The sequence below is a fragment of the Rhinolophus sinicus genome, linkage group LG05 (genome assembly GCF_036562045.2).
Source record: "Rhinolophus sinicus isolate RSC01 linkage group LG05, ASM3656204v1, whole genome shotgun sequence".
Lineage (NCBI taxonomy): Eukaryota > Metazoa > Chordata > Mammalia > Chiroptera > Rhinolophidae > Rhinolophus > Rhinolophus sinicus.
The window spans coordinates 63235637-63306961 of NC_133755.1; the positions used below are offsets into that span (position 1 = coordinate 63235637).

The 71325-nt window shown below is 41.3% G+C and overlaps 2 protein-coding genes across 6 annotated transcripts; one reads left to right on the forward strand and one right to left on the reverse strand.

Annotated features, from left to right (window-relative positions):
* Window positions 1-316: 316 nt before the first annotated feature.
* On the forward strand, window positions 317-53523 carry RMND5A (required for meiotic nuclear division 5 homolog A). Of its 4 annotated transcripts, none has more exons than XM_019749216.2 (10): window positions 317-1104; window positions 17226-17368; window positions 30079-30213; window positions 31629-31729; window positions 42387-42553; window positions 43283-43448; window positions 45665-45767; window positions 47705-47859; window positions 48998-49085; window positions 49630-53523. In XM_019749216.2, exons 1-9 carry the CDS (start codon window positions 963-965, stop codon window positions 49059-49061), a joined length of 1176 nt encoding a protein of 391 aa, XP_019604775.1. In that variant the 5' UTR covers window positions 317-962; the 3' UTR covers window positions 49062-49085; window positions 49630-53523. The 4 variants fall into 4 exon arrangements, with proteins under 4 accessions (XP_019604775.1, XP_019604773.1, XP_019604774.1 ...); XM_019749214.2 differs by having other exon boundaries at window positions 428-1104; window positions 49634-53523; XM_019749215.2 differs by having other exon boundaries at window positions 428-1104; window positions 49685-49891.
* A 7714-nt stretch (window positions 53524-61237) lies between these two features.
* On the reverse strand, window positions 61238-67081 carry CD8A (CD8 subunit alpha). 2 transcript variants are annotated; one of them, XM_019749229.2, is made up of 6 exons: window positions 66892-67081; window positions 66431-66793; window positions 65712-65822; window positions 65382-65486; window positions 64725-64755; window positions 61238-62571 (listed from the first exon to the last, which is right to left on the reverse strand). In XM_019749229.2, the coding sequence occupies exons 1-6, from the start codon at window positions 66938-66940 to the stop codon at window positions 62520-62522; spliced, it is 711 nt and encodes a 236-aa protein (XP_019604788.2). In that variant the 5' UTR covers window positions 66941-67081; the 3' UTR covers window positions 61238-62519. The 2 variants fall into 2 exon arrangements, with proteins under 2 accessions (XP_019604788.2, XP_019604789.2); XM_019749230.2 differs by having other exon boundaries at window positions 62381-62571; window positions 65382-65483; window positions 66892-67080.
* Between the last annotated feature and the right edge of the window lie 4244 nt (window positions 67082-71325).

Genomic DNA, 71325 nt, shown 5'->3' on the forward strand with positions numbered 1-71325 from the left:
TGTTCCAAAACTTAGGAATGACAGTACCCCCGAGTGACAGGGAGATAAGATAATTCATGGCTAGGGCGAAGACCTATGGAACCTAGACCTTTTCCTTCCTGTCGTTTTTCCGCACGGTTTTCCAGAAATAACTTGCTTCCCAGTTTGCTCTCCAAGTCACCCCCTCCAACAGCGAGACTATTGGTTTGGCCCCTAGACTCGGATTGGCTGAAGGTTTACGCCTAGGCCAGGGATTGGAGGACATTGGTTCCTTACGTATGCACTGCGCCCATTGGTTCGTTTTCCTGGTTTCTGGGAGGAGTGGTTAGGAGCGGTTTCCACCCTCTTGTTTACGGAGCGCGTAGTTGTAGCGCTCTCTGAGAGCTGGGGCTGCCTCCAAAGTTCCCTGTTTAGCTCCTCGGACCAATTGGGTCTCTGTTCCACCCTCCACCTCTCCCTTGCACGCCTCTCGCGTGGTACGGCCCTCACCTATAGGGCGGCGGCGCGAACGCACGCCGCAGCGTTCCTCCGCCCGCGCTCGCTGGGCTGCTTCCCCTCGCGGGTGCGCTTGGTACGGCCCGCGCCGCCTCCTTCCTTCGCTGGGGTGGCTCCTCCCCTCTCGGGTCCGCGGCTCTTGGTGCCGCCCTGGAGAACCAGGTCATCGGCCGGTTCCCGTGAAAACAAAAACAATCGGCCGCGCGGCCGCGGGCTCCCGAACGCGGCAAGCGGGGAACAGGGACGCGGGGCCGGGTGGGGCGAGCAACCGAGAGCGTACGCAACGCGCGGGGCGCCGGGCGCCATGGGGCAGGCGGGCACAGACTGCACGGGGCTCCGCCGGCGCCGGGGCTAGCTTGCCCGCCGCTTCAGCAGCCCGCGCCGCCCGCCTGGGGGACGAGGAGCAGGACGCGGCCTCGGCCGGGCCCGGGACGAACGGTTGCGGACACCCGGGCGCCGAGGAGCCGAGCGCCGCCGCCGCCTCCGAGATGGATCAGTGCGTGACGGTGGAGCGCGAGCTAGAGAAGGTGCTGCACAAGTTCTCGGGCTACGGGCAGCTGTGCGAGCGCGGCCTGGAGGAGCTCATCGACTACACGGGCGGCCTCAAGCACGAGATCCTGCAGAGCCACGGTAGGGCGGCTGGGTTGGGCGCGCGGGGCCGGGCCCACCCGTCCGCGTCCCTGAAGCCATGGCTCGCCTGGAGGGGTGCCCTCGGAGGGCCGTTTCCCCCCTCCACGAGGCGCGGAGATCCTTAGACCCCCGTGACTTTTCCTTTTCTTCTGGATTTGACTCGAACCTGTCCGACCTGGTTGTTAATTAAGAGTGAGCGCGATCCCACCCGGAAACCCATCCCGGAGCCGCGTGCTCCAGCTATGTTAAACCTGCGTGGGGGGTCGGTCCGCCGCACCTGCAAATCGCCGCCCTCCGGGTTGGGTGCCCCTTGCCCGACCGGCCGGGAGGGTCTGGGTGATGAGGAAAACTGCGGGAACCCCTTTCCTCCTCCCCTGCTTCAAATCCTTTTTCGGGGAACTGGCTTTCCTTTTTTTTTTTTTAAATTGGAAAGTCGAGTGTTATTCTTAGCTGTGGGTTAACAGAACAGCCGCTTCTGCAACTTCAGAATTTGCTGTGTGGAAGCAGCTCTTCAACTCCGCAACAGCGCTGACATGATTGCAAGGGAATTAGCTGAACCAAACTGGTCAGCTCTCCTAGTGTAACCTATGATGAGACTGAGGAACAATTGGAAATTCTTCCTGAAGCAAATTGTGTCACAAGTTGTTAGTTACTTGCCTTAATTGGTCAAGTGTTTACTTGTTTCCTTTTAGAAAACATGCTTTTTTTTTAGAAGGTGTTTTACCTAGGTTATTTCATTCTTGCCCTAGAGCCTGGAGCAGACGCTTTGCCAAAGTTAACTTGTGGAAGCTGGTTGGGAAGGTTTTTTGTTTTTTTAAGTGACATTAAAGGTCTGGTATCCTTACATTAAAATATTCACTGTGATGATTCCTTTTGATCAAGAAGTAGGGGACTTTTTACTTAATAGGTTTATTCAGAAGGTTGATAGAGGGTCTTTTCAAACTTGTAGGCTGAACAGAAATTTATGTAAGGGAAGATTTGGTAACTGGGGTGAAATGCTGATACTTGTGGCAGGTGAGATGAAGGCAGTGGAGCTGAGCTTCTCTCTCCTTCTCTCCATTCTTCCACACCTACCTTTCCCAGATGGCTTTCAGTTGAGAGTAAGTGCTATTCCATGGTAAGGGAGCCTTATAACATCATCTCATTCTGGACTTCACAGTCATTTTTGAACTCCGGGGAAGAAGCAAACTTGCAACCATAGTGGGGGTAGGAGTTGAAATATTAATATGGAAAAATTAGCAGACCTAGGTGGTTGCCTGTGAAGGGGAATGGAGGTGGAGTGGTCTGGGAATTCTGGGAAGGCTCTGGTGAATTTGGTTTTGGACATGTGAGATGAAGGGAAGGGTCAACCAGGATATAGAGTCAAGTGATTAATGTTTACTGGTTCCCAGAGATGATGCATAGATGGTGTTCAGGAGAAAAGGTGTTGGTCTGGGAAAGAAATACCATTTTTTAGCTTAATTTGCCAGAAGTTCAAGGATTGTACTGAGCTCTGATTCTTATCCTTAATCATTTTGATTAAACTTTAGATTCACTTAATTTCCCCAACTTGAGGGAAGAGAAGACACTGCTGTCATTTAGTTGTACCAGGCTTTCAATGAGAGTTTCCCTGTAAGCATGAAAATTGGTCTAATTTAAAATTCAGTATGGTTGATGCTGTTTCATTCCCAGTGTGCCCTTGACCTAATTTGGATAATGCACTGCTGTTTCTCAAACTTTACTCACACATGTGCAGATGGATTTATTATTTTTCAGATGGATTTATGATTTTACTTAAGTAGATTTGTCCTCCTAAACAATGATATTTGTCAAGTCATAGGTTTGGTGTGATAGTATAAGTTACATGTTAAAAATAAATTCATAACCATTAAAGTATTATTTCACATACAGGTAAAATCACCATTCAATTCACATCAGTGGTTATGGGAACCACATTTTGGACAACCCTTGATTAAGATAAATAGTATGGATAAATTTTGGTGATTTGACTTGTGATTATATGCCTTTTAGCATATTTTTTTTTCCTACTGGCAAATATATTTATATATTTCCTTTTGTGGTGGAAGGGACAACAGAAAAGAACTGTATAGTACTGCTGATATTCTAAATATCAGCAATATTGGTGAAAGAAGAGTAGACGGAAACAATTGGATAACAGTTTTATGACATGTTTTAAGTGTACTTGGGAAAATTACAGTTTTTGTAAGAGTACAGTGTGTGCAGTATTTTTTATTTTTCTAAAGGAGTTCTAACATGGTTTCTGAAAGTAATTCTCTGGGAATTTTCTAAATTTAAATTTTATTTATTTTGAGTAGATAATACATTCAAATGGTATGAATTCAAATGATAAAAAGGATAACCAGTAAAAAAAATCTTTCTCCCACTCATTCTTGGACGACTTAACTGGCCACCTCACAGACAAAGACGCTGATTTCCAGGAAAAATTTAAGGGAATTCAGGAAAATAATAATAATAATTTGTCACTATTCATTTTTACTTTGAAACATTGGACATGTAATTCTACTTGCTGTGATTTAGGCTTAGTATCATCTCAGTTTGGAAGTTGGTAAAGACAGCTTCAATTGTGGGAAGCTTCTAAAACTCCTTTTTTGTGTGTACTCCTGGTAGTTAAACTCATTTAAACCATGATCCTCAACCTTTGTTTATCTCTTTGGTGAATCAAAGAGAGTTATTGCAGAACTGTTTTCTTTTTTAAAAGTTGTGGGTAATAAGGACTTCTGGCCAAGATGGTAAAGAAAGTCAGGGCTGTAACTTCCCTCCTCTCACGACTACATCAAAATCACAACTAAACTATGGAACAACCATCATTGATAGTCGCTTGAAGTCTAGTTGAACAGAAGTCCTATATCTAAGGATATACAGAAGCCATGTCGAGACTGGTGGGAGGGGCAGAGACCTAGAACAAGTTGGTCCCACACTGGTGTGTGGTAGTTAAGAATTGGGAGGTATAGCTCAGCTGGAGAGGCGCCCTCCAATCCCCGCAGGAGTGAGGGGTTCCAACCCCACTTCAGGCTTTCCAGCCCAGGGCTCCAGTGCCAGGAAAAGAGGTCTCCATAACTTCTGGCTGTGAAAACTAGCAGACATTGTGGCGACTGGAATCCCAGGCCACACACGGGCTTACTCTTCAGGGGCCCACACACACGGACTTACTCTGTAACCTACTCGCCGGCCGACTCACTTGGTCTGAGCTCCAGCACTGGGGCAGCAGCTCGAAAAGCAGCAGGGACTTACGGGAAGGAACTGAATTGTTTGCTTCAGGACAAGTGCTGGAGGGGCAGCTTTCTCCCACACAGAAATACTAGCAGAAGCCATTGTTCCTTTGTTGAGCCCTCCCCCACCCAGCCTGCATGCACAGGTGGCTTCCATATCTGAGTCTCTGTCAACCTGACACTGTTCTCCCTGCCCTTGGTGATTCCCACCCAACCTGTGGGACCTGTCCAACTTGTGGGCCCACCCAAGCGTCTTCCAGTGGCTTTTTCATACAAACAGCCTGTCTTGACTCATGCTGCCGACTTTGCTAAAATCTCTCAAAGGTTCACAGGCCCCAAGCCAACAACATTAGGCCTTGGCATCCCCCGTACCACTTGCTGAGCAACCCTGATCCCGGCACTAATGGCAGCTGGCCTAGTTTCGCAGCTTGGGCCCTACAGGACACCTACTACATAAGGCCACTTTGCTAACACCGGGAGACTTAGCATCTCTACCTAATACATAGAAACAAACACGAAGAGTCAGCCAAAATGGGGAGACAAACACGTGCCAAATGAAAGAACAGAACAAAGCTCCAGAAAAACAACTAAAATGGAGACAATCTATCAGATGCAGAGTTTAAAACACTGGTTATAAGGATGTTCAGTGATCTCAGCGAGAATTTCAATAGAGATAAAAGATACAAAAATGGAGGTAGAAAACAAAGTCAGAAATGAAGAATTCAATAACTGAAATGAAGAGTACATTGGAGGAAATCAACAGTAGATTAGATGAAGCAGAGAATCCAATCAGCGATTTGGAAGATAAGGAAGCAGAAAATACCCAATCAGAACAGCAAAAAGAGAAAAGAAAGGATAGTTTAAGGGGCTCTGGGACAACATCAAGCATATTAACCTTCACATCATTAGGGTACCAGAAGGAGAAGAGAGAGAGAGCAAGGAATGGAAAACCTGTTTGAAGAAATAATGATGGAAAACTTCCCTAACCTGGTGAAGGAAATAGACATACAAGCCCAGGAAGTGCAGAGAATCCCAAACAAGATGAACTCAAAGAGGCCAACACCAAGACACATCACAATTAAAATGCCAAAGGTTAAAAACAAAATCTGAAAAGCAGCAAGAGAAAAGCAAGGGAGCTCCTATAAAACTGTCAGATGATTTCTCAACAGAAACTTTGCAAGCCAGAAGGGATTGGCAGGAAATATTCAGAGTCATGATAAGCAAGGACCTACAACCAAGATTACTCTACTCAGCAAAGCTATCATTTAGATCAGACAGATCCCAACAGCTTCCCAGACAGCAAAAAAACTAAAGGAGTTTATCACTACCAAACCAGTATTACAAGAAATGTTAAAGGGACTTCTTTAAGAACAAGAAGGGGAAAAAAAACACATCAAAAATATGAATAATAAAATGGCAATAACTACATATCAACATTTAAATGTAAATGGATTAAATACTACACTCAAAAGACATAGGAGGGCTGAATGGATAAGAAAACAAGACCCATACATATGCTGCCTACAAGAGACTCACTTCAGATCGAAAAGAACACAGACTGAAAGTAAAGGGATAGAAAAAGATATATCATGGAAATGGAAATAAATGAAAAAACTGAGGTAGCAATACTTATATGAGACAAAATATAGACTTTAAAACAAGGGCCATAACAAGAGACAGACGAGGGCCCAATAATCTCACTTCCTGGTGTTTATTTGAAGAATCCCAAACGTTACTTTGAAGGGATATGTGCATCCATATGTTCATTGCAGCATTATTTACAGTTGTCAAGATACGGAGGCAACCTGGGTGTCCATCAATGTATGAATGAATAAAGAAGAGGTCATATATATATATATACATATATATATACATATGTATATACATATATATACAATGGAATATTACTCGACCATAATAAAGAATGATTCTTGCCATCTGCAACAACATGGATGGACCTAGAGGGTATTGTGCTGAGTGGAGTAAGTCAGACAGAGAAAAACAAATGTCATGATTTCATTTATATGTGGATTCTAGAGAACAAAGGATAAACGAACAAGCAAAACGGAAACAAGCTCATAGAGCATTCTGATGGTTGCCAGACTGGGGGGTTGGTTTGGGAGGATGGAAGAAGGGAGGAAAGGATTAAGTGGTACAAATTGATAGTTAGAAAATAGTCATGGGGATGTAGACTATAGCATGGGGAATATAGTCAGTAGTATTGTAATAGCTATGGTGTCAGATGGGTACAGGATTTATTGGGGTGATCACTTTGTAAGTTACATAAATATCTAGTCACGGTGTTGTATATCTGAAGCTAATACAATACTGTATGTCAGCTATAATTGAAAAAAATATTTTAAAAAATTGGAGGGTGACAAATGAGAAGGTAAGTAGGCAATTAAGTACAAAAGGAAAAACATGGTGGTCACATTTTAAATTTCTGTGATATGGGCTTGTATTATCAGCAAACAGAAAGCAAAGGTCAAGGGTCACATGTTAGGTGTAACTTTCATTCTAGAATTTGGGTTGTATGTATTATACATATGTATTGAAAAGTATGCTTATATATAAATTCTTTGTGCTTTCCAGAGCATACCAGTGTTGAATGTAAAAGGATCAGGGTTTGGTGGACTAGTGGTTTGTTTACTTATTCACGTTTTTTCTTTGATGTACTTGGGTTAGGGTACATAGTCTGGTCTCCTGTTTGTTAATGTTTTGCTGAATACTTTTTGCTAAATACTAACAAGACACTGTTGCAAGAATAATGACTAAGTTTTGAATTGAATAAAATTTGATATCTACGTTTAACGTCTAGTCTGGAAAGTAGCAGATAAATAGGTCAGAAAAGTTTGCATGGGTAGCAGAAGCCATTGTTCAAATACTCCTTTAAGAGGAGAATAGACTAGTAACCAAATTAGAGTTATTTTAGATGGTGAGAATAATACGCCATTGTTGGTGTTTCCAGTTGGGTTTAGAAGTAGATTTAACTTTTTCAGCTATTCCTTTCCAGGCTCATTTAAGAGATATTTCTTTGTTATTTGGCACCTTATTCATTCAGACTAGTGTGGTACTTGGGATTCTTTTGGTTGAAGGTGGCAGAATAGTTTTAATTAAAATGGAATTTGTTGACTCATAACTAAATAGGCTGAGGTTAGGCCAGGCTGGCTCCAGGGGCACAAAGGATGTCATGAGGACTGGTTTTCTTCTCTTCTTCTCAGCATGGTTGGCTCATTCTCAAAGGAGCTTTCTCCATATGGACGTGAAGATGGCCAGTGGAGCTCATGTCATTCTTACTGCTAGGGACCCCAAAGACAGGAACATGCCTTTCGTCTGCATTTCCAACAAAAGTACCAGGGTAGTACTACCCTTATTGTCTTGGTTTGGGTGATGTAAGCCTCTCCCTGAATCAGTAACTGGGGCAAGAGCATGGCGTTCATTGGCCACCTTGGTCTATGCTTACCCTGTGTCAATAGATGTATGGTCCTGGGATCCACTATTGATCAGATAGAGAAAAAAGTTCTAGAGAAAGGGAAACGTGTACCTAGAATAAAAGTCTACTTTATATATATATATTATAAGTGAGGTACATTAATAGCATTGTTCTTTGAGATGTTTTCTTGACTAGTCTAACCTTTATTTCTCAGTTTTTGTCTTGCCTCCTAATTGTAATGTTTATATAATTCAAATACTGAATTGTTAGTATAACTTAATCTGTAGACTAGAGAAAATGATTTGATTCATGTTACCTTTGGGAACTTATTTGAAATTGCTTTAATGCTTGACATAATAAAATCATTGTCCTAAGGTTATTTTATCTTTTAAGTAATTTCTAATTGTAGATAATAGGGAGAAACTTGCCAGCACTTTCGTGATACTATCATACTAGGGCTTATAGAGAAATGTCTATTGTTTTTGTGTCTTAATCTATTATTAGGATGGTGAAAATGGTGTTTAAGCAAACTATTCACTTGGGATATTAAAACTTTATTTAGGGCCCTGCTTCTTCATCTTTGAAAATAACCCCAAAATGCAGTTTAGGGGAGAATTGAGGAAGGTCCTGGTTTGACGTACGTACTTGGAGCCCCATGGTACTCTGTGTGACTCCCAGAAGTTGATACATACTAGGGAAGTGATGATCTCTAACTGGGCATTTCTTTGAAAGCGCCACGAATTTGTTGAAGAGTGATGGAAACTTCCGGCCTTCCTCTTAGATTAGGTGCTAGTCTAAAGCCTTAAAGAACTGGGATTAGAATTTCCAGTAGGACTTGAGTCTTTTAGAGTTATACTTTCATCTTATTTGGGTTTGGTGATTGTATGGCTGAGCTCAAAATGGTTCTTTGGGAACACCGGGGAGTCCGTAATAAGGATTATATTGCCAAGTCTTTCTCCGTTTAAGATTGAGGTCTGAGTAGTAATTTCTTCTTGTACTGCGGTACAATCTGGTGTGTTATCTTTGATGAGTTTGCTGTGTCTGTGGAATCTATATGGATTTAATATCTTATCATTGATATATGAAGACATTTGGGACGAGATAGGAGAGACTTCTTTTAAAAGAAATTAGGACCTTAGAGAACTTGGAGGCTAATTGAGGAGATAAGAAGATGAGTCTGCACTTGTGGAATAAAATACAATTTTGCCCTTGAGCTCAGGAGATCTGGGTTTGAGTCCTTGCTCTGCCGTTTACTGGTTCTACAATCTTGCTTAGCCTGTTTCCTTTTCAGTAAACTGATAACTTATAACACAGTTATGGGAATTAAGTGGGTAATAGATGTGAACTGGCTTTGAAATCTGTAAAACAAGTGTATTTGTTATTTTTAAGGTCTATGCCTTTAATCAGTGTTAAGCGTTGTTTTAATTGAAACACTTTGACTCTTCAGGTATATTTATTACTGGTGTATGTTAAACACCGTTCTGTGCCCAGGGAATGGACCTGCTTAACATTGTAAGGCATACTCAAAATGTATAAGAAACAGAATCTTCAAGAAACTTTAGTTGGATAATGAGACCAGACTTACATTTGAGAGGGGGGAAAAAACCAAGGCCATGGCACAGCATATATAACAGTGCTTTTGTTTGGCACAAATACTAGCAGTTCAGAGAAATGGGAAGAGAAGGAGCCCTTAGGAAGAACTACATGGGGCACCTGGTCAGTAGTAGTTAATCACCAGTTATAGGTGAAACTAGATTAAGTCTTTTGAGAGTTATTAGGTTGGTACAAAAGTAATTGTGGTTTTTGCAATTTTTAACCTTTTAAAATGGAGTTAACTTTTAATAACTCAAAAGAGCTAAAATGCAATATGTGTAATATTTATAAACTAGTATATTTATAATTTTTCCTGCCTCCAGAATATTCATAATAATGTTAAGTCAGGTCTTTTTGATTTCTGGAGACTCCTGCTATTTATTTCTACCAAAATTCTCTAGTCTTAGAGAGTGAGGTTTTCAGCCCTTTTGGAAATCTGAATAATTATCATCATAGCAATATGTTTCTGTATTGTGCCTCACTATTTGTTTATAGAGTGCTCTTAATTATAGTGTGTCTCCTGTCTCGTGTGTTTGACTCTTAGGCAGCAGCATGTACTTCATGGTGTAATTCATACCTTTAAATTGCCTTTTCTAGACCAAATTAGAATTTAGGATTATCTGCCAATGAGAATATTTTGGGATTTAACTCAAATATGTTTAATTCAGTTTGGCAAATGTCTGATTTTGGAGGGAGCCATGACTATTCCAGTATCTGAGAATATCACCCTTAAAACCTGTTTATAAAATGAAAGTTCCTATTCTATTGTATTGGAAGGAACTTAGACCAACCATGTGTGTTGGTTTTTTGCTTGGAATTAAAATCTTTTATTGACGTGGTAATTGTTTTACCTGTTGAATCAAGTCATAATAAAAGGGACCTTACTTGTGTGGTACAGACACTTTGAAAAACAGTTTGGTGGTTTCTTACAGAACTGATCCCACTCTTAGCATAATATGTAGTGATCAAACTTCTTGGTATTTACCCTAAGGAGTTGAAAGCTTATGTCCACACAGAAAGCTGCACGTGGGCATTTGTAACAGCTTTAGTCATAATTGCCAAAGCTTGGAGGCAACCAAGATGTCCTTCAGTGGGTGACTGCAGTCCATCCAGACAGACAATGGAATTCAGCATTATGAAGAAATGAGCTATCAAGGCATGCAAAGACGTGGAGGAAGCTTGAATGCATAGTAGTGAGAGAAACCAATCTGAAAAGGCTGTATGATTCCAGCCATGTGACATTCTGAGAACGGCAGAACTGTGGAGACAATAAAAAGATCAGTGGTTGCCAGGGGTAGGGTAGAAGAGAGAGAGATGATTAGGCAGAGCACAGAGGGTTTTTAGGGCAGTGAAAATGCTCTGCATGATGTTATACGGATGGATATGTATCATACATTTGTCAAAACCCACAGAATGTGCGACAGCAAGAGTGAACCCTAATGGAAACTAGGGCTTTGGGTGAGTATGATGTGGCAATGTAGGTTCGTCCTTAGCAAAAAAATAACACCCCCCCCCCAACTTTACAATGGTGTTGAGTGATGTTCATATTGGGGTAAGGGCTGTGCATGTGTGGGGGCAGGAGGGATATGGGAAACCTCTGTGCCTCCCTCTCCGTTTTGTTGCAAACCTAAAACTGCTCTGAAAAACAATAAAGTACTAAAAAGAAAAGTACTTACTGGTGACTATAAATGATGAGCATTGCCTCAGAACCATTTCATTCAGTGTTGTGTATAGGGCCCGAGTCCAGGGAGGTTTATTGCATTGAAAGACACTGGGCACAGGACTTCACCCTGGGAAAAGTGGCCACCACAGTGGCAATCATCCTGGATTCAGGCATTCACCTTCAGATCGTGTGTCGTTACGGGAAAGATGGCTGTCATGGGAATTCCTCCCAGCTTTACTTCTAGGAATTGAATCCAGTTAGATTTCTTTCACAGAAAGTTTCCCCTAGAAGCAGGTTTTGTTTTCAGACAGAGAAGACAAAAGAACATTGGAACTCTCCCTTTAGGACTTAGAAGTTTGGTTTTACTCAGTTTGGTTTTTACAGTGATTTTCAAACCTGGTTTTACCTTTGGCTGTTTTCCACTGAATCCATTTGAAAATGCATTAGTGGAATCTTTCTCTCTGAACAGGGCTTTCCCAGGGTTCTCTTTCAGATTATTCCATTATACTTTCCTTGCGCTTCCAAATACTTTGTAAAATTATTTTTCCTTGGGGCATACTGAGAACTCTCAATGTTAATTAATTGACCTTATACTACTAATATCTATCATTTATAAACTTGGAAACCAAAAAGTATAGGGACTTGTAGATAGTAAAGGAAGAAGAGACAACAGCAGCATCAGACTCCAGATATATACGTTGCTAAGATTTGAAAATGTCTATGGATTTCAAGGTCAGGACATAGAAGTTCAGTTGGTAAATTCCAAATAACCTCTCTTCTCGAGTTTGGTCTCTTGCTTTTTTGTTCTCTAAGCTATTGTTTGTTGTCTGTTGACTGTAGAAACAAACATGTCTGGATGGATAGGAGTTATGGCTTGCTTTTTAAAGTTTCTTGTTTAAGTTGAGCTATAGTTCGTTCACATACCATAAAATTCACCCTTTTAAAGTACCCATTACCCAGCTTTTAGTATATTCAGAGTTGTTTAGCTATAACCAGAATACTTTCATTACTCCCCAAAGAAACCTCATCCTGACAGTCACGCTCCATTTCCCCCATCCCCTCAGCCCCTGGCAACCGTGAATCTACTTCTATCTGTAGATTTGCCTATTCTGGACATTTCATATATAGGATCACGTAATATGTGGCCTTTTGTGTCTGGCTTACTTCACTTAGCATAATGTTTTCAAAGTTCATCCATGTTGTCGCGTGTATCAGTGCTTCATTTCTTTTAAATGGTTGAAATTATATTCCATTGTGTGGCTATACCTCATTTTGTTTATCCATTCATCATTTAGATTGTTTGTACTTTTGGCTAGTATGAATAGTGCTTCACGTACAAGTTTGTGTGTGGACATGTTTTCACTTATCTTGGTTATATACCTGCCTAGGAGTGGCATTCCTGGGTCATACGGTAACTCTGTTTAACTTTCTGAGGAACTGTCAGAGTGTTTTCTACAGCAGCTGCACCATTTTACATTACACCGGCAGCATCTGAGGGGTCTGAATTCTCCACATCCTTGCCAACACTTCTTGTTGTCATCCACCTTTTTCATTATAGCTATCCCAGTGGGTCTGAAGTAACTTATTGTAGTTCTTTTTTTTTAATAAAAATGTATTGGGGTGACAATGGTTAGTAAAATTACATAGGTTTCAAGTGTCCAATTCCGTAATGTGATACATCATCTGTGTATCACACTGTTATCAGCTACCCGGTCAGTTCTCCTTCCATCACCATATATTTGACCCCATTTTTACCACCCTTTCCCCCTCTTATTGTAGTTTTGATTTGCATTTCCCAATTGACTAATGATATGGAACATCTTCCCCGTGCTTATTGTTTACTTGTGTAACTTCTTTGGAAAAAAATGTTTATTCATATCCTTTGTTCATTTGTTGAGTTATTTCTCCTGTTGTTGAGTTGTAAGAGTTACTTATATGTTCTGGATATTAGACCCTTATCTGGTAAATGATTTGCAAATATTTTCTCCCATTCTGTAGGTTGTCTTTTCACTTTCTTGATAATGTTTGAAGTTCAAAAGTTTTGTTTTGATGAAGTCCAATTTAATTGTTTTTTTCTTTGCTTGCTTGTGCTTGTGGTTTCATATCTGCGTAATCCAAAGTCATGAATACCCCCATTTTCTTCTAATTTGATTTCAGCTTTTAAATTTGGTTCCTTATTCCATTTTGGGTTAATTTTCATGTATGCTGTGAGTCTTTGTATGTGGCTATCTAGTTAGTTATCCCAGCGCTATTTGTTGAATATGGCTTTCTTTTTAACTTTTTTCCCTTTATTCACCATCAATCCAAATACTTATGTTAACAGTGCCTGCAAATGTGCAAGACATATGATAAGAGTGTGGAGTATACAGTTTCAATAAGAACCTTGTCTTCCCTTCAGGACTTACATCTAGTTGAGGCTGATGATAGGATAGATACATGAGGTTGTTAAATGGTATACAATTCAGTGCCAGGAGAATAGTGAAGAGAGCAGAATTCATTAGGAATTGAGAAGACTGAGTAAATCTATGGGCAGAGAGTTTCATAGTGGAGATGAAGCCATAAGGTTAGGTAAGGTTTAGATACAGAAAGACCACAAATGGTCAGAGCAGAGCTACTGGAGCACTTAGAATTTTTTTTTTTTTTTTTTCCCCCAAAGTATCTATGGAATACCTTTTAGACAGATTTTGAGATTTCCCTAAATTATCAAGTCTTCACTTAGCCTGAATTATGTTGTTAGAAGTTGGAAGCACCTGATACATAGTTTGTGCAATTATACTTAGAGATAAGGGCAGTTTCTATTTTGGTCGCCCCGTATTGGATTGGTTACCTGCTGGTCCTGTCTTGTGTTTGCTTCTTTTTTTACTTTCTCAGTGTTTGTCTTTGAGCCAGAGTTTCTATATTCTGTCTTCACAGGCCCTGCAACTTTCTAGGATTTCTTTTCTTGAAACCCTAGAAAACCTGTTCTTGACATGGTCGCTGATAATTCCACATTGTAAATCCAGTGGTCAGTTCTCAGTCCAACTCTTACTGACATAGCAGCATATTTAACACAGTTGGTAACTCCCTCCTCCTTGACACATTTTCGTCACTTGCCTTCCCCAAACCATGCTTCCTTGATTTTCCTTTTATATATGTCACAGTATTTCCGTAGTCTTTGTTAGTCTCCTTTTCCAGTTCTCCTTCATCTTGGTCTCATAAACTTGGAGTTCCCAGGACTCTCCTTTCATCACTTCTTTGTGTCTACATTGTCTCTCAAGGTAATTTCATTTAGTCTCATGGCTTCAACTATCACCTGTATGCCGTGGCTCACCAGTTTGTACATCCCGCCCTGCCCTTCCTCTTGAACTCCAGGTTTGTGTACCTAGCCCACTCCTCCACGGGTGCACTGGGGTGACCTTCACGCAACACCTCACATGTAACAAGCCACACACTGAACTCTTTATCTTTCCGTTCCCCTCATACCTGCTCAGCCTAGAGTCTTTTTCATCTTACTTGAAGACAATTGCATTATTCTAGCTGACTCAGGCTGAAAACCTTGGAGTCATCGGTGGGTCCTTCTGTTCCCTCATATCCAGTCAGGGCTGCCTGCTGGCTTTACTGTCAGAATGTATCCAGAACCCACCACTTCTCACCACCTCCCCATCTAACACCCTGGGCTGAGCCCCTGTCGTCTCATCTGGATTGCTACCACCACCTCCTGACTTCCCTTCCTGCTTCTGTTCTTACACTCCTGTCACCAGCCAGGGTGACCATATTAAGTGTTAGATCAGTGTATGTGCCTGCTGTGCTCAGAAGCTGGCAGTGGATATCCCTTTCACTCAAAGTAAAAGCCAAAGTCCTTACAGTGCACAAAGGCCCTACAAGATCAGGACCCCATTATCTCTTGGGCTTCTGTCCTCCTGTTTTCCTTTGCAGGAGATCAACTTGAGCCGCACTGGCCTCCTCACTGTTCCATGAATCGTCTGGTGTATTTCTGCAGTAGGGCTTTTGTCCCCTCAGGTTGGAATGCGTTCTCCTGCAGGGAGGGAAAATAATTTTCCTCTACCCTTGTGAGTTTTGGCTGCAACCCCTGTAATAAAAGATAGATTAACGAGAGAAAAACAAATTGATGAACCTGTATACCTCATGTATACAGGGAGATACCTAGGGAAAAATGAGTGACTCAGAGAAGTGGCTTAAAATTGAGGCTTCAATACCATCTTCAGCTAAACACAAAAGAAAGAAAGGTGTGGAGAGTGCAGCTAAGGGTAGGTTACCAGGAAACGCACTGTAAACAAAAGTATGGTTTGTTATACAGATAAGTCGCACCTTCTCTATTGGTAAAAGTTTCTTGTGATTTAGAGCCATCCTTCTCTTCCTGGTGCAGAGAGGGAGACACCTTACAAATGGAGATTTCTTTTATGGACGTAAATTTCACTTAAAATGAGTAACTTCTTTGTTTTCAGAGTTTTTCCTCTGTATGCTGTTTCTCAAAGTAAACCTTATGCTAAAGAAGCATATTTTGGGGTGGCATATTCTGCTACCCTTCACCCTTAAGGTAGCCACATGGCTAATTCCCTTCTTTCAAGCCTTTGCTCATGTCATTTTTCTCAGTGAAGCCTACCATGTCTATCCATTTTCAGATTGCAATTACTTAAACCCACATGATATGCTCCCGTCTCTTTTACTCTCCTTCCCCACCCCCAGCATGTGTCATCTTTTGTCATACTATATAATTGACTTATTTTGTGTGTTGTTCATCTTGTTCGCCAGCAGGTGTTAGGGCAGGGATTTTTGGTGGTTTGTTTCAGTGTTACACCTATCATGTAATGAGTGCTCAAGAGATACTTGTTGAATGAATGAACATACTAGGACTACTGTACTTCTGGGCTTGTTCAAATTCTTGGGCCCTGTCCTGAAACGGGAGGCCAAACCAGTCCAGGGCTCGTGTTGCCTGCACCGGTCAGCCAGTAGACCCACACAGGAGTTGGGTCATAGAACAAACGTTTATGATCAGAGCATCGGTGGTCTGAGAAGGCAGGGGGTTAAGATCTCCAAAAACTGCCTTACTTTTCTCAGACCAGCCTGGGATATCTAAGGCACACTGGGCGGTGTGATAGTCCCGGGGGTCTGGACAGAGCCTTCCCTCTAGCATTGTGGCTCCAATGTGCTCATCAACCCAGGAGCAGTGATGACAGTAACCTGGAAAGAATGCTAGGCCATAGAGATTGTAATCAGCAAGCCGGGGGGTGGGGGGGGGGTGGGGGCGGGTGTTGTAACTACCTGTTTCCCCCAAAATAAGACCTAACCGGAAAATAAGACCCAGCATTATTTTTCAGGGAAACACGGTAGTAACTTTCAGTTGATTTATCATGTGAGTCTATGAGTCCTCTCCCAGTGGAGTCCACTGGACACGTTTAATTCCTTCTGCATCAAATTATAACATAAACGAAGTGTCTTCTACCTGGAAAGCTCATTATAGACATTGAACTCAGGGTGTTTTACTGGGTACTGGTCATATGGGCACCCTCTGCCTAGCTTGTACCAAGATTCCAGACTCAAAGAAGTAAAGCAGGAATTCAGCATAAACCACACTGTACGAACAGTTTAGGCACAGTGAACCGTGCTTTTCAGGTAGGGTGGTGGGAACCCTCCTGAAATCCAGGTTCCCAGGTAACTAGCCAAAGGGTCAGCCTTGCAAGCAGGCCTTTCTCAAGATGGGCTCAGACCTGTTATGTTAACTCATTTTTGCACATCATGATATCCAAAGAAGTTATTTTTTTTCCTTCTACTTTTTTATATAGAATATAAAATATTTAGACTAAATACACTCTCTTTAGGAAATTTAGTAATAATTAAAATGTTTTGAGAATGACTTGAACAGTTTAAGTGGATTGAGTAAGTGAGTTTATTTGCTAAGACATTTTCTGAAAGATGCGTTGGCAGTATTATTCACTCTGTTGATTTTAGTAATTACAAAAGTGGGTTTTTTTCTTAGTAAAATTTTCTTATTTCTAACCCCCAATAAAAAAAATATTAAGATAACTCTTAGTTTTCACTTGAAAAATATTATCATGAATGTGACCATCTGCTTCAAAGCAGATGCTGATTTTTCTTCACTTTTCTTCCATCTTTCATATTCCAAAGAGCCTATTTGAAACTTGCCATCTTTGGGATTGCTTTTGTAAGTAACCAATCTTTTTTTCTTTCTTTTTTTTTATAGGCCAAGATACTGAATTATCAGGGACGCTTTCACTTGTTTTAACCCAGTGCTGTAAAAGAATAAAGGACACTGTTCAGAAATTGGCCTCTGACCACAAAGACATCCACAGCAGCGTTTCTCGGGTTGGAAAAGCCATCGACAAGGTATGGTGTCGCAGGAAGTGTTCGGTTATTGTTAAGCAGCGTCCTTCATCTCCTGTCACTGCTTTGATAACATTAGCTTTCTCAACTTATTTTATGCTGTTCCTTTCATTCCTGCTTTTAATAACTTTTGCAGATCTGGTTTTACTGTGTTATTCTTAACGTTTCCTAGTGCTATTATTTAAAAAATTAAAAACAAACCAAAAAACCTCTTTTTTTTACAGCCTTGTTATTTATCCATTTGTTTATGTGAGTACAGCTCCCACTGTCATGATGAGTAAATTTCCCAAGAAATTTTAACCTGCCGTGAAGGAGTTGGCTTACAGAAGTAACTTTTCCTGCTTCCTGAGTAATTCCTTCGCTGTGCCTCTGTCTGTTACGGAACGATTAAGAAAACACTCTTGTGTCCATCTGCCCTGTGTTATCCTAGCTCTGTCTTCCTGTCGGCACGCTAGTAGCTTTTCTCCAGTACTGTTTTATGTGTGAGGGGGTTAGATGCTAGTCAGCAAGGCCAGTCAGTTGTGGTGGGTGATTTTTCTTAAAACATCTCTTGAAGCTTTGACTTCGTGGCTTACATAGAAGAGCTATCGTTTTTCGCGCTGGGCCAGTTTTGCCCTTGCAGTTCATAGCCCTAGTGGGGCCTAAGAGAAGTGGCCTACGGTTACTTCTGACCACTTCAGCCGCTGGGGAGTTTGTGACTGGTTATGGACATTTTTGTTTGCACACTGTAAAATTCTGGGTGTAGCAAAGGCATCCCCTAATCAGTCTTATGAGTTTTCTAGTCTGTACACACAAGAGCGATAACTGTAATGTAGATAGAAACTCATGGAATCTAGAGAGTGGCTCTAACTCATGGATGAAAGCCTGTTAGAAATTATCCTATGGAACAGCAGTATTGAAAGGCTACCGTGGAGGCGGCCTAAGTCAGAACTATATGCTTCTAAGGAGGTATCATTAACTGGTAGGTGTGGTGTGTCAGGGCCGTGAGTGGCAGGGGCTCTGGGGACTGGGTGGCTGTGGCTTACAGAGTGTAAGTCACCTTTCAGAGAGCTCTGACCACTCCCATAGTGCTGAGGGCTTCAGCTCAGCAAAAGAGGCCAGAGAAGCGGTGTTGGCAGCAGCAGCCCCATTTTTGGATCAGTGATGGCCATTGCCAGCAAAGGCTGGGAAGGCAGTAAATGCTCTCTGGAATAGCGTTGAGGTTGTGACGCCTGTTTGGTAACACCCAGGGAATGAACACAGCTTTGGAAGAGGCTTTGGCATCCAACCTTTGGCGGCCATAGCATTGGAAGTCTTCATTTGGTACCTGAAGTGCTTGTTGGCGTGGACTAGCTTAAGGACTGAGTGGAATGATAGTGAGTGGGGCACTTTAGAGTTGATCTTAAATTACTGTGAGCGAGAAACCCTTAGTTTCTCTAGGGTGGTGTAACTACTGGTGATGTTTAGGAATCTTCCGATTTTGGCAGCTGGTAGTGACCAAGGCGTCCTAGTACTTCTGGTGGTTCCAACCCCAGAAGGTTCCTGGAGGCATTTGATTGACTACGAGGCTGCTTGCAGTTATGACAGAGGGTGGGAAATTAGGACCAGAAGATGCCATGACAATGAGAAGAGCTGAAGCTGCCAAAGCAGCCAATCAGAAAATATCTGAGAAGAAATCCCAGATGGGAATAGGTGGGGACGGCCTCAGCAACCAGACCTTAAGTGCGTGGGCTACTGGCCACCAGGATCAGGAGCATTTGGGCAAATAACTCACCCGCTTTGCACTTATCACTGGTTTCCCCATTTCCTGGTTCATGTATGTTGTCCTATTGTATTTATCATGAGGACCCTCTTTTACCTTGTCTCTCTAGCTACTGGTAACTTGCTGAGCGTGTCTTCCACCTGGTCTAGCAAGTCTTTACAAATATTTGTTAAGGGTTGTCAGTTATCTTGGCTAACCTTTGAGACAAAGCATTTAAATGTATTTGGTGCTAGAAATGGCAATATCCCCGAGAATGGATACCAAGGAAACATGTGTGCGTTATTAAATTCTGGCTCTTTAGGTGGGGACGTGTTTGAGGCGAATGTTCCTAATTACATATTTTAATTTACTCATTTCTCTTTTGAGAACATTTTTTATGTACTTGGAGGTTATAAGGGCTTTTTCAAGTAATTTTTTAAATAGTTTTATGTTCTTGTGAAAGTAGTTTAGGTTCCAGGTGCCTTAGATTCTTCTGATCTATCATACGAAATTATGTTACTGACTTGATACAGCTGAGTATTTGTTGAATTATAGTCCTGGGTCACACACACACACAAAAAGCCTGAATCTTTTAGCCCAGTTTCTCTAACATCTTTCAGTGCATTCCCTCCCAATTTTATTTGGCATCTACTTGGCCTCAGCTGTAGAGAAAGCTGCCAACCCCACTAGAACTACCTAGACACTGCACAGGCTTCTCACGTGTACGAGGACTTCTGTGTAGGCTGTTGTCACATGAGACTCCATTGACTTGTAAAGTCCTTTTTTTTTTTTAATAGTTTGGATCTGGTACATTTGTACAAGCTTCCAGGGCTACCTGTTGTATTGGCTTGGTGGACTCATGGATTGGTGGTGAACAAACAGGATGGAGCTGAAGCTGCTGTGGCACAAGTCTTTAAGACCACAGCAAATAGACTTGAGTAATAAACAGGAATGCTGTCCCGCAGCCTGTGAGCACCATTTTATGGCCATTTGTTCCCAGCCCTCCCCGCCAGGGCAGGACAGTCAGAGAAGCTGGTGACTCCTTTATGAGTAGGCTGGTTTTGCATGAGGAACTTCGTACATTTTTGACATGCTAAGTGATTTTTTTCCTTTAGTGTTTTAATGCTTCTTGGGTTTTAAAGTTCTCTAGTCATACTACTTTGAAAATGTAAGGAGAAAAGTTTGTGGTATTAGCTAAGGTATTTTGTGGCTTTTAATTATTGTAAACATAAAATGTTGTTGAAGATTTCTGCTTTAATGTGTTGACTATTTTCAGATGTCCATAGTATTATGATCGCTATTTAAAATATATCAGCCTTTGGGTTCTGTGGCTTTTTTTTTTTTTTAAACAAATAATTTGTTAGTCTATTTTTGTGTGTGTATGTTGGCCTATTTTTAACTTCCCCATTTTAAGAAAATCTAGAGTTCTCTCCTGTTTAGGGTGTTTGTTATTCAGTCTTTTACTTGACTTTTTTTTTTTTTTTTTTTTTTTTTCAGTTTACTTCCTAAGTAAGAAAAGTCAATGAAATGATTACTGCTTTAGACTTGTGTATATTTAAAAAAATAGCGCTAAGATTTTAAGATGTTTAAAATTTGCTGTGGGACGGTTGAAAGTGAAACACATAGTACACATTCTTTAGAAGATTCTGGTCTAGTTTGGTGATGTAAGAGTGCTTTTTGTAAATATAGAAGAACTGAAAAAAATTCTGAGGCAACATAAAATAAAGTTTTCATGGGATGGACTCTGCTTACTGTAAAGTAAAGAGAAAATCATAGTGCTCTTGATTAAAGTTTGTGGAGTTGGTATCTTAATTTTGACTTGGAAGAATGGGTAAGATTTAGCGTAGAGCAGTGAGGTGTGGTTTTCTGTGGGGCCAGGAAAGGTGCTGAACAACAACAACTGAGAATATGCTCGACTCCTGTTAAACACTCAGGGACTGACTTGATGAGAGTGGCTGACCCTGTTGGGAAGAGGGCAAGATCGGGTAGGGGGACGGCAGATGGAAGGCTGAAGGATTTGATGCGAGGAGACTGGGGGAAAGGGAGTGAAGGATAAAAGCAGTTGAGGATTTGCGGGCCTCATTAAATAGGATGATATTAGACTAAGGAGAAGTCAGGAGTAGGAAGGTAATAGCTGTCACTTATTGACTGTTGACCATGTTCCAGACACTGAGCCATGTGCTCGGTGTTTTTTCTGTCATGCTGCAGGTACATTGTTCCTATTTTACACATGAGGAAACCAAGACTCACAGATACTAAGTAACATACTCCAGGTGTACAGCTTGGAAGTGATGGATCAAGATATGGGAAAAAATTTCAACAGCCTGTTTTAAACACTGTGTTATAATAGGAAATGAGGCCATTGCAGGGCTGGTAATGTTTTGAGGAGGAGAATAATGGTTACAGACATTTTTTAAACCACATTGCCTGAACTGATCTGCCACTAGATGGCACATCTACATTGGTGAGGCAAATGCTGACTATATTTTAAAAAGAATGGAGTAATTAATGCTATAAAAAGTGAAATATAGAATATTTTAAGACAGTTTTGGTGAGCATTCTGGAACTGCCTTTTATGTAGGTAGAACTGGGGTATGAGAGGAAAAAAGATACCAGTGGGAGATAATGTCTTGGGTTTAACCTAAAATAGCAGTTTAGATCGAGTACGTGGGTAAGTCAGATGTGTGCTAGCTCTACAGTTCTGTTATGTAATGGATGAATCCTTATGTAGTAGAGAGAAGTTACTGTTAATGAAGAAAAAAATTAAAAAGACAAAGTTCACTCTGCTTAAGAAGAAATAGAGTTAAGTTGAATTCTGAAATATAGACAGATAATTTGATACATATTTTGGGTGGAATTTTAAGAATTACTAAAAAGGAATAGTTAACAAAGTTATAAAGAGACAACAGTGATGTAAAAAGCCAAGAACGTGTTCCCTAAATATAAAATGAAACATATCAAACTAACTCCTCTCCCCCAAACATTACTAGCAAGTAATCTAAGAAAATATAGTAGATGACGTGTCTAAATTTTTGCAAAGCGTTTTATAAAAATCTCATATCTTTGTGGTCAAGATGGAAGATGTTCTTTTTTAAATTATGGGGTTTAAATAGGAGCACTCATATTCTGCACACTTTGTTCACTTTGCGTGGTCTGAGGATGGGCCTGATCTACCCAGGCTGGGCCGCAGCCGTTTGCTGCAGGGTGGGTGGGCACCTCCAATTCCTTCCCTAGGATTTCTTCTCATTAGAGCAAACTGAAAGAAGGGCTGGGAATGTGAGCCTAGGAGTGATTACAAGTAGCCCCTAAGAGAATCTGAGAGACCCTGGTTACCTGAGCCTTTCTCTAAATCCAGCTTGTTTGGGCAAAAGAGATTTCTGTTCGTGGGAACCAAGACTCCTGACTCCTTCAAGCAGCTGGATGCTCTCTGGGTCTATTCACTTGCAGTGGGCTTCAATTTCTGTGAAACAATACTGGTTTTGCCCTTTTTAGTCTGAAGAGCATTCTCAGAAGGTGAGTTTTAGTTGCTCTGCCATCTGTTACATTACATTATTAGCTCTAAGCTATGGGCCTATATTGTTCTTACTACTTCTGCTCTGAGCAGAATGCTAATGGTAGTTATTTGTTGAATTGTAGTCCAATCCTCAGAGGAAACCCTGGACCTTTGCTATCAGATCTTATGTTAGGGTGCAGGATCAGAGGAACCCACTGGACATGACCCACTTTTGCCTGAGGCTACAAAATGAAATAACTTGCTTCGGGCTAGCATCAAAAGTCAGGTTGGGTTGAGAGAGGAAAAGGACCTTATACCCGATTAAGCCGTGCCAATTAATCCAGTCTGTAATTGTACTCAGTGATTTTAAATTGATGAATCATTAATGCCTCTGTTAATGTGCTTTTGTATTTTTGTTTTATTTGTGTTTTCTCAAATGATTCTTTTAAATGCAGAATGGAAGATTTGGTGGCAAAGCCTGGCTCTCAGATTAAGATACTGTGTGTCGCGGGCTTACTGTGGGATAGGTCCTGTAGATATTTTCGTGTACATTATTTAACTTAGTCTTTACCAACGCTTTGTAAGTCAGGGATGGTTGTCCACAGATATAGATGTTTTCACATCTAAGACTTTGATTAAGTAACCTGCCTGAGATCACAGAACTAGAAAGCCAATGGAAAAGCTGAGATAAAAACCCCGATTTTAAGCGTTTGAAGACTTTTCCTCAACTGGAATTCTTTGAGGGACTCCATCCCTAGTGTCCTAAGGCTCCCACTGTATGCATGAGTTTCTCCGCTGTGCATCTAGAATGGTAAGTATGTGCTGTCTTTGGGAGAATTGGTAAAATACCATGTTTCCCCAAAAGTAAGACCTAGGTGGACAATCAGCTCTACTGTGTCTTTTGGAGCAAAAATTAATATAAGACGTGGTATTTTATTTTATTTTACCCGGTCTTATAGTAAAATAAGACGGGGGATTATATTATATTATATTATATTATATTACATTACATTACATTACATTACATTACAATACAATACAATACAATACAATATAATATTAAAGGCCCAGTCTCATATTATAGTAAAATAAGACCAGGTCTTATATGAATATTTGCTCCAAAAGACACATTAGAGCTGATTGTGCCATTAGGTCTTATTTTTGGGGAAACACGGTAGTCACTCAGATTTCTGTAGTCTTTTCAAATAGGGAGGCAGTCAGAAGAGCATGTTGCCCAGAACCTAAAGGTTTATAAAATCATATGCAAAATACTGTGAGGGGCTATGGACGCAAATGTGACTGGAGGATTTTAAGAATCTTTAAAGCCCAGCAGAGTAATTTGGCGTATCTTTGACCATGCCACATTACTTCCCTTTGTTTATAAAGTAAAAACAATTGGTGTGGCTTTCTCTGCCCTTCCTCGCTCTCCCCCCCTCCCCCAATCTGGCAATACCTCCCTTTCTCTTGCTTTGAAAATCAGACGTATGAATATCATACAATGGAGAGAATGGAATTCTTAAAAGGTAGCATCTACATCTAAAAATGCATCTGTAAATGCTGATTATGACACACTACTAGATTTATTTTCTAGTCCATAGTTTGCAAAGCATTGCTGTCTGGTATATGCCTAAATATGGATTGTTTCATCACAGGGCCTGGCCTGTGCCTCATCAACTTTACTAGGCTTGCTAAATTTTTCCCTAAAGGGTTTATACCAATTTGCAGTTCTATTAATCATGTATAACAGTTTCTGTTTCTTCAGTTATTGTGTACACTTGGTGTGATCAGCTTTTCTAAAATTTTAAATTAATCACATGGATATGAAATAGTATCTAGTTGTATTAATTTGCATTCCCTTCATCTTTGAGGTTGAGCATCTTTTCGTATGTTTATTAGAATTTCCCCCTTTTGTGAGTTTCTTTCTTGTTTTTGGACCTTTTCTTTTTTTCTATTATGTTGTTTGTCTTTATTTTTGATTGGTAGGATTTAAAAAAACAACAACAACAAAAAAACTTGTATGCTAATCTTCTGTGGATGATACGTGAAGTAGATATCATTTCCCAGACTGAGTGGAACTAGAATCCAGGTCTTATTATTGTATGTTAAGTATCCTTTGCGGTATACCTCTCACTCCTAAACCAGATTAACTGGATGCTTAGAAGGGAAATTGATTCCTGGTAGGTGCAACAGTAGCCCATTGTTAGACTTACACAATTTTTCTTCAAAAGTAGATGCGGAAAGTTAAAAAAAATTAACAGTATTAAAGAATTGCCACTTAGGAATTAAAATAAATACTGGGTTTTATCATGTACTGTTACCACTGTGCTCAATAATTATAATTTCAGAAATGGATTGGTTTTGGATGGTGAACAATGAAAGCCAGTCCTAAGGTCTAACCAGTTTGTAAGCATGTTCATGTGGCAAAAGTGATAGCGTGGTCTGTTTAGAGTTCATAGTTTTGTAAATTTACTCCTCCTCTGCCTCAGCTTCCAGATTTTAAAACTTTCAATAATTAAAAATGTGGATAACACTAAAAGCACAGCAATGGCGTGTGAATTAGTGTGTCCTGGATTTCTTTCCAAACCATAACATCTCCTCCAGGCAGAGAGACCCTTGAATGCGTGTTTTACTTTTGATTCTTCTCTGTAAAAGAATCCTGCTTTTACATTTAAGAACACTTTTCCTTTGGTATAGTCAAACAAGTACTAATAATAGGTATTTCTCTTCATTAGCCAATTCTTGGCTGGTTTGCAGTGCTGCTGATTTCCTGGGTAGCCTTGCAAACGAGTTTGGTCGCCTAGCAACAGCTGGAACTGATCCTAGCTCTCTCTGATGCAAGAACGGGCAGTTGCAACAAAAGGAGTTCTGACACTACATTACATTTTCTCAACCTCTTTTTATAATTTTTCCTTTAATTTTTATACAAGTGAGCAGAAAATAAGCTATGAAAGAAGTTTACTTATCTACCTCAGTGGGTTAAACTGGAAAATCAGAATGGTAGAACGGAGCACAGAAATTTTCATCGAATGCATTCCTTATTCATATTTAGTCGTACAAATATTTTCCAAGGCTAGCAAGTAACTTATATTATTTGAATGTAATGGAGATATTCTGAGTGTTAAGGGTACTCGATTTTTCTTACCTGTATAGTAGTGGCCATGGTATGTACACCTTATGGAAATAAAGGTACATGAAAAGCATCATTGTAAACTGTTTAAATTTGTTGAAATATTAGACTCTTATATTTTAAAGTTTCCTAGATGGTCAAAATTTCCTTTTAGTATGTATGTTAAGGAAATATTTGAAAGAATTTTTCTGTTCGATCTGAGCAGTTACTCTCTGATTGTGTAGCCATTACAATTCTGACTTAATACATACTGCCAAATAAAATTGTCTGTTTTAACATGGTCTGTGCTTTGAGCTGAGCAGTATGTTTTCTAAAGTTGTTTTATTTCTTTCCTGCAGCACAGATACCTGATAAATTTGTTCGGGATTGATGGGGTTGAAGAATAATCATAAAATGAACGAGTAGAAATCTGAAGGTTGTATTTGGATTGAATAAGGTTGATAGGTCTATGAGGAACCTTTCTTAATTAGTCTCAGTGATTCTTGCTTATGGGGTGCACTTAGTTAGACATTAGGGTTAGCAGATTCCTGAGTTTATTAACTTCTGTCATCTTCACATACCCGTTCTTTTATTCACTGGAGTGATCATTTGTCTGTGGGGGAGTAAATATGAGAACATCTGTGACAGCAGTCACCCTTTTAGGCCTCTACCCTAGCCTAGAAGAGGAAAATAGTAGCCGCATCTCCATTTTGTGTTCTAGTTGTCATAGATAGCATAAAGATAAAATAATTTGCTTAAAAGCACTAATGAACCATTATAAAATCATCTCTCAGCAGGCAGAATCTGGTGGGCAGGTGCTAACTTAGAGAACCTTACCCAGGCAATTGCGTCTCTTATTTTCAGGGCTGGGGATAGCCTGTTCAGTATGTGCATGGAAGCTGTGACTTTAGCATTTAGTATTATTTCTTATTTCCATTCTTTAAATATGTACTAGACCAAGAAAAATGTCTATAAACAGAAAATGAATAAAAATTAAGACCCCGACAGTAATTTTGCTTTTTTGGGTTTTTTTTTGTCTGAGTATTTCCAAATCTTAATGTACATGTTTAGTTTTAGGCTACTGACTTGATATCTAAGAACAAGGTACATAGCTCTTTAAAGAAAAATGTGCTTAATTTTGGAGAAGAGAACTCTCCTGTATTGTGGTGATGTAAATGGTGAGTGGTTTGCAGTTTCTACTGCAGGTTACCTTCTACCTGATCTTTTAAGTACTGTAAAACTTTCCTGTGTTACTTGGACTGTATTTAAGCAGTGATTGATTGACTAGGACTGTAATTTCAGCAAATCTGAAAAAAAAATGCAAGAGGTTTTTTAGGCGGTAATGCCTATGAAAGATAAAGGGGCTGAAAGTAAAATTGGACAGAAAAAGCTTTCAGACTACAAAGTAGACTCGTTCTTCCTTCACTCTTGATATTTCAGGTTGCCCTCTGGTATCATTTCACTTCTATCTGAAGAACATACTTTAGCAGTTCTTTTAGAACAGGTCTTCTGGCAGCAGATACGTCTTCCCTTCATCTGAGAATGTCTTTATTTCATCTTCATTCCCAAATGATATTTTCACTTATAAAATCCTGGGATGACAGTTCTTTTAGTACTTGAAAAATGTTCTGCCACTTCTTATGGTCTCCATGGTTTCTGTTAAAAATCTGCAGTCATTTGCGTCATGTTTCCCCTATAAGAATGCATCCCTTTTCTCTAGCTTTTTTAAAGATAATTTTCTTTGTCTTTAGTTGTCAGCAGTTGGATGTTTTTGAGTTGATCCTTTTAGGAGCCTGCTGAACTTCTTGAATCTGTAGGTTTATGTCTTTTACCAAGGTTGGGAAATATTTTTCAAGTATTTTTTTCTACACTACAATCATCTCTGTTTCTGGTACTCCTATGATATGAACATTAGATCTTTCATTATTGTCCCACAGGTCCCTGAAGCTCTGTTCATTTTTTTCAAACTTTTTTTCTGTTATTCAAATTAGATAATTTCTGTTGATCTTCACTGACTTTCTGCATTGTCCAGCTGCATCTGATGTTCTATTAAGTCCATCCAATGAGTTTTTACTTTGAATACTGTTATCTTCTGTTCCTTTGTAAGACTTTGTTTTTGTCTTTCAAGATGTTTGCCCTTTGTTCTTGGAGCATTTTATAACTACTTTAAAGTCTAATGATTCCAACGTTTCTGTTATCTCGGCATTAGTGTCTGCTGAACATCTTTTCCAATGCAAGTTTAAATTTTCCTGGCTCTTTGTATGCCGAATACACCTTTGTGGGACCTGGAGCAGAGAAATCACCTGAGCCTATTGACTTCTGAGCTATAGAGACCTGAGATAATAAAATTGTGTTGTTGTAAGTGGCAGTAGAAAACTTATATACTTACAGAATGCCTTATCCTAGAGGTGCAAGAAAATGGAGGGCGAAAAGAGATTTTTTCCTAATCTCTGAGTAGTAGGAGAACCCATTCCTGTTCTTCGTGGCAGAATTAAAGGGCTTCTTCTGGAGTTCTCTTCATATCCTCAGTGCCCTGTTCTGGGTTTTGGCTGCATTGCATCCAGGCTGACAGATACTAGAGAAAGAAAAATAGTAAACACACCAATTCTGTGACCTTTTTCCTCAATCCACTTACTACTATTTGCTTTTTAGTGTCCCCAAGTAGCTGCTCCATTTATTCTGTCCTGATTTTATAACTGCATTCAGTGAGGGAGTGTGCTTACTTGATCTTACCCAGAACTGGGTAAGTTTATTAGTTTATTACAAAAGTCATTTGTATGGAACATGCTAATCTCCAGTGATAACTTCTGCTAATACTTTAGTGTACATTCTTTCAGATTTTCTTTTCCTAAGCATTTGTAGGTATTCTTTTTTAAAAACCACAACCAAAAAATGGGGTCATAATTTTATAGAAGTCGTTTATTTTCACCTAAGGTGTTAGGGACATTTTTCTATGTTAGTAGATACAGAGTAATGAACCTCACTTTCTACTTGTGAGAAGTAATAATACTGGAATAATGGCAACTACCATTTTATTTTACCAATTAGAGAGTGTGTTAATTTGCTAGGGCTGCTATAACAAGGTACCACAGACTAGGTGGCATAAACAGACATTTATTTTCACACGATTCTGGAGACTGGAAGTTCGAGATCACGGTGTTGGTAGAGATGCTTTCTTCTGAGGCCTCTCCTTGGCTGGTAGATCGCCATCTTCTCCCTGCGTCTTCATGTGGTATCTGAGCTCAGGCTACCATTACAAAATATCATAAAGTGGTTGGCTTAAACAACAAAATTTTTTCTTACAGTTCTGGAGACTGGGAAATCCAAGATCAAGGTCCTGGCCAATTCATTTCCTGTAGAGGGTGGACAACCTCTTTCCTGGCATGTTGATCACTGCCTTCTCACTGTGTCCTCACATGGTGGAGAGAGAGGGAGAGCTCTGGTGTTTCTCCTTTATCTTACAAGAGCACCAGCCCTACTGGATTAGGGCCCCACCCTAATGACTTTATTTAACTTTTATCACCTCCGTACAGACTATTTTCAAATATAGTCATATTGGCGGTTAGGCCTTCAATGTAGGAATTGGGGAGGGAGGACACAGACATTCAGTCCATTACACGTCTCCCCTCTCTACCTGTTTGTGTCCTAATTTCCTTTTTATAAGGATACCAGTCCTATTGGATTAGGATCCACCCTAAACACCTTATTTTAACTTGATGAGATGTACTGGGAGTTAGGACTTCAGTATAGGAATTTTGAGAGGTTTCAATTCAGCCCATAATAGGAAGGTACTGTTATTTTCTCTTCTTACATAAGGAAGCTGAAGCTCAAAGATCTTAAGTAATTTGGCCAAGATCACCCAGCTAGTAAGAGATAGAAGCAGGATTCAAACCTAGGTGGCTTGGCCCCAGAACTGCTCTCTTAAGCCCCTGGCCATTCTCCCACCCTGCCTTGGCACTGCAGTTGGGATGTGCCATGGGTGGGTGATTTAACTGATGCTATGTTGAACATAGGGCTTTCGTTCTTTTTTTCCTACTGGACAATGCTGCATTGAACACGCTTTTACTGGTATCACTGCACACCGCTGAAAATAATTGCTGTTGTATAATGCCTAGAAATCAATTTATTCACAGAAATCATTATTAAATTTACATATTTTTACAAAATGCCCTCAAAAAAACTATCTATTTACCCTTCCAACAGTAAGCAGTGAGAGTGATACGTTTTGGAAAGGAGCGATGGAAAAACTACTTCCTGTCATAAGCTACCAAGAAGTTTGAATTGGGTCTTACTGGGGGTATCTCGGTGAAACGAAGGCCTTTCTTTCTGTTACATGGAGTAAAAGTCATATAAAGTCACGTACCTTAATTCATGAGTTCCTTACTTTTTTCCAGAATTTTGATTCTGACATTAGCAGCGTGGGAATAGATGGCTGCTGGCAGGCAGACAGCCAGAGGCTTCTGAATGAGGTGATGGTGGAACACTTCTTTCGACAAGGAATGCTGGATGTGGCTGAGGAGCTCTGCCAGGTAACAGTGTCAACGGCGAGACGATGAAAAAGAAACCAGGGAACTCCTTAGAGGTTTTGAGTCTTTTTTTTAGCCATAGATAGATTTTTAATATTTAAGTGATCAGGACTGACCTCATTTTACTAGAAAGTCTTTTTTTTTTTTTGGGTGAAAATTATAATCCTAGAACTTTTTATTTGAATTATTTCCTTATTCCTGCCCCATAACGTTGGTTTCGGGTCCTCAACCAAGGGGTCAGAAGTGATGCCACTTTCTCCATTTCCTCTTTTGATAGAGAAGGTTAGTATAGCAGAGAAGGACAAAGAGGTTTATGTTTGGTCTTCTGTTCTGGCCCAACTTTAGGACTGTGTTTGTCAAATGAATTTCAAGCTAAAATTTACTTCAGGTGAGCATCATTTGTCTTTTATGTCTGTTAGATGTAAGCGTAGGGATCTCAGAACAGTTGACCAAATACCACCTACATAAGTATTTACCCCAGCCAAGCCCTGCCTTTATTCCTCACTGCAATCCTGGGAAGTAGAAATTATTGCTCCCATTCTACAAATGAGGAATCTGAGGTCTGGGGCAGTAACTTGCTCAAAGCCATACAGATTCTTACTAAAGGAACTAGGATTCAGGCCCAAAGTCCTGCGTCTTCAAATTCTGTCCTCAGCTACCATGTGCTATTGCATTTTCTGTTTAAGGACTATAGGGATTAAATGATTTAAGTTAGTCTACAAACAAAACCTCTAAGCCTTTTCTATTTTAAACAGCTATAGCTCAGGTCTTTATCTGTACCACATGGGAATTGTGTAGGTGTCCATATAAATTTCCTAAAGTAAATTGTGTCATTTAGGGTTAAGTTTGTTTACAAATATCAAAGACCCAAAATACCAGTAGCTTAAACAAAAATGAAGTTTATTTCTCTTGCACAGAAATAGGAGGTAGTAAGTCATCCACAGCATGTGTAGTAGCTGTGCTTCATGGAGCTCTTAGGGACCTAGGCACCTTGTAGCTCTGCTATTTCTAAGGTGTCCCTGTCCTCATGGTCTAGGATACCAGGGAGAACTCTTAACTGTACCTTCTGGTATTCTAGGAAGGGGCAAAGAGTAGATGCTTATATTTCACTGGCCAGAACTTACACTGCAGTCATACCCAGCTTTAGTCTATATGGTTATAGACCCAGCAAAAATTGAGGGGTTCTACTACTATGGAAGAGGAGAAAGAATGAAGAGGGTGCAGCTCACAGTGGCCCATGCGGGGATCGAACCAGCAACCTTGGTGCTATTAGCACCATGCTCTAACCAGCTGAGCTAACCGGCCACCCCAAAAAGAAATTATTTTTAATGGACTATCCCATATTTAATTTTGAATATACTTTTACTATATCTCTTTACCCTGATTACTGCTAATGAAAGTTCTTTCTGTTTTTTCAGGAATCTGGTCTTTCTGTAGATCCCAGTCAGAAAGAACCATTTGTGGAGTTGAATCGAATATTAGAAGCATTAAAAGTCAGAGTTCTGAGACCTGCTCTGGAGTGAGTTACTGAGTTTATTTTCCTTTGAATACTTAGAATTCTCTGTAAGGAAATTTAATTAGAAAACACATTAGAGATTTTGAGATATATATATATATCACCAGGGGTAGACTTCAGAGAAATTAAGGAAGAATTATTTTATTTTTTTAGCTAGGTGAATATGGGGGGTGCGTAACATGGTAAATGGATAGAGCTTACTTCACTTATCGTAATAATTGGTTTGAATTCCCATGAGAGAAAGGGTTTCCTGTATTTAGGCTGTACCATTACTTTAGACTAGCATTATAACAAGTTCTGTTGTTCAGAAGGGCTGAGTTTGGTATTTGGAGTTTCCTAATGTGCCGGGTTCTGTGCTAGTCAAAAAACAACAATTTAATTGATCGTTGGAACTAAGTGGTATGTATGAAGAGATCAAATATTGTTATGGTGGAGTTTTATTCTAATTACCACTGTAAAATGTAATGATTCATTGTGAACTTGTCATTGATATTACGAATTATCTGGAATTACTGAGTAAGCTATGATAAAGATCATCCTAGAGCAGAGTCAGCAAAGTATTTGTAAAGGGCCAGATTGTAAATATTTTAGGCATTGCAAGCCGCAAGGTCTTCATTGCATATTCTTCTTTGCTTTATTTTACAACAGATGGTGAAAAAACCATCTTCGCCATCTGGCATACAAAACAGGCAGCAAGCCATATATTTTGCCCTTGGCCATAGTTTGCTGACCCCTGTCCTAGAATTTTTTAATGTGGAGATTACTGGGTTATTTGAGAGAGAGAAAGAAAAGGAGAAGAAGGAGAAACTCATAAAATAAAGGGGAAAATTTGTATGATAGAAACAGTGATACTGTTGTGAACCTTAGAATCTTGGTCTTTTAAAACTGGCAGAATTTGAGATCATTGTTATCAGAAAAAAATATTTTTGGGCAGATCCTTGTTGATTTTTATAAAATGCACATTGTTTTCTTCCACTAACCTATTTAAGTCTTATAGCTTAGTTTTCTGTTTCTGATCATTTCTCAGTTCTTAGAGAATTTTGTAGGGTTCTAAAAACAGCCCAGATAAACAGGTAGAGGTAGATTTCTGTGTAAATTTATAAATTATAAATTCCTGTAGAAATTATGAGGTAGGGAGGTACTATATATTTTTAAGGATAGATGTCACTTAAACAGTACCATTGTATGTGATGGATAGTACCTTTATAATTTTCTTTTCAATTTTTATTTATTTATTTTAGCAGATTTTAGATTGTGATCTACCTGGAAGATTAAATTCAATGCAGTAACTCTAATACCTCTTCAAGTATGGCAACCACTGTTCTATTTTTATATTCCATATAGATTAAACATTTATAAAAGAGAGTGAGGCAGCCTAAGTAAAAATGTAATGGGTTTCCCAGTTGATTTATAGTGATTTGGAAGTAATATTTAAGTTATTCAAGGTAGTATCCATTAATATCTCAGGTTTTTCATCAAACTTCTACTTCCTGAGTGCTTACTGTGTGCCAGAGACTGGGTTGAGTTTTTGGACTGCCTCAGCACTTGAAGTATTCATGGCTTTTTCCTTTTGGAATGAAGAAAATTCCTAACACCCTTATAACTTTGCTCTTCTTCTTTAAGATCTATATTTCTTAGTGCTAACTGTATCATACATATCAATTATTTCCGTAAATGTTTTCTGTTATTTGTAGCCTCAAGCACTGCCCTTCAGGCAAAGGGAGGACGTGATCCATGCACTAGGTGGTAACAGTGGAAATTACTTACACAGTAAAAAGTTTTCTCTTCACTTTTCTGGGAATATTGCCATATTAAATATCAGCATAGGGGAATGTAGTGGTAATTATATTTTGAGTGTTTATTGTTCTAGCATTGTTCTAAGCATTTTGCATGTATTAACATATTTTAACATAATTTTAACACACGTATTTTACATGTATTAATTTATAATGCTTATAATAATCCTATGAAGTAAGTATTCATTTTGCGGAGGATGAATTGAGGTCTGGAAGATGCTCCGTGAAAAAAAAAAGGATATGGAGTCAAAAAGGTTATATGAGAAACACTTCACATATTTCCTTAATACTCTCTTCTACGAGATTTACTTTAGCATGTTAGATGAACCATCAGCAATTCTATAGTAAAGAAACTCATTTACCTTTGTAAAGCCCAGTGTTTCCCATGCACATTTGATCAAAGAATCCTTGTTCACCCTCTAACCCCATAATACCTATTAAAAACCACAAAACTGGAGTTCTATAGAGATGTTTGGGAAGTGATAATTTAATAGATAGCTCTATTACAACAACTCATACTTTTCCAGTTCTTCCCTATTACTGGTGGATGCAAGCACATATTTACTCAGTATCTTATGGGCAAGGTACAGAAAATTCACTACTCAACTTATAGCAAAAGTTGAAAAATGTAGGACATCAGTTTGGGGATTTGGGTTCAGATACAAGGGGGAAAATATCTTTCAGTTGTGTGGCATCTTCTGTTTGTACATGCTGGGAGGAAGCATGGAACCACCCATGAGGGGAAAGAGAAAGGTGAGGGGCTACACCAGTTTCTCCAGGCAGCCTAGGCAGTTGAGACAGAGGCTAACCAAAAAAATTAATATGGACAGAAGCAATGGAGGAACTAGATGAGAAGGAAGTCTGGAGAGTGTTAGCTGGTAATTGCAAATAATAGACAATGGAAAGAAGGCAGAAAAGAATGGTGCTATGGCAGAGAGAAGTGGCAGAAGAATAGCTAATTACAAATACAGATCTAGTCAGGACCCTGCCTACTCTTTGTTCCTTCCTGCCTTTATATTTTTGAGTTTCTGTACAGGTTTTTCTCTTCATCCAGATTACTTTATCTGTTTTTTAAATTCCTTTTGGCACCTAGCATAGTGCTTATTTCATAGTAGGCAATCAATAAATGATGGAATAGTTTGAAGGAGAACTTTGAACAAACAGGACCTCCTCCTTCATATGGCAGATAGAAGCAAAGCCAAAAATAGCTACGGATGCTCCTCGCCTTTAATGGGGTTATATCCCAATAAACCCATCATAAGTTGAAAATATCGTAAGTTGAAAATGCATTTAATACACCTACCGAACATCATAGCTTAGCCCTAGCCTACCTTAAACGTGCTCAGAACACTTACATTAGCCTACAGTTGGGCGAAATCATCTCTTTGCTGCTGCTCAGCATCATGAGAAAGTATGATACTGCGTGAGGGTGACAATGGTTAAGAAGTTTCTGGTGTCTTCTTGTCTAGTTCTTAGTTTTGGTTTCCTATAGGTGGACAGTCTTGCTGACTCAGACATTTTTTAATAGCTGCATAAAATCACAGAAGACAGACGGCTCTGATAGATGTACCATTGGATAAAAGGAATCAAGGTTTGAATAAGTTGGATTTTGTCCCCGAGTTTGGGTTTTTGTTTGTTGTTTTATTAGGGTTCTTAATTCTGAAAAGGCGGAAGAAATGAGACAAGGGATACATTTTTAACTCTTAGCCCCTGCGCTAAGTCTGGTAGAGAAAGAGCTTCTCTATTAAAAAGAAACTAATTGAAAATGAAAAAAGGTGTCCAATGGAATGGATACAGAGGAGAAGATAACAGAATGGAATATATTAAAGGGCAAAAGGGAAAAAATCTCTGGGGTGATAATATCATTTTCTGTTGTCTGTTTCATGTTTGTTGCTGGTAAAGTTTATATGAAGTTCCAAGACAGTAGGTGTTCCTCGGGAAGAATAGACATGGCAATGTCTTATCTGGATACATCCTCACCAAAGAATTGAGTGAGCGAGCCATAACCGTAGGGAAATTGAGAATCTTCATAAACTATCCATGAGATTGTGTTCAACAGGAGGAACTAGACTGAGCCAGGAGGGGAGGAACTAAGAGGAAAGACTCTGGAGTTTGTGCTTGTAAAATGCTGATCTTTTATTAATTTAGGTTTATAAACTTGTGTTTGTGGTAGGAAACTAGCAGTAAATAAGTCAATGGCATATTTAAGGACTCTATTAAAAATCACCGATCTGTAGAATTGTGCTGCCTACCGTGGTGGCCACTGGCACACATAGCTATTGGGCACTCATACCAGACTGCATTACTGAGAACCTCATGGAAAGCTGGAAATGTGTGTGTTGTGTTTTTAAGTAGATTCAGATGTGTAACACTACAGTTTGTATGATTTCTTAAATACCACGGTCAGAAGAACAAAGATTCACACCAGCTCTGAGATGAGTAAAATGTTAGTAGTTCCATTGATAGATTCAACCCATATCTGAGAAATTGACAATATCTCAGACATGAAATGTCGGCTATCCTTTGCAGTCTCTAAAGCAAAGGTATAGAGTTCTTAATTAACTTTTTTGGCTGAACTTTGATTTTTGTTATTTTTGCCATTCTTTGAATTTTTTAAGTACTTGATTCAGTCACCAATAACGCTCAGCCAAGTCCACACCTGTGGAGTAAATAAAAGTCACTCACGTCCCTGATCTTCAGGAATATAGATCAGCCCTAAAGGAGACTAGAAAAAGATATTTGTAAGCCTTTAAAAATATGAAAGGTTGTAGTGGAGTGTGCTGTGGGCATTGGCAAGAAGCATTTTTATTTCAGTACTATCAGAAATAGACAGACATTAATGCAGATTGGCACGATTTTGAGAGGAGAGAGATAGACTAATTTAGTCAGGTTCCTAGGGGAGAACAGCTAACTATGAAGGTGGAATCTTTTTTTAATTATTTTTGGAATAATATGGGTAGTCTAAATATGGAACTAACAATGTACCAAGTCTTTTCAGAGGCCTGACAATTAGGATAATTAATGCTTAATGTTTCTGTGGGATAATTGTGTAGATGTGGGCTGTTTCTGAGTAAGTATTGTTTTGGAAGGCTGGAAGAGGCAGTGGCAGTGAACAGAGATAATTGTGACACTGGTGGCTTTACTGTGTCATTTTGTGTGTGTGTGTGTGTGTGTGTGTGTGTGTGTGTACAGTGTTTCTGGAACAAGGAATGGTTCCAAAGCTGACAGTGTTCTCATAGCCCACACTGGAGATTTGGGAGCAGAATTTCTTCTAAAAAAATCACAGTAAAGTTATAATTTAACTGAATGTTTAGTTACCTTGCTAGTTGTATAGCAGTGGTTGGTTTTTTAAAAATTAAAAGTTTTCTGCTAGAAATGCCATTGTCCAGAATACAGCATCTCATACCCTAGTATATCTGACTAGTTTTTCTTTTTCTGGTCACACGTCTTCTAGTGCTTTGTATACAGTGGGTTAAGGTTTTAGTGCTGATTCTAGTTTTGTGCTTTTGTAGTTTCGTGTGCTTTGTATGTTTTGGATTTGGTTGTTATCAGGTTAATTAAGGCTGTGACTATCTTTGTACCCCTATTCCTGCTCCGAATCAAATACCCAAATATTCAATGTGAACTTCTAGCTAAGAAAACTTAAAATTTTTTTGAAGAGGAGTAATCGATACAGGCATACTGTCATATTCTCACCCAGTTGCTTCTGTAAAAATAAGTGGCACTGAGTATTACATGGAAGTGCCCAAGTAAGTCTTCTTTTAAGTATAATTTTCTTATTGAAAATATGACTTTGAAGAGCAGTCACAGTTCATCCATTCAGTAAACACATCTTAAGTAGCTTATTCTTGAATGTCTGTGCCAGTCTCTCTGTGCAGTGCTTTAACTAGTAATGTCCGCAACCTTTGAGGTGCCCCCATTTTACAATAAGGAGACAGATTTTTAGAGAATTAAGTAACAGACTGCCCAAATGCGCACTGCAGAGCTGGATTTAAGTCCATGCATAGTTGACGCTGCTAACCTGTACTTATCTGTATATCCCAAAGTAGGGGGCATGCCAAGATGAGCAAGACACAGCCCCCACCTTAGGAGACCAGAAACTATCTTACCAGATAGATTGTGCGATGAGCCATGTGAAAGGTTCAAATAAAGAACATCTAAACTTCAGTGGATGGAGAGATTATTAGGAAAATTGTAGACAGTAGTAGCCCAGTTGAGCCTGAGCCTTGAATTTTTCAGCTCTCTTCTCACGTACTCAATTTGTGTTTGTACTTTTGCAAAAGTTAACTATTAATAGCACCTACGTTGGGAGAAAGGCTTCTAATTTCATGGAGGGAACAAGTCTTCTGTCTGGACTAGCTTTAGTTAACCTGGACACGTCACTATTGATGGTAATGTGAGTTACTAGATCAGATTATCTGAATATGTTTGCATGATTTTCTTGGCCTGCACCTTTTTCTACCTCCACTCTATTCTCAGTGGGCCTGTTTTCCTCCTTTAATTCCTCACACCACATGACAAATGCTTTTCATTTAACCTGTTGGCCAGCTACTGCTTTCTTCACCCAGTGGTTGTATAACTTCCCCTCCTAGCATAAATCCCTTGATTTTCCAGCCTAGCCTTCCCTCATCTTAAAAAAGAAGAGTAGAAGGGCAGGGGTTTTGGTGAAAAATAGAAAACTAAAGTCATTTTCTTTCTAATTCTTTAAGATTTGTGATAATAGATCATAGACACTCTGACTTGCTCAGTTCCTCAAATTTACCTTCTTTCTTTGTTGCACCACTGTGAGCCTTCCATGTCTTTATAAAGTAACCGCCTGCCTCTAAGAGCCCTGTGTTCACTTTCTCCTATTCAGTTTTTATTGAACCTGTTGGCAGTCCTCTGCACAATTCCATCATGCCCAAATTTAATTTACCTCAGTTTAAAAAATACTCCAACAACATGGTTCAAATTTCAGCTACCACAATATATTAACTGTGAATAATTGCATAAAATACAAAGTTCTCTGCCAGCTCTTCAATCCACAAATCACTACATTAATAACAGGTGTGCATCATGATCATAACCAATCACATCACTTCTTTCCAAGCCTCTCAGTGATTGGTCATTGTGCATCTGTTACTCGTTTCACCCTTGGGCAGCAAGTGTGTGGTTGTGTTGGCCCCTCATCTCCCAGTGATAAACACACGTGACATATGACAGAAATGGATAATTGAAAGAGAGGGACTTGGTCAACAAAGATGAATTGCTAGAAATGGAATTGAATGTGATTTAAGAAGATTTGAAAATGATGACAGCAAAGTGAAACTAGGATGAGACCTGGGCCTAGTAAAGCCTGATACAAAGCATACTGAAAACGTTTTCGGAATACAAAAACCAAGGTAAAGCTGCTTCAACATCTTTTAATTTAAATTGCACTGGGAATAGAAAGCCCCTTATGGTTTAAGTGATGGAACATTTACTTCTACTTTGGATTGAAGACTGTTAAAAAAAAAAAGAAAGAAAGCCCTCCGTTAGTTTGGCTAACATTCAGGCCAAAGTATTGATGAAGCTAGTTGCCTCATTGATAGAAAACAGTATTTACAAGGAGATGAAAGAAGTTTAATGCCAATCAATAAAAGATGGTTTCACCATTTCAGAAGTCATCATGAATTGACTGGTGTTATGTGTTGGAGGTTGTTAGTGTGGGTAAGAATTCTGCTGTGAAATTTATACCCAGAGTTCAAAGATTAGTTAAGGTTGATGTTAGGATGATTGTCAAGGACGGCAACCCCATCAAGAACTTATACAACAGAAGATGTAGGATCAGGAAATGGTCATAAGAGAGATAAAGAGATAAATGAACTTTCTTATTAGGAGGCAACAGAGTGACTTTAAAACCTGTGCTTATCTGGGCAGTTAATGGTGGCCAAGGAATTGAGGTCAAGAAAATATCAATGTGGTTGGGTACAGTCCTGAGGGGTATAACGGAGAAGTCCTGTCAGGCAAGGGTTTCACCTTAGTGCTTAAATGTGCTCACATGTTTGGGGGTTAAAAATGGGATGTAGCCTTAGTTTAGAAAATGAAATTTTGGCAGAGAGGGAGAAGCTTAGAAATAGTTACTCTAATCCCTTGCCTTGTGAGATTTATTTAGGCTTACTATAATTCTCAGAAGTTAAATGAATATGTAGTACATTGTTTCAGAATAGAATGGTAAGAAATACAACTTTAAGAAACATGTGAAAACTTGTATTCTATGAATTGGGGTTTTGCGTTCTCCCTCGACTCCCTCAGATCCTTTTTGTAGTGGGTATCCACTTTTCCAAAAATTTCTTGGTGTCGGGGGGGCATGGGAATTAGAAATGCTAATTTTGGGGTTTTTTTTTTCTGATTCTTTTGTAGCCTTGTTTGTAATAGAATTTGAAAATGTGTAAAAATAAATTCAAATAGTAAATTAAGGAATTGTCTAAATAAACCCCTCTCTAAGTTAAAAAAAATGGGGCACGCATATTTATAGTTGAAAAGCTTGAATTCACAATTCAAAGCTTGAATTACTTTTAGGAAATGTAATTTGCAATTACTCTGTTAGCTTTTTGATGAAAAGGGGAAGAAATTTTGCTTACTTTTGCATGAGCTTAAAAATTTATTACCTTTTTAAGTTATAAAAGTAATATGTGTTTATTATTAGAAAACTTGGGAAACATAGGACACATAGACTGTTATAAAAATCACCATCATCTGGACCGCTGTTAGCTGCTGTTCATTGGTGTGTCCCCTGGTGCGGGTCTAACAATTGGTGTCCTGTTCTGATTAGTCATAGCCCATGCTGTTGTGGCTGATACATAATGCGTGAAATCCAACATAATGTGTGAAATCCAACTTTCTGGGAGTCATTACTATTAAAAATGCTGGTGACTGAAAGTTACTTTTTCCTGTATGCCACACCCTTTTTAACATTATACCATGAACATTTGCCTATGAAAATAAAATAGATTTTTTTCTTTTGTGAATTTCCCACTGTGGACTTTGCCCTTTTTCTGTTGGCTTTCATCATTTATTAAAATTTGGAATTACTTTCTATTAACTCTTTTCTTTGACCCTAGAAGCTTTTGCATATCTACCTCATATCAGAAACAGAAAAAACGAACAAGCTTCCTGTCTTTTACTTGGTAGTAGGAAAACATACTCGTGCTTTTATGAGAGAGAGGAAGTAGGATAAGCTTTAAGTAAGTGACTTGATTTAAATACATGTCTTTGACCTGTAAGTCAAGAAGGTGCCTGAAAGAGTCAAGACTGCTGAAAGCACAGTACTTTTGGTGCTCATGCTCCGTGTCGGGCAGTCACACAGATAGCTACCGCGTTTCCCCGAAAATAAGACCTTCCCCAAAAATAAGACCTACCCCAAAAATAAGCCCCAGTTAAGCTCTTCAGCCAGATGGATGCGTTTAGTACGTTATGACGATGTTCCAGAAGATGACATGACTGTATTTGAATAAATATAGATTGTTGTACATGAAAAAATAAGACATACCCTGAAAATAAGCCCTAATAGAGCAAAAATTAATGTAAGACCCAGTCTTATTTTTGGGGAAACACGGTCGCTACTGGAAGTACCTTGTTGGTGTCAGCGGATTTATCAGTTGGTGTTGCAACTCAGCTGCATTCATCTGAATGCCAGGCGAGGATCCAAGGCTTACTTAAATTTAAGTAAATATTTCTAAGACCCAGGAATTTAATATTGTTAAAAATCACTTTGATTTTGAGGTCAGAGAAGCTTCATAATTTGACCCTAAGATGTGGATGCATCAACAAGCTGACGAATATTCATATGCACGTGCAGCCTTTTTGGGAAGAAGAGGATCCAGTGAAATGTAGCTCCGTAAAGTCTGATCTCTGACAGCTCATTCACTATGAATAACTTGAAGCATTTTACTCTTGTAGTTGTAGCGTGACTCAGTTTGTACCCATACCCAATTCAGATTCCAGTGGTCCTTGGTGAATTGGGTTAGCGGGGGAATAGTTGTCCCACTAAAGGTCAGATTAAAGAAGAATATGATACTAACCAGCTTCTACATCGTGATGTGTTTAGAGAAATAAAGTAATGCTTCTTACCACTTGATTGCAAAATTGAACTTAAGAGCTGGCCGGTGTTCTTTTCTGCTTTAGTGCTCACCTGAACTGGGGGTCCCAGCATAAGAGTGGGTATTCCAACTGTATTGTAGAGGCCTGAGTCACTGTACCTCGGGTCATTCAGAACTGAGTATTGTTCTTTCTCTCATGAGCACTATGTTTGTACAGATCTTTTTGGCCCAGTGTGATGTTTATGTAGCTTTATTTGCCTGATTAGACTGAACACACCTTGAGGGTAAAGACCCGTGTTTACTGTTTTTAATTCCAAAGTGAGTAGCGCAAAATCTTGCACCTAACAAAAGTTTAAAGATAGAAAATTCCTCTTCAGAATCTTCTGCTGCAGAATCTTGTGGTTCATTTATAAACATGCCAGTTTAACAGAAGAGTAGTGGCTCTAGGCATTGAGTAGTGAATCTCATGGCTGACACCCGCTTCAAAGTGTGGCCTTGTGTAGTTCCAGATCTATCGTGCGCTCCTCGGTCAGTCTTACCTTAGTGTAAAACCTTACTAAATATGTGATTGTCATCTAACAATGTGTTTTTCTTCTTCTCACTGGCTGGAAAGTCTCTTTAGGTGTGGTAGTTGTTAGGTTTACTTTCTTTATAAGTCTCTGGGCCTAGGGAGTGATGTTACTACTGGCTTCCACAAGATGGCAGAGCAAACCTTTTTTTTCATGTTACTAAGTTTCAAACAATTTTTAACACACCTTGCCTATGCTCTTATTATTGTTAAAATCTTTTTTGCTTTTTCTTTAGATGGGCGGTATCAAACCGAGAAATGCTTATAGCCCAAAACAGCTCCTTGGAATTTAAGCTACACAGACTGTATTTTATTAGCTTATTAATGGGTGGAACTACAAATCAGCGAGAAGCATTGCAATATGCTAAAAATTTTCAACCATTTGCCCTAAATCATCAAAAAGGTGAGTGCAGAGTCAGATATTTTTAATGTTTGGAATAGGCCTATAGCCACCCCTGGAATTTAAGTTTATCTTAACTAGATCTAATACATATTTACTAATAAACTAAAACAATTATAGATGATAATCACCTAACAGAAAAGGCTTTGACTGGATCAAGAACAAAAATAAAATATTAAAGACGCATAAGTGAAAAGTCAGAGACATTGCATTTTGGGGGATTCCATATTAAACTAAGAGGAGACATGAGAAAGTGGAGTATGCCCTTGCTTACCCGGGTCCCCTACCCTGGCCATGCTGCTGTTATTGCCACAGCAAAGTGTTTCAGGGTATACCAGGGTGGTAGCAGTTAGCCCCAAGTATCAGTATGAGAGTAGTGGCTAGTTCTACAGCCAAAGATATGTGATGACCCCATTTATAACATAATTATTACTCCTCAAGGTACTGGTAATTATACTGTGCTGTGCATAAGAATAAAATAACTGCAAGTTCAATATTTAGTGCTTTCCTTTTCTTCTCCCTTTTCTCTATGCTGTTTCTTTAACTTAGGGTGAAAGGAGAAACCAAACTTGAGGACCAGAATTTTAAAAGAATTGTTAATAAATTATTTTAGGCTGTGTCAGTTGGTGGGGGCGGGGGCGGATTCTTGCTTTTTTCAGCCTGTTGTCTGCAAGCCAGCTCTGTTTCAGGTATAGTCATTCACACCTCCAAATTGCTGCTGCTTTTGTTTAGACATCCAAGTTTTGATGGGAAGCCTGGTATATCTGAGACAAGGGATTGAGAACTCACCATATGTTCACCTGCTTGATGCAAACCAGTGGGCTGACATCTGTGACATCTTTACACGGGATGCCTGTGCCCTCCTGGGGCTCTCCGTGGAGTCCCCTCTCAGTGTCAGGTATGGAAATTGGTCCTGTATATTACTGAAGTATGCACCACATTGGTCGGTTCTTGTTAATTTATCTAGTTCTTGATGTTTAAAGCCCAGAGGTTTATCTTTCTGAAGAAGAACGCAGTTGGTATTTCAACAGATTGTCACAATTGACAGTGACACCATTTTAGAGCAGTGGTTCTCAAAGTGTAGTCTGTGGTCTCCGAGAGCCTTTTCCACTGGGTTCACATTTGCACAGATGGTGCAGAAACAATGGTGGGTTAAACTGCTGGAGCCTTAGCACAGATCAGGGCAGTGGTCTCAAAATCCACTGTATTCCTGACCACCACACTTGTAGTTTTAGGCATTCTAGTTTTACTCAAGAATGTTCTTGACAAAACATTAAAAATGAGTAGTTTTATTAAATTTTGACCTTGCAGTACACATCTTTTTAACATTCTATGGCACAGAATAGGACGTTCCTATAAAACACTTCAGTTTCATGCCAAAGTATTATGATTGTCTCAAGAAGAAGCTAATAAGCTGGTTGATTTTTTCATGGAACATAGTTTTTACTTGAAAGAATCACTAAAAGACAAACTACAGTTATTCATACTCAGGTCTTTTGCAGACGTTTTTCAAATGAACAGAGTGAGCCTATCATATCTAGGAAAGCAACTGACATTGTCTTTTGCTATAACATTAAAATTCAAAATTTTAAGCTAAAGTAGAAATTTTGGAAAACTTGTATGGCCACTGTGAGCTTGACAGCTTCCTAAAACTTAAGACTTTCCTGATGAGATTTGTGGTTATAATTAAATAAATTTGATTTTTTTGGTATTGTATAATGAGTTGTGTTAACACCTTGAAGATCCTAATTCAATATGATTTTTAAAAATCATGCATGAGTAGAAAGATTCATTCAAAGTACTAGACAGACCATTGGGTTTTAATGTATCGGTACAAAAAATTCAATGGTGAAGATTCAGATTTCACTGTGCAACTAACCTTAAAGAAACTCTACTTGTTGAGTTTTGGTGTGGCATTAAATATCCACAATTATCTGAAAAGGCTGTTAAATTACTGTGTATCTTTGTGAGGCTAGAGCATTTACTTCAACCAAAAGAATACATTGCAACAGGTTGAATGCAAAGGAATATTTAAGAATTCGGCTGTCTTCTGTTAAGTCAGGGATTAAAGAGATTTGTAAAAATGTGAAGCACTGCCACTCTTCTTATATAATTACGTTTGATGGAAAATACGGGGTTTTTGGTAAGAATGTTATTTATGGTAACGTAATATTTTATTTTTAAATGAATCAATATATTAAAATTTTTGTGGTTTTAGTATCTAATACGATAAATGATGATAGACATAACCCACAAAAACAAATGCTCTTTGATATCCTTTCTATTTAAACATGTTAAAGGGGTCCTGAAACCAACAAGTTTAGGAAAATAACTTTTTTAGCTCTTTTCATATAATTCCTTAAGTGTTTTTGAATCCCTGCTGTGTGCCAGGCAACATGTGGGATCCAAAGATAAATAAAGTACAATCTGCATTCCATTCAAGCTTAGGACTCATGCAGTTAACTATAATGCATGGCCAGGCTGCAGGTCAGGTTCCCTGGGGAACAGACTCTGAAATGGATGGAGATTGACAGGAAGACATTTATTGGAATGAGCCCCTGTGGTGGGATGAAAGCAGCAGGATTAGGCTGAGGGCAAAACTGGAATGTGATGCAGTCTCGCCAAAGGCCTCAGCCCATCCCCCAGGCGCTCTGGAGCTACGGGTATGATGGGGAGTATGATGGGCCTGTGGAGTTGTCCCCACCTGGGACAGCAGGACTGGGCTTCTGTATCCATGTGGAGCATCAGTCAGATGTGACCCTGGTCAGGTGGCTTTCTGCAGCTGAGAGTTGACTGCCGGCACTTCTAGATCTGAGTACTTGTGCCCTGGACGGGTGAATCCAGGTCTAGCAGGAACCGTGCAAGAAAAAGCTACCGAATACATTAATGTTAGTGTCATTAATGACTGATATGCAGAGCCCATGAAATCTGGTGGTTTTATCAAATTTAAGACCTATTTGTGTGTGTGTGTGTGTGTGTGTGTGTGCGTGCGCGCTGATTTAGCAGAGCAGAGGGCTCTGCGCCCTGCCCAGTGTCCAGGGCCCTCTGCACACGGAGTCTGGATGAATGGATATTTCTAGGACCACGCTGACATTTCCTCTTCTGTTCTCCCAGTTTCTCAGCAGGTTGTGTGGCGCTGCCAGCTTTAATTAACATTAAAGCTGTGATTGAACAGAGGCAGTGCACTGGAGTTTGGAACCAGAAAGATGAATTACCCGTGAGTTCCGTTTTCTATGGGTTACTTCCCTTTCCTGCCATTAGCAGAACACGTCTGTTAAGGGTATACAGTGTCAGGCTTGCCTTTTACCTGGGAAACATTATCATAGCTGTTCGACAGGGCTTCTTTTATGTATATGGTGACGTGGTGAAGGAATAGATGTGGGGAGCGAGTACATTTTGAAGGCACTGCAGGAGTTTTCTGAAAATTTTGACTTAGCGTGGCAGTGAAAGCTAATGAAGGAAAACAGAAGTGGGGGGGTACTGCAGCATGCAGTGGGTTCTCAGTGCAGTCGACAGACCACTCACACTGAGTTGTTGAAGGTGTAAAAGCAGTGAGTTAGGATGATTGGATCGGGTTTTATCATAAGCATTGATATTTGTGAGAACGTGCGTTTCCGCTGGTTACAGTTGTCTAATACCAAATAAAATAAGTGCATAGCTGTTAGAGGTCGCCCTTGTGACGTCTGCAGTCATCAGTGGCCCTCCAGGGCCGTGTGTCTCTTGTTGTTGTGGAATTGGCCATGTGTTTAAACATCAGTTCCAGTCACTTGCCAGTCGCTTGTCATCTCTAAAATGGAGACCATCTTTCTCTTTTGGGACTATTAAAGGCTAGAGATAACATAGGAATGCTTGAATAATATGGGACACATAGTAGGTACTCAAGTTTTGCTGTCATTTTAGTGACAGTCATTGTAGGTGTGTTTGTTTCCACCAGGTCTCTGACAACAGGCGCTACAGCTTTGACTGGAATTACTCCAGCACGGTTTTATCACAGACCGTAAAGGCTCAGGGGCTTTCTGCTTTTGACTTTTGGCTTCTTTTCTGCGACCCCTGTGCACAGGTTTATCTGTAGTTACATTGTTCTTCCAGCTGGTAACTGTCTGTTGGTTGCCCCCAGCTTCTCCTCAGAGATCTGGTTTGACTCAAAGCGCAGGTGCATCCCCAGTCAGAGTGTGGTCAGGACACAGTTATGTGGCCCCCTGCTTGGCAGCTGCTTATTTGAGCAAGTGAAGAGAATTGGAGCCTTTACGGGCTTTGCTGGGGCAGGTGCCTGCAAGAGTCTGGCAGTTCCCGATTGTGTTGTAAGCATCTCTGACACTTGTGCACTGGAGCAGAGCACACGGAAATCTGTCTGAAGTCACCTAAAGCTTGTGTGTCAGGGTAATAAAGCAATTGGAAGTGACGATCTGGCCCTTCTCAGAATTATTCTGTTACACTTTGCCAACGTTCTTGAAAGAATCTGAGTAAGAGACTTTTATATTAATAGTCATCTTAGATTTAGAAGGAAAGAAAACAGAATTGGCATTCGTGGAGCCTCTGGTCATGTGCCAACTGCTGTGCTAGGTGATTTCATAGCTTTTGCTTGTTTTGTTCCCTCCAAAGAAATAATTGATGTAAGTGCCATGAGCTCTGATGTACAACTTGTGAAAGATCCTGCTGAACTTTAGCTTAAAACCCTTGTTTTAGGTGGTTTCTCTGGACCATTACGCACGAAACATGGGAAACTCAGATCTGAAGTTCACACGGAAGCAAACCATGTACAGCTTGCTTTAAAGGGATTAATAATTACAGCGAATTTTATCACCTAGCTAAGTGTGCTACAGAACAGTCAGGATTTCTGATGGGTTTTGCTGTTGGTATATCCTGATGAATTTTCAAGAGTGTTTGACTTTTAGAGTGTTGCTTTTGCCTTTGACTCTTAACTCTCAGACATCAGAATTTGGTTTGAAAGGAGCACTATAAATAATTTTGAAGGTTGATTTAGAATTATGAAGTAATACTTGAATCCCTAAGATTGTCCCTTTTGAGCCAGAAGAATGCTGTAAAAAGGTACGTTCAGATGAGCAGATTTGATGAATGTCCTTTGCTGCATGATGCACACGAACGTGATGGTGTTCTGAGATAGGACTTGAGCCTTTTTACTTTTTTTAACAGATTGAAGTGGACCTTGGTAAAAAGTGCTGGTATCACTCTATATTTGCCTGTCCCATTCTTCGTCAGCAAACAACAGATAACAATCCGCCCATGAAATTGGTCTGTGGTCATATTATATCAAGAGATGCCCTGAATAAAATGTTTAATGGTAGCAAGTAAGTGTCTGATTTTTTAAATGTTAGTAAAAATTTTCTTTTGTAACTTAGTGGGAGGATAAGAAGTAATGAGGATAAGTAAATATTGCTAGAATTTAGAAATAGATTTCATAACTATTCATTTGGCATGGTGGTTTCTGATTATTTGTCAGTCTTTTTAATTTGTTCATGGATTTGGTGATTAGGTTTATAAGCATGATCTTTAACTGTTGGATAGGCGATACAATGTCACCCCCCTCCCTTTTTTGTACAAGTGGTAGCGTGTAGCATGCTATATACTGTTCTGTCAGTGATATATCTTAGAGGTCTTAATATATGCTACAGAAAGAGCCCTCATTTTCTTTTTAAAGCTGCAGAGAATTCTGTATGGAAATAATGATCATTTAGCCAGTTTCTTATTGATGAGCATTTCACTTTTGTTATTATAAAGTGAATTACTTTATATGTGATATATAAGCTCATAGACTTGAAATCGCTAATTCAAAGGGTATGCACATTTATAATTTTTACACACTATGAGTCCAACTTAAAAAAAAAAAAAGTCCCAAAAGCCTATTTCTAGCTTGGGTAGCTAGACAGTTTTTCACTGGAGTTCCTTTCAGACCTAATGGTAAAGCCTTTTGTTTAAGAGGAGGCCTTGGCATGTACCGAAGGTGTTTGTGCCAATCAGGCTGGTTTCGTGTGCCCACTAGAGGGCATGTCGGCTGCTCTTGGTAAGTTGTGTGTCTTAGAGGCTCAGCAGCTGGTATCTGATTTGCTGTTCGTGAGTGAATTTTGTGACCCATTGATTTGAAACTCATTTGGAGACAGATGCAGCTTAAACCTTGGAGAAGAAAAACTGAAATTACTTCCGAAACCCCCAAAAGCAGTTTTCAGAACACTTGTCTTTGTTTTGTTTACAAAACAATTTTTACTGATTTCCACTGCAGAGGGGCCTTTCTGTTTGGGGTCTGGCTTACGTGGCATTTATTTGGGACTCTTCAGAGCTTGCCTGTTATGTTGAGGGAAAGCACAGCTAACCCTCAAAATTACAGGCATAAGTGTTTGTATAAGTCTGTGTGTGTATAATTGTTAGGTAAAGTTGAATGCTCAGTACTGATCCTGTTCCTTGATTCATTTGTTTTTCCCTCGTCTTTAGATTAAAATGTCCATATTGTCCAATGGAACAAAGTCCTGGAGATGCCAAACAGATATTTTTCTGAAGAAACGATTTTAGTTTGCAGTTTGTAAGTGAAACTGAATTGTGGGTGCATTTCAGAAGAGAACGTTCCATTTAATGCAGCTAACCAAGGACTCCCGTGTTTATATAAGCTAATGCTCCAGAACCTTGGCGAACATTTTAGTGCACACACACCGAGGGAGTGCTCCAGATGAATATTATCATAGGGCTTTATTATATTCTTGGTCTGCATTTCTGATCAAGTAAATAAAATACACCAGCAGTTGTCATTCAGTGCAGGTTTTTGTACTTAATTCTATGGTGATTTTTTTTTTTTAACTTTTTAAGAGCAGAAACGGAAAATGACCTGTCTGCCATGTGTTTAGTATTTCTTCTGCTTTTACTGTTATCATTTACTTGATAATTGTAAGCTTTGAGAATGTTTGTGAAAAAGTTTTATTTCCTGTTTTATATATATATATATATATATATATATATATATATATATATATATATATATATATATAATTTACTGAAAATTCTTCAGAAAAAGTTTGAAAAACTGAATTGTGGTTATAAAACTAATTTGCATTTTTTTTTTTTTGCTTAAGGAAGAAAGCTGTGATAGATTCCAAATTTGCTTTTTGATGTTTTTCTCTGCTCCAGCTCTCACTGAGAAGTCAGCAGACCTGCATTTGAGCTCTGCTGGTAGCCTGGCTGCCTCTTTAAAATTCCATCATGAACTTAGCAGGTTGGTGTGAGAAGTCTTCCGCCAGAACAGAGTAGAAGGAGTACTAGTGTTTCTTTGCTTTTATTGCCAAGAGGTGCTTGTTTTAACAGTGTGTTCAATAAAATGAAATTCTGAAGTTAGAAGTGTTCATAAGTTGATATTTGCTCTCTTGGTCTTGGGAGCCCTATTCTCTGAAATTTGCCTTCAGGAGTTGGCTGTCTATTGCATTTGTAATCATTGCAGACACGGTGTTGTGTGTGTGTGTGTGTGTGTGTGTGTGTGCGCGCGCGCGTGTGTGTGTAAGTATGTGTGTACACCAGCATCAGACATTGTGCATCTGGAAGGGAAGAAGCATGTTCTAGTCCTAAAATGCAGTTACCAGATTCATTACTTTAAATCCTTACTGTTAGGACCTAGCAAATTTTCTGTAGTGCAGAATATGTTGATTGCTGTTTTTGTATTTGAATAGTATCCTGTTCCATGCCTCTCCTGCAGCGTGTCATCTCATTGACTGTGAATCTGCATATTATTCTAATGAATACACATAATGAATGATCTTTTCTCTTGTGAGGTATCTTCGTTTAATGCACTATCCAGAAATAGCCATGTGTAAGAGTCTTTCTCTGTATGATGATGAACTACATGGAAAAGACTTCTGTGGACATTATTCTGACTTAATTCCATTAAGTTAACTTCATTATGAGAAGAATGTTACGGAAATCACCAAATATTTTGCAACTTTATTTCATCTGACTTGGAACTGAACATCACTATCATGAGAAAATGAAAAAAGAAGAAAATGCAGAATCAAAGAGAACCATAACACTTCACATTTTAAACTACAGATTGACTTATTATGGGGGGCAGGGAGAGAACAGATTTGGTGCTAATTGGAGAGTGGCAGCATGTGCAGTAGTGGGCCTGCCTGGATGGCTTATCCTGAAATGCTTACCTGGGAGAGCTGGGTTTGTTTCTAAGTAGAGCGGGACTGCAGAGAGCCCTGCTTGACTCCTGTGTGATCAGGCGTATGTTGAGGGCCGCTGTGTGCTGTGTGGGTTCCCCAGGGGTCATGATTAGCCTGCTCAGAGGGCTCGCTTTGTCTGACCTCAGGCAGCCTCGCAGCGACTTTTGCCCCGTTTCTCCTTTCCTGTTGGAACCCTCTCTAAGGTTCCCCTTCTCTCCAATAAAGCAGTGAAGGAAGAAAGCAGAGAGAAGCTCCTTGGACTCCAAAAGAGAAGGTAGAGAATTCAAGACAGTACTCTCTTTGGTCTAGGGTGTAAAACTGGTGTATTACATATTTTTCCTTTGATTTAAAACCTAGAGTGTTGTTTTTCTTTTTAATCTTTTTTCTCACTAGGCCAGATTTAGCTTTATTTACAATTTATTCTCACCTTTTCACCTCAAACACCTACACAGCATTTAGACTCCACACAAGGTTTGAACAACAAAGACATTGCTCTAGAGGCTGGTGGAAAATATTTTTGGTGGCCAGCAGCTCACATATTTTTGTCTCAGGCCACATTCAAGGATAAAAGCCAGAGCTCTGCTCTGTCCCTGCCCCCGTGTTGGGAATCCTGTTGACAATTTTCTGTGCAGCTCATCAAACTTTAAAAGGAACATACTTTAACTGAAGCATTTGATTTTACAGTTTCCTGTACAAGGTCCTTGTAATACTGCCGGGCAGGGTGCTGGGCAGGGTTAGGGCCACAAATGTGAAACTTGATCTGACAATTTAACATGAAAATTATGTGTTATGACCTTTACCTAAATGCATGGACCTAAAATTCATTGGTGACTAAATGTGAAGGAGAGGTAGGTTTGAAGAGGCCAGACCTTAACCAAAGATGCTGAAATATAACAGTGCTCGAGAAACACTTTCACTGATAGTGTCAGGACCACATTGTCCCTGCGGCTATGGATGGCAGCAGTGCGTGGGCGTGTTCGTCATCGTCCTCTGCCCAGAGCCAGGGTTTTTGCCGTCAGACTAATTATAATAATGTACGTTGAAAACCATTTCAGAGTGGTCTCTTAAACTCGTTTAGGACATTTCCATTGATCAGTCTTGGGCTCTGCTGAACCAGTAAAACCTTACTTGACCCTTTGTTTCTGATTTAGCGACAGAATCTGTACTGATAAGTACCGTGTGAAAAACAGTGGCTAAGGTTTGTCTTTTCAACTTTTCCTCCTTTGTGTGATGATCAGAGATGTCATTTCTGTTGTTTTAGTAGTGATTATATGAGACTTCTAATGCATAAATGAACGGGTATTGGTGCCTCTTGATTTTAAAGTTTTTGAAAAAAAGAGCCACCTCACATTCATAGGGTGTGTTGGTATTTTGTGAGTGCACGAACATTTAATTGAAAATAAGAAAGTTAAATCTTCTGTTTTCGATTTTTCTGTAGCAGCTGATGCATACAGAGACACTGAAACCCACGCCACATTATGTGGGGAATGAGGATACTTTTTTTCTCTCCAGGTAGTGTCACAGGTTATACAGTGTACGTTCAGTCTCCTTTATGCTGTGAGTAATTTCCACCTCAGTGATTTCAGCCTTTGGGATAGTAGATACTGCAAAAACCACGAACTCTCGGTTTTCCGCACAAGACAAGCTGCTGATAGACATTAGCCCTCTGGTTTCCAGCTCAACCTCTGATTAAGTGGACTGCCAGTCAGGCTGGTCAGTCTGCTTAGTCAGAAGACTCAGGTTATTTTCAGGGAAGGAATGGAGGCATGGTTGGTTAGTTTCGTCACTAGGATGTGTAAGGTGAAGACAAACCAAATACCTTTCATAACTACGTACATTATCTTTGGTAACACTAGAATTCTGTGGTCTTAAGGGTAAGTTAGCAAGAAACACACACCCTCGGTCCTTCAGAAGCCCATCCAGCTGTGCTGGGTTTTCTGTGGTACAATAGTGTTTACCATAAGCAGGTACAAACTTCATGGACTGTTTATTAAACTATAATTGAATAGATAAAACCAAAAATCAAATGACAAGTGTATTTTAGTAGCAGATGAGGCAACTAGTTGTAGGGCAAGTTTGCCACTGTTGATTTTACTTCAAGACATAGGGAGAGAAAACAAAGTTTTGTTTTCAAGGCATTTCCCTCTACAGTTTTAAACTGTAGTAAGCATATGCTTCATTTACTTCCAAAGAGGCAAAAGAAGCTGGAATTGACGTATAGCACATGCTTTGTTTCACGTTATGGGTGAGGACCTCCACTCTTATTTTAGCAGTCACTTAACATTCTCCAACAACGCAGATGTGAGAGTCATGAGGATTTAGTGCCTGATCTTTTCTTGTGGGAGGGGGTAGGAGTGGATGTTTTGGGGATGGGAGGGAAGCAGGAGAAAAACATGGGAGTGTGAGCGAGCGTGCATGTCTCTGAAATTCACCATCACCCACCCCCCTCCCGTGTCTAGCAAGGAACAGGTACTTGATGTATTTTGCTCATGATTGCAGTGTGCATGTGCATTTTTTTCCCTCCTCCGCGTTCTCTAGACGTACACTAAAAGGATTCATCAAATCATCTTGTTCAGATGGCTCAGGATTGTGTTTCTTTTGCTTACCCTGTGCTCTTGGGTTCTATAGTATTTCTATAATTATGTAACAAGAATAGTGTTGCACTGTAATCTATTATATAGAGCTATATGTATGGAAAATTTTGATCAGTTTTTTAAGAAATGTATCCTGTTTGCAAAGGCACAATAAAGTTGCGTATTATAGACTATAGGCAATAAAGCTAACAATAAACCTTATTTAACACACACCATATTCATATTCTCTGTTCATTTGATTTTGGAAAAAATCTAGACTATTCAGTAGTTTCGGGGATTTAATTTTAATTTTAAAAGTTTTGATATATTAGAGTTTGGGGAAACTAAGAAATGGTTTGTTACTATGTGTGTTCCTATGTCAAACACATGGCTTCTCCTGTGTATATTTTTAAAAATTAAAGAAATGCACATTTTACAAGTTTTGTGGAAGCAGTCTGTATAAATGTGACAGAGGTAGGAGGGAGGGAGTTTGGAGGTGCCAATTGTGAGAACATTGCTGAATACATTTGCCTAAGGGCCTGCATGTACACAATTTAAGAAAATATCTTTGTCACCATCTTTTCCTGTTTCTGTGCCACTAGCAGTGTGAGAAGAGAAAGTGGCTGGGCACAGTCCCATTTCTAAGTAGGTGGTTGCCTTGTGTTTCCAGTAACACGCATCCTTTGATGGCCAGGACCCTGTCCTGTATTCTGACCACTGTGATAGTGTCTGACTGGGAAGAGGCCCCCCAGAACAGCTCTGCCCAGGCTGCCAGTGGAGGGGCTGACACCCGGCATTGCCAGGGAGGAAGAGCGGCTGGAGAGTCTCCTACTCAGTGACAGGCTAAGGTAACAGAGACTAAGAATCTATTTGTGCGTTTGTATATATTTTTTAGAGAAATCCATCTGATTTTAGGTTTCCTACCTATGGGAACCATTGTGGGTACCACTCAGGCACATTTGGAGCTTGTGGTTGAGATGGCAGAGACAAGGCCTGGCAGGTCGGGCCAAAGGTCTCACCACCTAGCCCAGCAGCATTTGGGGCTCTCTGGGTCCATAGCAGATTGGCACCCCCTGAGAGCTTGTGAGAAATGCTGAATTTTGGGCCTCAGCCCAGATCTGCTGCGTCAGAATTTGCATGTTCATGAGGAAACTGGCTTTCCTTACAAGGAGCCTCTGGGTGCTCCCTATATTATGAAGTATTCTTCGTCTTAAATGTGGCAGAAAAGGATCTCATGTGCTGAACATGAGGAGTGCATATTTCCCTTTTCTTGATGACAGTTCTGAGTCATCAAAAAAGCTAAATTTAGTGTGCTTTGAACTCTGTTTTAGTACACCGTTATTTTAAAAATCAGTGGATTTCTTTAAGCATCTAGATACTTGAAAGAGTGTTAGATTTGCCGCATGATAAACTGTATTTTCCACCCCCACCCCACCAAAGTGGGGAAGGACGAGCACCAGCAGTGTAAAATAAATGGAATTTCATAAGGGCAAAATACTGAAAATGCACCTAAGACAAAATGGTAAGCTGGAGGCCCCTCACCCTCCCAGTAGAGAAGCTTGATAAACATCCCAGCAAACAAATGTCACTTCCTAGAGGACATGCTTTCCTGACATATTTTCTGGCACCCAGTAAGAAATGAATATCATAACTCTGTATACACATAAAGTTATAGTTCAGAAATAAGTTTTACAAAACTGTAATCCTTACAATGTGTGATGCACTGTTGTATTTTCCATCTCATTTTTATTTGTTTAATGCTCATCAAGACTGAATTGATTTCATGACGAATGGGTCTAGATCCACCATTTAAAAAACCTTGCATTAAGGGACAATAAAACAATCCATTCATAAAGTTACTTTGAAATCTCTGTCAATATATGTATGATGGAAAGTATTTTTTCTTTTTCCAAAAAAATTCCCAAACACCTTTTCTTGCAGTGCGGTGCAATACTCCTGTGAGTCTCCTCTGCTAATAAATATATCTAAATGTTAGAAGTATTGTCTGTAAGCTCCTGTCTGTCAGGTTCTGTTGAGCTGGCTTGGCTATGCTTCCAGCTTAGAAAAACGCAAAGTGCTTCATGCTAAATACTGGCTTGGCAGCACAATCATTTAGTAACGTGTGTCAAGTGCAGAAAACAACATCGTGTCATAGTACCTTTAGTGATTTAACAGGATTTATAAAGTGCCAGGCACTGAGAAAAACGGTCCTTGGCCTCCTGGGGCTTGTGGATTGTTGAGAGATACATAAGAGCAGAGTGCCAAGACCCTGTAGTGTGGTTGATTCCACCAGTGACCTAACTACTGGGAATGATGGGAGGGAAGAGAAGGGAGAGATGCAATAAGCTGGTTTTTTTTTAAGGCCCACTCTGGCTACAGTGGAGTGAAAGGTGGTTGGGGAAGGGGCGAGGTTAGAGCCAGGGAGGCAGTTAAGGTGAGCGCTGTTTTTATTATCTAGGAGGGTGGGTTTCTAACTTCACAATACTCTCCTTGCTCATATTGGTCTCCTGCACTGTGCGTTGTGTGATATTTTGCCAGTTTTCAGTCGGGATTGGTATTTTTACTCCATTTAAACATTGCATTCAGCGACTGCAAGTACTGTCATCCAAATAAAGAACTTGGGTGTCATTGCCCCTCTAGAGCAAAAATGCAGCAGTCAAATCGAATCATTTCGAGAGCTTTCCCCTTCTAAACATATTAGAAATGTATTGTAGGTTTTCTCATTCTTAAGCACAAGATCTTGTTGCTTTTAGTTATTTTACGTAAGTAAGCTAATCAGCCCTAAAGAGGAATTTCACGAAATTATTAAATTGTGAAAGCTTTGAGAGGTGGTTCAGGAAATTTGGGCTGAGAGCCTCTGTCTTTGCTAGCGTGTACCAGTTAGTAGCGTGTGTGTGGAGTAGGCAGTCTAGGGGTGTATGGTGGCTTTATGTCATCAGGGACCCATGTTCCCATCTTTCTGCTCCACAGCCTTAATATGTGGCCTCAATTTCATCTCCTCCTAATTATAATTGTGTTCCAAGCATGAAGGAGAATGGGGTTGGAAAAGAATAAGATTTCAATTGAGGTAGTCCCTTTAAAGAGTCTTTCCTGGAAGCTCCACCCAGTGATTTAATAGCCATCCTTGACTGCAAGGAAGTCTGGGAAATGTGGTCTTACTGGGCACACTGCCAGCTACAATAAAATAAGGATTTTGTTAGTAAGGAAGAAGAGGTGAATGATGGTTAGGAAAGCAACTTGCATTCTCTGCCATGCTTAACTGCATCTCAGCCAGGAAATTGATGACATTTCATTCTCTTAATGATGGAATTAAGCCGTCAGCAGCAGCAATCGGTGCAGCCTTTCACCTTCCTTGAGATATTAAACAGCTCGCTGACAAATCTCCAGCTACATCTCTGAGACCCTGGCGGTGTTCCTGTTAGAAGCCGGAGCCTCGGCCTAACTTGACACAAGACCCCTGCTCTCCTCTGGCTTTAGAACCTTCTCTTTCCCATTTATTTCATTTCACAGCAGGTAGTGACCTTTGTTTTCTATCTTGGGCTGCATAGGTAAAAAGTATCTTTGACTTAGAGGTGCTTAACAGATTTTTAGAGAATTTTAAAATGTTTTATTCACCTAATTTTAAAAATTAAAAACACTATAAAATAATATAGCAAAGCTGTATTGATAAACAATATAGAGTTTGGGCGATGGGATTATGGATGAAAAAGAACACATACGTACCCTGATGAGCTCAGGGGAGACCTGCATGGTGGGCCTTACAAATCCAGAGACCCAAAGTAACCACACACAGTGGTTTTAACATAAAAGTTTCTAACTAAAAGCAGGTCATGGTGGGTACTCATATCGTAGGCCTGTAGCTTCCTTGACAAAAGTCAATCTTTACCTTTGAAATTGTCTATTGTCTTTGTGCATCAAAGATAACATACCTTTGAAATGTCAGAGTAACTTTCTTTCCCAGACACCTCAAAGGCGCAACCATGGGCACCAGGGCACAAGGCCACATCGTTGCCCACATTCCATCTCTATGTACTGTCAATGTTAACTATCCTGTACTCACACATGTAAAAGAAGTGTGTGTTTCTGCATTTTGCTTTTTATCCAATCCCAGAGATTTCCCTGCTTTGCTTTCTCCCACCTTCCTAATGTACCACCAATGTGTTTCATGGAACCCTCCTTACGGCTCCTCCCTTGAGTCTAATGTATAGAATAAGCTGCAAAACTGCCATTCTCCAGACTATTTCCAGAGTCCATTGAGATTTTGTTTCCTGGTAATTGTCATAAATTTGGCTCAAATAGACTCTTACAAGACTTATTTTTAGGCTGGATGTTCTTTTGCGGACAGGATTATACCTGTACAAATCCTGATCCCACCACATTCTAGTTGTGTGATCTTGGGCAAGTGATAGAAACTTCTTATGCCTTAGTTTCTTCATCTGTAAAGTAGGGTGATAATATAATAGTTCCTACCTCATAATTTTGACGAGGCTGAAATGAGCTACCTGGCCCATGGTGAGTGCTTAATACCTGTTAACTATTATTAAGTCAATAAAACATAAGACATCGCATATGAAGATCATGACCAACTAAGGGAGACCAGGAAAGGGGAATTAGTAACTGACATGCAAAGGTGAGAGATGTCCAGAGGGATGGGGCTGAGGCAGCAAATGATAGAGCACGTGTTTCCTGCTCTGCCAGACGCCTCCAACTGCTCTGAAGATGACCAAGTTCTTTTGGGCTGTGGATAGGCATAGCCAGCCACACTACAGCACTCAGGACACAAGGCTGAGTGGAGCTTCAGATGACATAGTGCAGAGGCTGCATCGATCTGGAACCGAGCTCTTGTGAGATATGGAGGAAGAGTTGTCCTCCCACACACTGGGACACAGGTCCCTGGGTATACGAGCTCTTAACAAGTTCGCAAACTCATCCTAGGAAAAGTGCTACATACCTCATTGCTGAATATCAGTATGGTCACCTTTGAAGTACTCCCCTTGGGAAGCTAGGCACCGACGCCAGCGCCTAGTCCACTCTTCAAAGCAATTTTGGAACTCTTTTTCTGGAATGGCCATCAGAGCTTTCGTTCTATTACCCTTGATGTCCTGAATGTCATCCAAATGTCTTCCTTTCAATATTTCCTTTATCTTCAGGTAAAGAAAGAAGTCATTTGGGACCAGATCAGGTGAGTAGGAAGGGTGTTCCAACAGTTATTTGTTTACTGGCTAAAACCTCCCTCACAGACTGACGTGTGAGCTGGTGCATTGTCATGATGCAAGAGCCATGAATTGGTGAAAAATTCAGGTCGTTTTCATCCAACTTTTTCACGCAGCCTTTTCAGCCCTTCCAAATAGTAAATTTGGTTAAGTGTTTGTCCAGTTGGTACAAGTTCATAATGAATAATCCCTCTGATATCAAAAAAGGTTAGCAACATCATTGCAACAAGTTCCCGAACTTAATTGTCAGACCTCATACATAATAACACTTGTATCCATTGTGACTGGTTACCATGTACCCCTTTTTGAGACTAAAAATAGGGAGAATCAGACACAGATTGCTGCCTTCAGAGTGTAATTGGTAGGACACTGGTTTTGAAAAATTCCGTACAAATTCATTTATTCAGCATTATTTGTTACCGTGTTCCAGAAGCTGTTCTAAGCACTTAAAAGAATACATACATAAAACATATATTCTTCCCACAAACCTTTGAGGTAGGGACTATTATTACTCCCATTTTACAAGTGGGGAAACTGAGGTATCAAGACATTAGGTCACTTGCCAGAGAACACAGTTAATAAATAGAGCCTGGAAGCTGGTTTCAGAGCCTCTGCGTTTAACCTAATCTAAGACAACCATAGCCTCCTTTAGTTCCCTTTGGTGGAGAAACATTGTTCACACCTGCTTTTTGGAGAAGGTTTAGTTGGTCATAAAATTGTGTGCAGGGAAGGATTTGCACATAGGCGTAGGGCAGGAGGGTGGGGCAGCTACTTGCTGGGAAAAAAGACCTATTCTTGACCCACTGGTTGAAGAGTCGCAGGAGATTTCCAAGCATAAGTTGGGCTCTCTTAGAAACAGTTTAACGGCTGGCGAAAAAAATGACAAATTTATGTTTTATTTCTTCCACAAATAGGATATGTTTTTGTTAAATGAATGACTGTTCAATGAACCACACTGAGGCTGGATTTCATCCAGCTGATACTAAGTTTACCACATAATAGAAAAGCTATTTCTCTACTTCCTGTTTTTCAGTGTCCAAAAATGTGTTGTGGGCGTCTTCCACATAGCAACGTTTGTATAACCAATGCTTGAGGCTAGAGATTGGCAAGTGAAGTATTACTGTTGGACTTGAGGCTGCCAGCTCGGAAAGGCTGGGTGCCCCTTCTGCATGTGTCGAACAAATGTGTTGAATATCTGTGGTCGCCAGCCCACGTTCACAGCCCACATTTAGCGTGCTTTACACCTCACGGCCTGCAGATTGGTCCTGAAGGCCAGTCTGATGAACACTTTTTCCTGTGTTGGTATTTCTAATCTCCACATTATTGTTTACCACTTTATTTGTGGTAAGTGAAACCCTTTTTTAGGGGCTATGAAAACATCAGTAAATCTTTCACTCTCTCTGAAGCCTTCCCACTGGCTCCCTAGCTATAGGTGAAAGAGGAAATGCTGCATGTGATGGGAATGCCCTTTTCTGGTCTTCGCCCTGGCTCAGGTTCTCTGACATTGGTGCCCAGCAGGAGGGGAGTGCCTGTTGCAGGATATTCCTCCTCACCCTTTGCAGGGAACCCGGAGACAGCCCAGAGCTCAGGCCCTGCTTCCACGTGAGGCCTCAGAACCTGGCGCCTGCATCAAACCGAGCCTCCGTCTCTGAGGGTGTGCCCTGGTTCTGGTCAGCTGGATAGATTGGGGGAGGAGGGGACAAGAGCAAGATTTTGTCTCATAGGCAGTATTAAAAACTTTCGCAGCTGAAAGCTTTCCTGAAAGAAAGGGTTTCTTGAGTCACATACCAGCCAGAAAAGGGACCAGGTCTGTGGTACGCAGTCTGAACTACCAGCAACTGGCCTCGATGGAGAAGACATGTCTGCTGTCCTGCAGTGGACGGCTTTTTTGTTTTGGAGAAGAAATACGGAAGTTGTTTTGAAAGAATTTACATTGGCTATAGATAAAGGAAAAGGTGGAGTGGGCACAGTGCTAGGATAGGTGCACAGGCTGTAAGGAAGAAAGGTTTACTACTGATTGGTTGTGGGCAGAAGTCCAAAAAGTTCACGTGTAAGCAGGATGCAGTGGCATCTGGTGACCTGCTACTTCTTTTTAGACAGCCATCTAGAAATTGATTCAAAGCTGTAACATACATTCAGGAATGTGAGCAGTCTTTTGTGGGGTGGCCCACAGCTATTCACTGGGTAATTTACTTGTCTCTCTCCCTCTTCTGCCTATGCCACTTAGGACCTCTCAGAATCTTTCTCTTATCAGAAGTTTCCCAGCTCTCATTTCTGCTTTTTCACACTTGGGATACTTTTTCCTCTTGCTTTCTGGGTTTTTTAAATTCAGGTTGTGGAAGGCAGTTTCTGGAGGGCAGGAAAAGTTCTGTGTTTGACCCGGTGCTAGCTGTGTTCATTTAATGGTGTCTTGGAGCTGTACATTCATGATTTGTACATTTTACCCCAACAACAAGAATAAAGACTGTGGTTTAGTGTGAGAAGAGTATCAGCTCATCTGTTACCAGAAAGAACAAAAGAAAGGAAGGTGATGCAAGAAGAGGCTAATCTGTTTTAATTGATGTGAAAATGTGGAGTCCAAGGTGAAAGGGGACTGAACCAATAATTTTACTTTTGGGTATTTATTTTAAAGAAATAAAGATGTGTGCTAAATTTTAGCAGTATTATAGTAGTGAAAAATTGGAAACAATTAAATGCTGAGTAATAGTTAAATAAATGATGGCACAACCAAAAATGGAATGTTATTTTATTCCATTAAAGTTTATTAAAGTCCTTTATAAAAAGCATCGTGCAATCCCATGTTTGTTTGTTTTAAAAGCACACTATATATTTTACATATATGCATAGAAAATAATCAGGAAGAATGTACACCATAATACTAACAATGGATTATACCTAAAGAATTATGGGTGATTCTTATTTCCTTATCTATTTAAGCTTTTTCTTCCAGTGAGCACACATTCTTGGACGACACCATAAGAGAGGAAATGCATGTGCAGGGCAGCAGTTTAGGCAATTAGCTTCCTTGCCGGAAGAGTCTGTTCTGCCACATCATCAAAACTGCAGGTCGAAGGGAGACCGGAAGGTGCTGACAGCTCTCTAACAATTCTGCCTTTACAAACTAAAGAGTCATCAATGATCCCAGGAGCATGTTTAAATATGGCATCTCAAGTTTAGAGATTCAAGAGGACCTCCATTCAACTTTACTGATACTCAGATCATATTTGTAAAGAGGTGGCTTCTCCTCGTTCATGGGTCCCTTTACAATGAAGGGTTGGGACAGTAGTTTCGCCTCCACTTAGAGATTTTTCTTTAGAGATCAAGTTATTCATTTTTTAGGGTTCAGTTCACCCCATCCACTTTATTTGAGGAATTCCTACTGTCTATGCAATTTCATGCTTGCTTATAGAAAAGTCTGATACTGTTCAACTACATTGTGCGAAAGGCAGAAGTTCTCTTATTTCATTACCTTCTCGGGGTTCTGGGTGCAGTAATGGGCGTCTATCACAGGTGCTCAAGAAATGACTTGTTCCCTTGTGCTTTGAGACACAGAACCTCACGCCGAGGCAGAGGCTTCCAGAAGAAAAACCTGAATGGTGTAGAGGAAGAGCCCCAGCCTTGCTGGGACTCTGATCAAGCTTCTCCCCATCTCTGGACTTCAGCTTCCTCCTCTGTAAAATGGGTGGAAGAAAGGTTCGGACCGAATGGTTGTAAGGCCCCCAACCAGCTCTAATGGCCTGGTCTGAGAACACAGCCTGTCCTTTCCCCCAATATGTGTGCACAGTGGTATTGTAACCTTTACAGTATACCTTAGACATTATCTAGTTTTGTTTTGTGTCAATTTAAGTAAAGACATAAAGAGTAACACTTCCGCCACCAACCCATAAAGATAATAATAACGAGAATGAACACATAAGAAAGGCTGAAAAAACCAAAAGGAAGGGGGACGGTTGCTCTCCTTGTAAGGCGAGTTCTCAGTATGGAGTCTTGTAGTGGCTGTCGCGCAGGGCCCGTTGCCATGTTAGACATATCTCTCTGAAGGGTTGAGCTTGCCTCCCGGCCTGACCAGGGGCCTAAAAGAGAGGAACTGTCATTGCAGCAAGAGAACGTGCAATGCAATGCCGTGTTCATTTAAGTCTCCCCAGCCTCCCCACCCTCCAAGCCTTTTAAGGGTCTGAGGACTTGTCCCTGAGGCACCAGCATGGGATTGGCTGAATGACATCAGCAACTTGCCAACTACCTTACTTGTGCCATCTTGTTGAATCCTCACAGCAACCTAAGAGACAGGCGCTGGTAACGAGAGGTTAGACAACGTGCCTAAGGCCACATAACTAGGAGGTGGTGGAGCCGGGATCTGAACCCAGTTAGACTATTTCTTGGAGCCTTTGTCAAGGTCTCCATGGAGGTAAGAGAAGGAGGCTGATAACCAAAGTCGTCAGCTGACCTGATTCTCAGCCCCCAGGAGGGTCACAGGGATAGGGGAGGATGTGAGCAAACCACCACCATCAGCCAAGTAGAGCCACTTTACCTAAGTGACAACCCATATTTGATGTCACACTAAAAATGTGTGTTAATTCAGTGCTGGGCTAGCACCTCCTAAGTGGGCTAATTTGTCATGAGTGTCCAAACCCTTTCTGTTGAAGGTGAGCTGCCCTTGACTATCACTGAGTGTGTTAACTCAGGTTTGTAGATTCCCAGGAGATGTTTAGTCTGCATAGCTTTGTATTTCAGGGCAGAGTTCTATTATCAGTTATTCATTTCAAAATGAGAATATTCAGAAAAGATGAGGTAAGGGATGAGTCTTCTCCAAAAGCTCCCAACTGCACCCCAAGTATTGAAATAGTTAAAAATCCTTTTCTGTTTTTAGAGTCTTTGTCCCTTTGGTATATCACCTATACTACACACATGGGAAATTCATTACAATTCCATTGTTAAAAATAGTGATGTGTAAATGTTGAATTTGGATCCCTGCAGAGAAATATTAAGAAATGTGAAATGCAAACCCCAGGTATAAAATTTGAAATGTTTTCATCTACTGAAAGGAACTGGTGAATATAATTGGTTATTGTTAATTTTCTCCTCCCTTAGCCACCAACCACAGGAAGGAGCCCAAGTTTTGGGTAGAAGTTGCAGCTCTGCTACTTGCTGGCTTTATGGCCTTGAACTCGTTACTACATGTCCTAAGCATGAGTTTCCCTGTCTGTAAAATAGTGGTCACAGTAACGATTTTAAAGATTTTTATGAAATGAAAATTTAAAAAAATATATATCTTTTTAAAATACATTATGTATATATATATATATGTATATATATACATATATACACATATATAGTAACGGGTACACTGTAAGCTTTCATCAAATGGTGGCTATTATTATGGATGATCTGAGTGTGATCATGTCTCTGTCTTCTGGGGTAGGTTTCCTGATCTCTGAGCTGCTGATCTGTGAGGGGGATGGGACCATGGTGTCTACCACATGGGGTTGCTGTGAGGATAAGAGAGATCCTGAGAGGAACCCCCATCACAGTGCGGGGCGATAGTGGGTGCTTGTTGGATGCTAGCCCAGGGTCGCCTCAGCCTCAGCAGGAGAGAGGAGACTTGAGGGCCTGGTTTTTGTTTTCGTTTTTGTTTTCGTGGTCAGTTCAGAATGGTCCTGGGCTGGAACTGGATGGGGCAGTCACTGGAGCTGCCAGATAGCTAACTGTCCCTGCCTCTGGTCCCCCCTTTCTTCCACTCCAGTCCTTGGCAGGAAATCAAGGCCCTGTACCAGCACAGGGAAATTAGGAACCAAGGCCATTACTTACTTAGTTCCGGTGATAAACCATCGACTCTCAAAAAAACTAGATCAGGTTAGTAGAAAAATTATTTTTTCTTAAGAAAACAGCAAAACCCAGATGGAATCATCCAGATAAAGAGACCTAAGGTCTTTTGAGAAGCTAGGGTTGATTAGGGGAAACCTTCAGATGGGTGTTTTGGGGCTCTGCCAAATAAGATGCAGATTTGCCTAAGTCACACTGCTCCCCCATCAGCCCTACCTGGGCCTCCATTTTCCCCAGTTGCCAGCTTTCTGCCTCTCTGGCCGTCACTATGCTGACTCCCCGTCCCCAGGACTCCACAGCCATGGCCTCTCTTTGGGAAAGGTTCCCACCACCGGCTGCTTGGAAAGCTAGGACCTGAGCCCAGGGCTGCCCAGGGGGTTAGCCCAGGCGGTTATAAGAGACTCACCTGGGACATTTGCAAACGCGTCTCCGGTTTCCTGGGTAAAGAAAAAGAAGAGGTAAAGTGATTGCCCCCTCCCCCACTCCCCGTACCCCTGCCAATAGTCGCCAAATATGGTTTCTTCTTCCCTTTTCCTGTTTCTTTAGGATTATAACTATTGAGAGCCCAAGTGAGGGCTTTTTTAAAACGTCCCTTTATACATCAATTTCAAAAACACTGCAAATACAGACGTGGGTGAACATGGGTTGGTACAATCACCTGCGCGGGACCCAAAGCCCGATAGGGGTTTCGCAGGGAGGGTGCCAAGGATAAACCACAACCCGTGGTCGCTTTGACCCAGCCCTCGTGGGTCCCAGAGGCCCCCTCCCCCTTCTGTAATAAGCCCGGGCTTGTGCTCTCACTACCCGCTGCGCGGATGGAACACACCCGCTGCTGTCGCTTGGGGATAGATGGGCGCTATCTTCCAAAAAAAACTTCCGAGAATGGAAGAGGGGCGGGGAGAGGTTTTCCCGCGTCCAGGCTCCAGGAAGAAATAGGCTGTGTCGGGCGCTGCGGTGCAGCTCCGAGTCCCAGAAATCTCAACCCCATCTCCCCATAAGAGCCGCCTGGAGCAAGCAGCGCAACGCGAGGGAACGCTCCCCGCCGCGATTCCCTAGGACTTACTGCGGTTACAGATGACCGCGATGAGCAGAGACAGGAGAAGGGCCCCGCAGGTCCCAGCCAGAGGCGCCCAGATGTAGGTAACACAGTGCAGCCGCGTCGTGTCTACTGACGACACCGAAGACACCGACATTTAGGAGGGCCCGGATCCTCCACCCCCACCCCCCACCCCGGACAGCCCGGCAAGTCTCCCGGCTCCGGGTCTTGGTTTCCCCACCATTCGGACAGCCTTCGGCGCTACGTCCAGGATCAGAATTGGCCCTAGCAGGGCTCTCCACGCGGTCTGCACCGCCCCTGGCCTGTCCTCGCCTCCGGACCCTGCAGCTGCCTCACCTGCGCTCCCTGCCGCTGGCCCGCACGTCTCCGGGCGCAGGGTCGCCGGCTGAGACGCGTTGGTGGGCGCCGGCGTGGGTGGCGGCCGCGTGGGCATCGGGGTGGGCTTCGCTGCAGGAGCAACAGAGCGTGGTTGGGAGCCGGGCTGGGGATATGGACCTTCACCCTCCCCGCCGCTCCGCGCGCCTCTGCGCTGGGGGCCTCCTCCTCCGGGTGTTCCACCGGAGGATAGACTGTCGCCCGCACTTCATTCTGCTCTCAAGACGGGGGAGATAGGGTGACGATCTCCTGCTCTGCGATGACCCCTACGTGGCGGGCGCGTACCGCACGCGGCCACTCCGACTGGAACGCAGGAGCTAGCTCCCCTCCATCAGCCTCTGTCCAGGGCTCAACCCTGGTGGGGTCGCTCCCTTGTGGGCTTGTGTTGATCTCCGCACCTTACTGAAGAGCAAACAGGCTCAGAGAATTTAAATACGGTACCCAGGACCACACAAATACCTGAACTCGAGCCCAGATGGGCCGAACCTAAAAAGCCATCTTCAGTACCTAAATAGCCGTACCTTAGCCTCAGTTGCCTCGTCTGTGAAATGGGAACAGTATCTAAGTAGCCCCCAAGGGCGCTAAGAGGCTCGAAAGGGGAGCGTCTATATGAAAAAATGGGTTCAGAGATGAGTCCCAAACCCCACACCGAGAGGAGCCGCGCCCTCTGCCGCCCGGACCTGGCAGGAAGACTGGCATCAAGCTGCTGAAGTGCCATATGGAGTTGCTCAAGACCGCGCAGAAATAGTAGCCTTCGTCGTCTTTTCGCAAGCTCTTCAGGGTGAGGCGGTAGACCTTGTCCTGGGTCCTCTCACCCGAGATCCACTTGCTGTCCAGCCCCTCCGCCATCCTGACCCGGCTTTGGGAGAGGTACATTTGGAAGCGGGGGCTGGTGACGGGTCCCGGCGGCAGATAGAGCCACGAGCAGCCCGGCGCCGCGCTGGACAGCAGCACCTCACATTCCAGCGTCACTGAATCGCCCAGCCTCGGCTTTTTCTGAGTCTTCACCCGGAACGCGGACCACCCGAGGGCCACGGCAGCATCTGCGGGGGACAGGCGGACAGGCTGAGCCGGGAGCCCCACGCCCCCCCCAACTCCGCCCCCACCCCACTCCCGTTTTCCATGAGGGTCGCAAACTCACAGAGCAGCAGGGCCAGCGGCAGGAACAGCAGGGTCACCCGCAGGACCATGGCTCCCGCGGCGCGGCTCAGCTGGCACCTCAGACCGAGTGGAGGCGCTGGAGACAGTGGCCCAGCAGGAAAGTTGCGCCCTTCCGACGGCCGCCGAGCCCGATTTCGAGTTGGGAGGATGTGATGTCATCCGAAGCCCAGGCGAAGAGGTCGCCCTCCTTCTCGCGGTTGTCACCTTCCAGCCCAGGGAGGGAGCTGGGGCCCGCGCATGGGAGCCGTCGAGGCAGCCTTGCCAGCGGCTGGGGGTATTTGAGAACTGCAGCTTTGAGGACCAAGGAAAAGGCTTGGAAATAGCAGTTGGAAATGGCGCTCTTGTGGGGTGACAGAGGATGAAGAGAGATTAGAGATTCAAGACCTGAGGGTGAGAGTGAGCAGGAAAGCACAGAGGAGTGTCCACTTTCTTTGCCCTGGCTCAAAAAGTGTCTCTAGCATAGTTACCTTGGGGCTTTGTCGGCAAAATGTGTTTCGAGGGCTGAGAAGGTAGAGGAGTTTAGTGACTTGCCCACTTCTCGAAACTCAGTCGGGGGAGTCCGGTGTTGACTCAGGGAGGACCTTCGCCCTTCCTCTTCGTAGACTTCCGCGAGGCAGTCACAGCTCAGTCTTGTGTGGGGCTGGTCCTCTGCTGATCACACCCTCGGGGCTTTCTCTCAGTGTCTAAACCTTTGCCACACAGCCTCGTTCCTTCTTAGGGTCATTGCAACAGCCTCCATACCAGTCTCTCTCCTGGACAGTCCTCCAACCACCGGCTGCAAACATTAGTCTCATAAAAGGATCTAATAGTGTCACTCCTGCTGCCTCCCAGGATCTGCAGGACTGGATGGATGCTTAACCCCAGCTTGGCTCAGAGCCTTTGTTTTGGGTGCTGGCTTCTCCCAGCCTCCGCTCAATCCCCCATCACTGCCTCCTCACAGGGCTTGAGGTTGTCTAACTCCGGACTCCTCTTGCCTTTGCTGTTCCCTTTGCTTCGAAGGCTTTCTTTTTATGCCCTGGGGCCAGCTCCGGTGCTGTGGGACTTGGACCTCATTTCTCAGTACCCCCAGCTCTGGGTGCGACGCAGGGATGTGTGTAGCCCTGGTGAATGCATGGGTGAAGGCAGTTTTCCCTGTCTGGCCCTGGCACACACATGTCCCTTCCTTTTTGTCTATTGCTCGCCTGAAACCTTCCTGATCCAGTGAGTGCTCTCCTCCCATTTCTTCAGTTTCCGCGCCTTCCCACTTTGAATCCTATATTGGATGCACTTTACACTGCTGCTTGATTCTACGGTCAAGCCACCTGGCATTATCCGTTCCATGTGTCTGCCCTACCTGTGAGTTCTGCCCTGTGGGGACTGTGTCCCAGACACCCTCTGGATGTCACATCACAGCTTGGGCTGAGCTGTGTTTTCGGCTCACACTCCCTTTGTGAGGTCCGAACTTAAGTGTTGAATGGGCTTTAAAAAAAAATTGCTTTGACTTCAATGTTCCCCTCCCTGCCTCGAAGCATCCAAGGAGCTTACTCTAACATGGAATGTTTAACATTTTATATCTAAGATTGTTTTTTTAAGTGTCTTTTAACTTACAAGAATTACGTATTCTTTAAAAACTTCAGACAATACAAAAAAGAATACAGGAAAAGTTCTCTGTCTCAACTTTCCTCATAGTCATCCATTTTCCAGAGAAAATCACTGTTACAGTTGAATGTGTCCCTCAGATAGTTCTTGTGCAAAACATGTTTATACACTATTTGAGACACATGTGGTTGTACTATGTATATGTTTTTTGCAACTACCTTCCTTATCTAACAGGAGAAGGAAAGCTTTTCATGTCAGCACATGTGGAACTACCCCATTCTTCTAAGTGGGTGCATTTTCATTTAAGTAGTTTCTCAATTTTTGTAATTACTAGCAAGGCTGTTGTAGATATAATACATCTGTATTATTGAGGACTTGCACCAGTATATGTAACACTTTCAAATGAAAGATGAGAGACATTGAGGAAAGAAACCCTTTGTAATGATGGTTATGAATGGGATACATAGCAGTGGATCCCCTGGCATATTGATGTGTGTGTGTGTGTGTGTGTCCCTGGTTGTGTAGACACAGTGCTGTGCCTTAACTCACATAAATGAAGGCAACAGCCAAGCCCAAACAGGCCACCAACATGGCGATCCTCATATTAAACAGCAGCTTCCCATTTTGCTTCATCTCTGTTCCCATTGCAAAGAGTGTCAAATGACATTGCTGGTCAAAGGATGCAATCAGGCAGGTGTAAAGAGGATGGACAGCTATGAAAGTATACCTTGCCTTGCGGAGGACGCATGGACGGGAGCCAAAGTCAACCTGTAGATATTTCGATCTTGGGAACTATGCCTCTGAGTATGATGATGATCAGATTTGGGGGTCCAATGTTTGAAAATAGAGTAGTCTCATCTCAGTCCCCTGGAAGTGAGCTGCTGTTGCCTTGGAGTCCTTCCAGCCTTGTGGCTAAGAAAATATCAGTCATGGGTGTGGCAGTCCCTTTGAACAGAGCACGACCAAGGGTGAGGGGGATGCCAAGGCAACATGTCTAACCCACCAAGGAGGCTTTGTGACCCCAAAGATATTTTTCACAGAATGTGGTGGATTCTCAATGTAACCACAATGACATCCGCTCTCTAGCAGGCAGGAGAGCAGATGCAATTACGAAAGTTCTGGGGATGATTGCTTGCTGTAGGGACAGGTGTGCCGAAGGCTAGATGGGGCCTGCCCCTCACCTCCAGGTAAGCTCCCAACTCCCACACTACAACACTCACACGGGATGATGTGAAGAAATGAGAACAACTGCACTCTGCCAAGCAAGCCCCTTATTTTTAAAGACATCCAGAGAGATACAGGGTAAGAGAATAATTGGTTTCTATGCTGATTTTAAACATGTCTTTGTTCTTTTCAAGGTGTTTGTCCTTAAAACATGGAAACAAAATAATTTTAGTTTACACAAATTAAAGACATATTCAGAACGCATAAGTGGGCAGGGCCATAGTACGAGATTAATCAGGGCTCTGTGCCACAGTTCCTAAGATGCTGACTCAGGGGCAACCTGGAACCATGGCTGTGGAAGTTGCCTGCTGTCTTCCCTTGACTAAGGAGTTAACTTATCTAGGCCTGGAGTTATCAGGCCTTGCTTTATCTCAATCACAAATATGTACCTGTCATTCTACCTCACATCTGCCACTCCCACTTTCCTCCATTTTGTGACCTCCAAGTTCGTCTAGGGTGCTGTCATCTCTTGCTTGGATTTTTGAAATGGTCTCCTACCTGGCCCCACTTCTATTCTGGTCCTTTCCATTGCTTCTGGTCCCTTCCAGTGAAAACCTTGTCCTGCCACACCCGTGCTTCAACCCACAAGGGCTTTGCCCGGTTCCTAGGAGAACATTGGGGAGTCCCAAATGTTGCCTGGGGCTCTGCAGCCCCATCTCCACCGTTTCCTGCTTGCCTTCTTTACATGTCCTAGGTTTGGTGTCTCTCTGTTTTTGAAAGGGTCCTTGCTCCTTTCCACCTCAGTGCCGTAGAGCAGGCTATTCCCTCCACCTGGGATGTCCTTAGCTCTGCTTGGTTAACTCCTCTTTCTCAAAATCCAGCTCAAGGATTTCCTGCTTATGGGGCCCAGTATCTTGCACCCTCCCACTTCTGTGCAGTACAGACTGTCTTGGTGTAGAATTAACTCCTGGTCGTTTGCAGAATGTAAAAGAATTTATGAGACTCTATAACAATAAACAAAGATTTATTGAAAAGTCAGAGAAAGAGAGAGAGAGAGAGAGAGAGAGAGAGAGAGAGAGAGACAGTTTTGTTTGGAACTGGCAGAAGTTTTGCGGGCAGTCTGAGAGGGAGAGTCGTGGATACAGAGGGGTAAGAGAGAGATACTGGCAAATGGAGTTTAGCCAGGGTAGAGTCTGATGGGGGACAGCTGCATCGATGAGAAGGAGTGTTGGAGTTCTATATTTTTTCAGGCAGGATACAGGGTGCTTGCCAGCTTGCTGGGGGACTCTATTACAATTGCCTTCTACTGGGAATTGTCCTGTTCTCATCTGTGATGAATGTCAGCTTGCAGGGGGTTGCTGTTGTGATTGGGAACTGTTCTGTTCCCATTCCTGATGGGTGTTTGTTAGTTTGCAGAGGGTTGCTGTTGCGATTGGGAACTGTTCTCTTTCTACCTATGATGGATGTAAGGTGCTTGTGAGCTTGTAGGTGCAGTGCTAGCCAGGGTAGTTAGAGCCAAGCAGTTAATGTTGAAGCTCGTTTCTGTTAGCCTACAAGCTCACTCCTGTTAGCTCTTTGCCTGTCCCATCCTGCCAGCTCACAAGCCTGCTCCCATTAACTCTTTATTTGTCTCATCATAGACCACATCCTTCTCAGTGTCACATGAATCTTG

What these genes read in the sequence shown, in the direction of transcription:
- CD8A (XM_019749229.2), bottom strand. Translation starts at nt 66,940, where the DNA reads ATGGTCCTGCGGGTGACCCTGCTGTTCCTGCCGCTGGCCCTGCTGCTC. An exon ending in GCCAGCGGCAGGGAGCGCAG is followed by an intron (nt 65,487 to 65,711) that starts GTGAGGCAGCTG and finishes CGGTGTCGTCAG; the next exon opens with TAGACACGACGCGGCTGCAC. An exon ending in CGCGGTCATCTGTAACCGCA is followed by an intron (nt 64,756 to 65,381) that starts GTAAGTCCTAGG and finishes TTCTTTACCCAG; the next exon opens with GAAACCGGAGACGCGTTTGC.
- RMND5A (XM_019749216.2), top strand. Translation starts at nt 963, where the DNA reads ATGGATCAGTGCGTGACGGTGGAGCGCGAGCTAGAGAAGGTGCTGCAC. An exon ending in TTGGAAAAGCCATCGACAAG is followed by an intron (nt 17,369 to 30,078) that starts GTATGGTGTCGC and finishes ACTTTTTTCCAG; the next exon opens with AATTTTGATTCTGACATTAG. An exon ending in GTTCTGAGACCTGCTCTGGA is followed by an intron (nt 31,730 to 42,386) that starts GTGAGTTACTGA and finishes CTTTTTCTTTAG; the next exon opens with ATGGGCGGTATCAAACCGAG.